Genomic DNA, 72,089 nt, shown 5'->3' on the forward strand with positions numbered 1-72,089 from the left:
TTCTCTGAACCAAGAGCAACTAATCCTCCATTGTTAAGGTTAGGAGTTCTGTCTATTTGTATGGATTGATTTTATTGCTTTTTCTATTTTAATTCATGTATGGATTTATAATTTAAGAATTATTTTCTCTCTTTATCTTATGAATTTGGGTGGAACGGAAGTATGACCCTCTTTCTATTTGGGTTCTTGTAAAACTTGAAAAAGTTCTTTACTTGAACAACAGCTTAAAAATATATTCTCCCAAATTTTAATTATTTGGATTTAACAGAATATGTGACATACAATCCTCTTATTTTTGGGTAATTAGAATTTTTGTGGCATATAAACTAGAATTTGAACTGCACCCTCTAATTGGAATTAATTGACTAAGGCATTGGCAGTCGATGAATTTTAGAGGAGAATAGAAAGGTCTAAGGAATTAGAGTCTAGTCACATATAATTTGCCATAAATTAAATTCTATATGATTAAAATAGTTAGTAAGAAAAGTTAATCCGGAAAAATAGATAACTCTGAAGCCTTAACTGTCTCTCCAATATTTTATTTTCAACTTACTTACTTGCGTATCTGCCTTCTGATATTTTCAAATTTAAACCTTTTGAATATCTCAAAACCCTTTTCTGCTTGCCTAACTAAGCCAATCAATCAATCATTGTTGCTTGATCCATCAATCCTCGTGGGATCGACCCTTACTCACGTAAGGTATTACTTGGTACGACCCGGTGCACTTATCGGTTAGTTTGTGGTTATAAAATCACCGTACCATTATAACAACGTCGTCTGCTGTATGCCCGAATTTCTGATGAAAAGTACAGTATCTGGATCTGTCTACATGTCGTTAATCTTGGTATGTGCCTGCTTTGTTTGGGGGTTTGATGAGTTTGGAATGCAAGATATCCCTGATAATGTCTTCTCTTTTTGTGTTGAGGGGAGTGTAACTGTCGAACTTTGGCATAAGCTTGAATGGCCTTTGGTCTGTTCTATTGTTTGTATGTTTGTTCTGTTTTTCATCCTCTTTATTTGGAACGGGTTCCTCTATCTTTCGGACTTGCTGGAGTTCCTCTATTTCGATATGGCTTGTTGCTTTCTCTCTAAATTTGGCTAGGATTTTTGGTTTTGTTATGACTATGGTCTCCTGGAATTTTCCAGGGCGTAGCCCACTCTTTAAGGCATGCAAGTGGACTTCCGGGTTTAAATTAGGTATCTCTATAGTTGCTTCAGCGAATCTTGTCGTATAGTGTTTGAGGCTCTCATGCGGTCCTTGTTTTATAATACTTAGGTAAGCAGAGTTGTGTATATATATTTTGGATGCGTCAAAATTGTTTACGAAAAGGTTAGCCAACTCATCAAAGTTGGAAATGGATCCTTCAGGTAAGTTGGAGAACCAAATTAGAGCGGCTCCATCTAAGAAGGTGGAAAAAGTTCGACATAGAATCAGATCGGACCCTTTGTTCATGACTATCATTGTATAGAATTTGGTGACATATATATTGGGGGTATTCCCTCGTAAGGTTTTAGGGTCATTGGTTAGGTGAAATTTTTAAGCATTTGAAAGCTCATGATTCCTTTGAAAAGGGGTTGGTTCTTTTCACTATTGCCTTCGAGGGGGTCGGTATGACATGTTTGGCCTCCGACGTATGCTCGTCATGGTCATCCTTGTTTTCGGTATTTTTCTGTTCTCTTCCCTTGTTTTGGCTATGCTGTCTTTGGCATAATAGTTCGACCATCTTTTGGTTTTTCTCTCGGAGGGATTCATTAATGGCCATTAGCCCAGTTGGAGTGGAATTTAAAGGAGTGTGACTGTGGTCGTCCACCATAGACTGCAACCTGCAAAAAAGTGGAGACACTACAACAAGTAATAAGAGAATGTGGGGTTAGATGAATTTTGGTCCCACGGTGAGCGCCAAATATTCCTGTATGAGTACTGCTTCCAAAGTATAGCTCGTTCTGTTGGTGCTTGAACTTGCTTTCCTCAAACAAAGGGGATAATACTTTGATCTCTTTCAAGAACGGCAGTGGTGGACACCTGTAAAGAGACTCCAACGCTCAAATAAAAAAGAGTGTGATGATTTCTAAAAAGAATATAGAACAATAAATCATACCTGTGATTTAGTAAGTCATTCATATATATTGAGTTACTTTGAGACGATTATTCGTATCTTTTTAGTTGTTTCTCGAAGTCTTTTAACTGATTTTCTGATGACTGAGTTTTTAGTGGTTTAGTTGGAAATATTTTTGAAGAAGTTATTTCGTCTAATGATTTTTGATTCCAAATTTACTACTTTAGACCAACTTTAAGGTATCAGATCAGTTCTCAAACACAAATTGAATAAAAAACATTTAAAAATTAGTTGAATAAAACATTTTGTACTTCCATCTATTTATCTATCTATTTAATTTCTTTATTATTATTATTATTATTCTTATCAGAAATCAAATTTTGTCTTTTTTATTAAATAATTGAATAATTATTAAATAATTATAAAATATATAATAGAAATACGAGGAATTTGGTGCATTTTTTTAAAAAATATCATTCATCAATAATTCATCATAACAAGTGCGTTTCACTATTTCAAAATTCTCAAATAAAAAATTTATTGTTGGTTAAAAAATAATTAATCTGCTATCTTGGTTAATCTCATATTTATTATTATTTATATTTAATATTTAATATTAAATATTAAATATGGATAATATAGTAATAAAGATAATAAAAGATTACTAAATATTTAATATTTTCATATTATTTAATTCTATATACTTTAATATATTTATATAAAAAATTTTATTATTCTTATATGATGGCTCTTTTGTTTAAATAAATATTTAAAAATTATTAATTTTCAAAATGCGAATGATTAAAAAGCAAGACAGAAATACACATGACTATCTCAATAGTACCGACTGCAAAATGAAATTCACCTTCAACTCAGCCTATGCGCCTGCGAAATGAAAGTGAAAGTGTCAAGACCAACTCAGTTGTGTCATACGCAAAATAAAAATCCGTACAGGTCTGCATATGATTGCTGTTTCTGGCGCCTGCAAGATGAGTGTATTTTTCAACTTCTAGTTTGAATTTTTTTTCTTAAAATTCATATTAACTAGATATGAAAAAATAATTTTTTCTTCTATTCTTAGTTCAAGAAATATTTTTATTTTTCAATTTTTTTCTATTGAATTTGTGTTCAGCTCTATATTTTACAGCCAACAAAAAAAAAAGAGTCCATACTTTTAGTGAAGATCAAGAAACTTAAATCAGAATTTCATATGAATAGTGAATGCACTGTTAGAAGATTACATTTGAACTATACTATCTTTGTGCTGTGAATACGGAATGGATAATTAAATAAAAATGTCCTGATTTTGTTAATTTTCTAATCTTATTTTGCACATTTTGATAGTAAAAATAATTACTTTTGATTTTGCTCATGGAATTTGAACTTTTTTATTGTTGCAGATTTAAAGATTACAGAAAATGTAATGTCATGATTTTGCTCATGTTTGTATCATGATTTTGCTCATGTAGATTTTGCTCATATTTGTATTAGATATCTAGTTTTAGCTGTTCATTCTCCTGGGACATGTCTCTATATGCTCTGACTTAAAAATAGGATTGGCTTGTCTCACATGTCTAAAATTTATTCTATTCTAAATTAATGAATTATTGTTTAGAAAAAAAATGAAGAGAATCAAATGTTAAGTTTCACGAAAATATCAGTGAAGATACACTATCAAGAGACGATCCTGATAATAAAATACTCAGTCATGGTCCATTTCGCGGACGCCGCCTGGAGGTGCTCCATTTTGCTAGCGCAGCCCATGAATTACCCCAATTCGCAAGTGCCTCATCGATGATTGGACGTGCCGACTTCAACTCGCAGGCACCATCTTCCATTACGCCTGGAATGAGTTAAAAAAAACCTATTTCACAATCAGTACCAGTGAGATGGCCATACATATTTCTATTTCCCTTCTCAACCGTAGCCATTTTGAAAATTAATAAGTTTTAGATATTTATTTAAATAAAGAAGCCCTATATATTTACCTCCACAATTTTGAAATTATTTTTGAATCCATCACTAACCATCATCAATGCTGCTACAATAAGTCAACAATAATAGAGACGGACTTTCGAACAAAAAAGAAGGAAGAACTAACTGAGATAATAAAGGGACACTTGCATTGTTTGCAGAGAAAAATGTTAGTCCTATTGATTTATTTTTACATAAGACAATGAGTTAATTCATATATTATTCTTTATTAAATATTAATAGAATATAAACCCAACTAAAAGTTATTTAATTATAACGAATGAACCGATGTAGTAGTATTTTATATTTTAGAAAAAATAGTTTTTAAAGTAAAAAAAAATAACAAAATAATAAAATCAGGATTTAATCACCATTAAATTCATAATTTTTTATCATATATAAGCGTATTACTAGATTTAAGAATGAAAGAATATTACTTTTTCATTTTATCATTCTTCTCACAGATTAATGGTTAAATTAGTTTTTTAAAAAACTGTTAATCAATTGATGGAAAGACAAACATGATTGATTTTAAATTTTTGAAGAACTAATTTAATTAAAAAAATCATTTAAAAGCGAAATTAACGATTGATCCATCTTTCAAAGATTATTTTAACCATTAACCCTTTTTCTCACTCTACAAGAATTGAATTCTTATATTTTATAGAAGATGACTACATGAGTATATACACCTAACTCAAGAAGTCCTCCCATGGTTTTTCCAATGGATTAAACTTTTTTTTATTGGGGGAACCATTGAATGCCCTTTTTCCTTCATCAACGTTATATATATGCACTTGACCTAGTCTAGAGAGGCCGGGTTTAATTAAACTCTGATAACACGAATCTTCTTATCTATTAATTTAGTTGCTACTATTTAACAGTTTGATTATTTGAGTGAACATCTCCCTCATACCATTTTTTTAATCGAAAATGTTTAATAATAAAAAAAGTTAGTCAAAAATAATTAAAATTTATTTTTTAATATTTATTAATTTTAATAATAATTAATAAATATTAAGTGAGATAAATTTTAATTTTTTTTTATCTTCCTAACATTATAATTTATTACACTTTTTAAATTATGCTCCATTTATTCTCTTAATTACATGAGATAGCTAGGCCACGTGGTCATGGCATGAAACATGGACCAAACACTATCCAATTGCCTAACGAGACTAAATCTTGCAAATGATGCACAGTATGAAAGGGATACTATATATGGAAGCAAATCAAGTAAGAGTTAATTAAAACTAAATTTACCATAATTTCATGCACTTCAATAGCTTTCTGTACCTCGCTATGACATTGTAGCCTATTGTTAATTTATTATTATTAGGCCTTGTAGATGCGGAAAAGAAAAAGAAAGAAAGAAAAGCCAATTGCTCCATCATTATTCGAATTTCACCAATTTGTTGGTGTGAAAAAACGACTTAGAAAAGATCATTCTTGTAAAGATGTATAACCTTCGGATCATTCTTGTAAAGATGTAAAAAAAAAAATTATAATTATAAATGTTGACTGAAATACAAGATAAATATAAAAATGCTATTCATCTAATATTTTTGTTATATTAAAAGGTGATAGATATAACCAGCATTCTTCTGATCTTTACTATAATTTTATTTCTTCTTTAGAAAAAAAGTTGTACTTAAAATTTGGAAGACAAAAAAATTAGTTAAAATAATCCAAACTTGAGTTAATACTCAAAACTTGGCATCTAAATTTTAAAATTGGATTTAATTTAACCCTCAAAATTTTAATAGACTCAAATTGGACTCCGAAATTTACAATCATAACTCACGTTAATCGATCTTTGAGCTAATCTCTGTTAACGACGTGTTGATTTGGTATATTAACTTATTTCGATTTGAATTCCTCGCACAGGTTCTATGTGATCAAAATTTTAAATTGAACTTATTATTATGTTCGTAAGCAGTGACGGATCTAGAAATTTTAATCAATGGAGACAAAAATTTTACACATGAACGCACGTATAAATGCATGCACGCACATATAATCTAACATAATTATATATATATATATATATATATATATATATTATTCTAAGATTTGTCATTTAATATGTAAAAATATAATAACTAATCCAATTTAATTAAAAAATAAATTTATAATTATTTTTTTCACTATTTACATGATGAACAGATTAAATAATAATTTTAATAATATTTATACAAAACCAACAATAGTATAATTGAATTTACTTTTTTTAGTACAATATTTAAAATATTTACTTTCTTTACTATAATAATAATAATAATTTTTTGCACAATTAAATTTTTTTATCTCATTTGAATTTAAACATAGTATATTCAACTCCTATCTTTTTTTTTTTATTATCTTTAATTTAAAGATGCAAATTTTTTTAAAAAACATACGTAAGTAGAATAAGATTATTGTATTTTTTAAAATATCAAAAAATGTTAATCATTGTATTTTTTATTAAAACTAACTAATTAAAAAACAATTAAGTCACTAAAATTTATCTATAGAAATTATATTTTAAAATTTATAATAGAAGTAAATTCAAAATAATTTTAATAACGGAGCAATTATTAAACTAGTGGGGGCATCTATTATGTATACTCATATATTAAGTAAAAAATTGCAAACTCTTGTGGGGGCACTTGCCCCAGCCTCTTGAAGTAAGGATGTTGGAAAGTCAATCAAACTTTTAGAAAGTCTAGTAAATCTCAATTACATGAAATTTAGGCAAGAGTCCAAATCTTAACAAGTTAACATACAAAATCAACACGCCGTTTACATAAATAACATGAGTTACTATTATAAATTTTGGTGGTCGAATTAAGTCGATCGTAATTTTAGAAGTCAATTTAAGTTCGACCTCAAATTTTAAGAACCAAACTAAATATTAACTCTCCAAACTTAGTTTAATAAACTAAATAAAATAAATATTAACCTTATTTTTTTTCCTTCCTAACGTAACCAAGGTTTTAATATGCCGGCAGGCATGGTGCCGTATGAGTTAACTTCCCCAATATTGTTTGACACAATTATGGCGTGGCCTATTTTTCATGAAGCTGGCAAGTAAGTTATCTCGTAGGTTGCATAAACAAATCACATGCAATAAAATAGCTCCGAGAAAATTTGAGGTCCCTATTGTGCTGTGGTACGTCCATCAATGATTCAATTTCATCAATTGCATTGCATGTGCATGCACTTTACTTTGCCCAATTTACACTACCCAATATTATTTATCATCTACCAATTCACTAAAACAAAATGGCCTCTAAAAGGGTAATACATATAGTTAAAAATAAAACTTTTTGATTGATTTATCAAGTTTGGTCAGACTCATTTGTCCCTCTATTTATGTTTTTTTTTTTATATTTTTGTCTCAAAGATATTGTTAGAATATATCTAGAATAAAAAAATATAGGAGAACAACGTATATACAACATGAATATAGATTAAAAAAATATAAAATTAATTTTAAAATTTAAATTTTTAATTAATTAAATATTATCATATTTTAAAATTTGAAAATTTAGGATTAGTACCCATAAACACATTCACACTATACATGGTTCTTACCATTCCACCGAAATAGCATTTTCGACCCCTATCACGCAGCTTCCACAGGGCCCTGCCGGTCCACATCCACATTTCGCCATAGCTGTTGGAGGCAGCTTTGACGCGAGGTGTTTGAACGTCCAAGAATGCTGCTGTCCCATGATTCCCATGCTCTCGCCTACGCTGCTGTTCACTACCCCAGGGTTGCGTGCCGCCTCCACAGTACTCCGCTGGTCCACATCCACAGTTCGCCGTCGTCGTCACCGCCGGTGAGAGCTTTGCTGCGAGGTGTTTGTCCGTCCGAAAGTGCCGCTGTCTTGCGATACATGTGCAGTCACAACCACGGTTGTTTCGCGATCCCGTGCTCCCGCCATCACTGCTGTTCATGATTCTTATCAACTAAGTTGGATGTTCATTTTACTATGTATGCGGATTGTTCTTTTAATTCTAAAATGGATGTTTATTTGGGTATATCACTAGTATTTTATTTGATTTGCTTGATTCTGTTAGATATTTTATAAAATCAGTAATTTACGTACCTCCAGCCATTGCCAATAAATTCTTTGATTCAATTTGGAACTTCCAATTCTTGAATCATAGAGAGCCAGATGGAATAAAGGTGTATTTTTTTTGTTCTTGTGATCAGAATTGGGAACCCAAACTTTATAAAATTTATGATGAACAGTCGTGTTCTTTCTATCAAAAAACAGACCAACTGTCAATATAATAATGAATAATTACAACACCACTCAAACTAATTTCTACATTAATAAATTGGACCACAATTAGAATAAAAAATCTAACATTCTCCCACTTGGTCCAATATTTGCCCCGCGTGTTGACTCAGCACGCCCCTCACGTACTGTATACTTGGACCAATCAATCTTCGCCACGTCAGCATGTCTCCTGCGTGCTGACTCAGCACGCCCCCACGTCCTGCCCCTCCTAGCCAACCAGCCTTTGCCACGTCAGTACATTCCCTACATGCTGACTAAGTACGTTTCCTGCGTGTTGTCTAGTTGGCTCACCCACATCATGCTACCTAACTTTCACGTTTTCCACGTGATTCAGGCAATACGCCTCCTGTGTGTTGTGCTTTCATCTGACACGTCTATCTATGTGTAATACATACAATGTCTCTATTTTCAGCTAATACACTACGATATTTTTCATATCTAAATTATTTAGCCTCATATTAATATTTATAATTTTTAAATTAAATTCGAATAAATACCATAAATATACAGACTGAATTCGATTCATAAATACTCTTACCTATAGTAGACAAGCTAAAGTCCAAATATTTAATTGTCCATTAACTTAGATTGGAATTGGAATGTTTGGGGGAGATGCATGGGTTAGTAATATTGACTTTGTAAGTTCCACCGAACAAATTAAAACAACCGCACGGAACTCCAAAATATTTTTAAAATATTTAAACAAAACATAAAAATTAGTCAAAATTAGTTTAAAGAAGTTTTATTTTATATTTATTAATTATTGTTGTAATAAATGAATAACGTTAGATATAATAAGTATATAATTATAAATATTATATATATAAATATTACATTAAATAAAATAATTTTTAAGACAAAACACTATAATAAGTTAAGAAGAATAAAATTTTACACAAATCAACTAAATAAAAAATTAGTTCATGAATCCACCAATACACATTACTATATAGTTCGAATCAGTATATTTCGAACTAGAATTACATGTAATTCGAATCAATGTGATTCGAATTACTCACATACGCAAACACACTAATTCGAATCATGGTGATTCGAATTACACCCAAAGACGCTGCACATAGTAATTCGAATTAGCAAGATTCGAATTACTCATGATTTAATTCTACCCATTCTTTTATTAAAAATTAATAATTGATTAAAAAATTAATAATTTAAAAATTAAAAATATATTTTATTTCATGCATTAAAAAAAGCTAACAAAATATTTAATTACGAGACTTCTTTAAAATATTAATGAGCTATCAATTCGAATTTCATATAATGTTGATTAAAATTTTAAATCAACTTGCATGGGCTAGAATTTTTATGAAACATGGTTAAAGAATTGAAGAAGCAAAGTTTGAGTTGAATACAATAATCATCAATTGGCTAGATATTGCTAGAAGTTAACATATTGGAAGCTTGAAGATCTTTGAAGAACATTCAAGAGAATAACACAACTACAACATTCTACAACATTGAAGAAATTCAAAATCAAATTGAATTGAAATTAGAAGATTATGGAAACTACATGAATACAAGTTGAAAGAAGATTCATGAAGCCAACTCATAAAATAGTGATCATTACAAAATTGAGTTGTGATTCATAAATTATTATTTTAGTAGGAAGCATTGCCTATATAAAGGCACATATGCCTTGTGTATTATATGTGTGTGTTCCATAATGAAAATGAGTATGTTTTGAAATTCTCTCCTTTGTTTTATGAGTGTTAGTGAGTTTGAAAGATGAAAATATGATAGCGTCATTTATATGAGTGAGTGATCCTAGGGCCAATATTGTGTGGGTATTATACTTACAGTTGGTATCAGAGCTGGTTAATCCAGCGCCTGGTGTTTGAGAGTTTGTGAGGTGTGACAGAGTTCTCACATAGTTGTTTATTCATAGAGTCAGTATGGCAAACACTTTCAATATTGTGTGGTCCGGTCCCAAGTTAGATGGGAAACTTGATTATAGTTATTGGGAGACTTTGATGTCCACCCATTTGAAGGCCCAGAACCTGTGGAATTTCATTGAACCAGGTTTGCAAGAAGGAGCAGATGCTGCCCAACAAAGGAGAGATCAATTGGCGCTATCTCAAATTCATCAAGGAGTAGATTATACGGTGTTTGGCAAAATAGCAAATGCCAAAAGCGCAAAGGAAGCATGGAACACGTTGAAGCTGTCATACAAAGGCGTAGATAAAGCTCAAAAAGCAAAGCTACAGTCTTTGAGAAGAGAATATGAAAGGTACGAGATGTCTAGCTCAGAAACCGTTGAGCAATATTTTACTCGTGTTACAGATCTTGTCAATAAGATGAGAGTCTATGGAGAAGATATGCCCGATAGCAAAGTGGTGGAGAAAATTCTTCGCACCATGCCGATGAAGTATGACCATGTGGTCACTACGATACTAGAGTCCCACGATATGGATACTATGACGATTGCAGAGTTGCAAGGAACCATGGAAAGGCACATCAGTAGAATACTGGATAAGTCAGAAAAATCAACTGAGGAAGCCCTGAAAAGCCGAGTGAATTTCAACAACGTTGCAGAATCAAACCGTACACAAGAAGGACGAGGTCGTGGTTTTAATTTTCACAATAGAGGCAGAGGAAGTTTTAGAGGTAGAGGTCGTGGCAATTATAACCAAGGAAGTTACAACAATTTTACACCACCTAATCAAGGAAGAGGTGGAACGAATTTCAGGCCTGTCAACCGAGGAAGAGGTCGAGGAAATTTTCATCAAGAAAGAACCAATTTCAACTTTTTTCATTGTGGAAAGTATGGACACAAAGTAGCAGATTGCAGATTCAAAATGGTGAATAACAATCAAGCACACGTTGCAGAAAATCAGCATCAAAATACTGATGATAATTCGGGTACTCAGACTTTATTTTTTACAAGTAATTCATGTGCTAAAGATGAAAATATATGGTACTTGGATAATGCTTGCAGTAATCATATGTCTGGTAGAAAGGAGTTATTTTCTTCATTAGATGATTCAGTTAAACTATTATTGAAGTTTGGTAATAGTACAAAGATCCCTATTGAAGGAAAAGGGCACATACCATTCAGATTGAAAGATGGTTCTCTGAATTATATTTCTGATGTTTTCTATGCTCCTGAACTTGATTACAATTTACTGAGTATGGGGCAATTATCTGAGAAAGGATATAAGATGATAACTTATCGTGGATATTGCACTGTATTTGACAACAATGGAAGGTTCATTGATAAAGCAAAGATGACTTCAAACAGAATGTTTTCGTTAAAAATTCAACATGTTAATCCCTCTTGCATGAGTTCTGTGATACTTGATGATAACTGGTTGTGGCATATGCGGTTTGGGCACTTTCATTTTTCTGGCCTAAACTACCTGTCAAGAAAAGGACTTGTTTCTGGTCTATCACGGATTCATATTCCCAATTGTATTTATGAGATTTGTCAACTGGAAAAGAAGCACAGAGATCCATTCCCTACAGGAAAGTCTTGGAGAGCTAGAAGATTACTTGAAATTGTGCATTCAGATCTCTGTTCTGTAGAAGTTCCAAGTAATGGTGGTAGCAGGTACTTTATCACTTTTATTGATGATTTTAGTAGATATACATGGGTATACTTTCTGAAGCAGAAATCAGAAGCATGTGATGTCTCTGAAAACAAAGTGGCTGTAAAATCAAAATTCTCAGAACAGACAGAGGAACAGAATACCTTACATGTTCAGAATACTTTAAGCAACACGGAATTCAACACCAACTAACAACTAGATACACTCCTCAACAAATGGAGTGGCTGAAAGAAAGAATAGAACCATCATGGATATGGTCAGATGCATGCTCAAGTCAAAACAAATGCCTAAAGAGTTTTGGCAGAAGCAGTCGCAACAGCAGTTCATATTTTAAACAGGTGTCCAACAAAAAATGTTCGTGATAAAACTCCAGAGGAAGCTTGGAGTGGAAAGCGCCTTCCATTCATCATTTCAGAGTCTTTGGGTGTATAGCTTATGCCACGTACCAGATCAATTAAGGAAGAAGTTAGATGACAAAGGCGAGAAGTGTATCTTTATTGGCTATAGCACAGACTCAAAACAACGCACGAACAAAAATTTAAAATATTACAAAACATAAAAATAGCAAATAGTTAAAAAGACATGTAACTGGACACAAAGAGAGAAAAACATCCGATTGTAATTTCAAATACATTGATATGATGAAGAAAGACAACAGATGCAACGAACAACTTGAATCATCTAGAAGACCTCAAAGAGAGCGGAGACTACTGCTAGATTAGCAGATTATGAAGTTGCAATGACAACGATCCGTCTGATGAAGAAATCATAAATTTGCTCTATTTTCATATTGTGAGCCGTTGAACTTTGAAAAGCCTCTAAAAACAACAATTGGAAGAAGCAATGGATGAAGAGATTCATGCCATTGAGAAGAATGACACATGGGAGCTGACCGATTTACCAGCAATTAAGAAGCCAATTGGAGTAAAGTGGTTTACAAGACTAAGTACAAACCAACGCAAAGTTGATCGTTTCAAAGCAAGATTAGTTGCAAAAGGATACAAACAAAAACCAGTGATCGAGTATTTCAATGCATAAAAGCTAAAAAAATTGAAGATCGAGTTATTTTACAAATTGAAGAGATGCTTAATTCTGCAAGTTTGATTTAAGGAGGCAATGCTGATTAAAATTTTAAATCAACTTGCATGGGCTAGAATTTTCATGAAACATGGTTAAAGAATTGAAGAAGCAAAGTTTGAGTTGAATACAATAATCATCAATTGGCTAGATATTGCTAGAAGTTAACATATTGGAAGCTTGAAGATCTTTGAAGAACATTCAAGAGAATAACACAACTACAACATTCTACAACATTGAAGAAATTCAAAATCAAATTGAATTGAAATTAGAAGATTATGGAAACTACATGAATACAAGTTGAAAGAAGATTCATGAAGCCAACTCATAAAATAGTGATCATTACAAAATTGAGTTGTGATTCATAAATTATTATTTTAGTAGGAAGCATTGCCTATATAAAGGCACATATGCCTTGTGTATTATATGTGTGTGTTCCATAATGAAAATGAGTATGTTTTGAAATTCTCTCCTTTGTTTTATGAGTGTTAGTGAGTTTGAAAGATGAAAATATGATAGCGTCATTTATATGAGTGAGTGATCCTAGGGCCAATATTGTGTGGGTATTATACTTACATATAATACTCTTTTGCCCATTTTTAATAGCTCATGAAATTTTTTTTTAATAAATTTATTTAAATTATACCACAAAAAATATTTTATTCTATACAAAATAATTTAAAAAAATGACTTAAAAGATGTTAGGAGTACTATAAAAATTTGTAATGTGCTAATAACTTATGGCATTAAAGAAATACTCTACATAGTCAATAATAATTTAGAAATTAAAAAATATAGTTATAACCAATATTTATCTAAATTATTAGAATATTACAAATTTTTATAGTACTCTTAACATTTTTTAAGCCATTTTTTTAAATTATTTTGCATAGAATAAAGGAAATTTTAAGCTATTTTAAGCCATTTAAGCCATTTTCTATACAAAATAATTTTTAAAAAATGGCTTAAAAAATGTTTGGAGTATTATAAAAGTTTATAATATTCTAGTAATTTAGGTAAATATTGGTTATAACTATACTTTTTTAATTTCTAAATTATTATTGACTATGTAGAGTATTTTTTTAATGTCCTAAGTCATTAGGACATTATAAATTTTTATAGTACTCCTAACATCTTTTTAGCCATTTTTTAAAATTATTTTGTATAGAATAAAATATTTTTTGTGGTATAATTTAAATAAATTTATTAAAAAAAAATTCATGAGCTATTAAAAATGGACAAAAGAGTATTGTATGAAATTCGAATTGATAGCTCATCAATATTTTAAAGAAGTCTCGTAATTAAATATTTTGTTATTTTTTTTAATGCATGAAATAAAATATATATTTTTTAATTTTTAAATTATTAATTTTTTTAATCAATTATTAATTTTTTAATAAAAGAATGGACATAATTAAATCATGAGTAATTCGAATCTGGCCAATTCGAATTACTATGTGCAGCGTGTGTGAGTGTAATTCGAATCACCCTGATTCGAATTATTGTGGCTATAATTCGAATCAGGTTTATTCGAATTATAGTGTCTGTGTGTGAGTAATTCGAATCATATTGATTCAAACTACATATAATTCTAGTTCAAAACATACTAATTCGAACTATATAATAATGTACATTGTACATTGGTGAATTCATAAACCAATTTTTTATTTAACTTATTTGTATAAAATTTCATTCTTTTTGCCTTATTATAGTGTTTTGCCCTCATTTTTAATTCTTACCTCACTAGCATTGATAATGGTCCTCATTTTTAATTCTTACCTCACTAGCATTGATAAACATTTTATGGTCCGACTCTTGTACAAATTTGTTGGATTTAAAATAGTTCGATGTAAATTGTAAAAGGGTAGTGCTAGGGAGCCAATGACTTAAGTGTACTAACCATCCGGATACCAAGGATAATAAACATCTCAACAAAAAATTAAACTGATTTTAGGGTTCACCAAGGATCGAACTCTTGACCTTTCAAATCTAAATCTCTAATACCATATCTGAAACTACTCATCCCAAAAGCGTAACCTGACAGGATAATGTAACACTAATGGTCATATCTCTAATACTTCTTAAATGATGTAATGAATATACTTTCTCAAATTGTAAATATATGTCTGAACTTTTGAATAAATATGACGTAATGAATTTTTTTAAATATTTTTTATTATTTGTTTTATTAAGTATATTTTTTATATTTTTAAATGAAATAAAAGAATATGCGAAAAAATATTAAATAATAAAAAAATTATATTTAACAAAATAGCTGAGAGAAAAAAAAAGATTGAGAGAATGCATTGTTATCACAGAAAGAAGAAGGACAAAACTTTTCGTCTCTGTCTCATTGACCATGACAAGTTTTCAGTGACATTCATTTCAATAATTGTTTCGAATGCCGTAAAAAAAAGTTCTAGAATATTTCGCCAGATACCTTTAATTTAGTATATAAATTCGTTTGTTCACAAATTATTAATTCATTCATCTCCAATGCTTTAAAAAATAAAAATAATTAAATGTCATCGTTATTCTATAATAAATTTACACAAAGTTTCGATATTTATTTAAACAAACTAATAACCTGGTCAATTTGGCAAATCCAAATTAGGTTGCAAAAGTTTTAATGAAACGACATTGCCACTAGGCCAGAGTTGCTCCCAACGTTATGTGTGTTAGTATTGTAAGTGTGAGGAGTGCTAAAATTAGTTCCACATCTAAAAAAGTATGAAAGAGTGAGGAGTTTATAAAATGAGAGATCCATTAATTTAACACCTTAAGGTTTTGAGTTGGATATAGCATCATCTCATCTTATGTTCTCTTATTTGATTCCTCCCCGATAAGTTTTAAAGTTATTTTTAATGTTTAAATTGTTCTATTTAAGTTTTTAATATTTTAAAATTGACTCAATGTTATCTTAATATTAGAAATCTGTTAACAAAATTGACGACGAGACAAAATTGAAATAATTTTAAAACGTTATGAACTTAAATATTAGGATGAACATGTTGAGGACAAAATGATACATAGAAATAAATTTTAATTTTATCCTTCAATAATATCAATTTTTTACAATATATAATTATTTAATTATTTTTTAATCACATCTAAGTAAATTACACTTAATCACATTAATTTTATTATAAATAAATTTATTTTTTTATAATTTTACTCTTAAAAATTTATATTTATCATAAAATATCTGTAAAATAACTAATACATAAATTTATGAGAAAAAATGATACATATGCAATAAAATAATATTATTTTAGTCATTTTACAAACATTTCATGATGAGTAAAAATTTTTAAAAATAAAATTATAAAAAAATATTTAGAATCAAAGTAATGTGATTAATTGTAATTTACTTAAATGTGATTAAAAAATAATTGAACAACTATGTATCGTAAAATATTGATATTAGTGAAAGATAAAATTAAAATTTATCTTTATTGTCCCCAACGTTTTCATCCTATTTAAGTTTCTAACATTTTAAAATCGTCTCAATTGTGTCCCGCCGTCAATTCTATTAATAGATTTTTAATGACATGACAACATTGAGTCAATTTTAAAACGTTAGGAACTTAAATAGAACGATTCAAATGTTAGAGATAATTTTGAGACTTACTCCAAACTTTAGAGACAAAAATGATGAAGATATTATATACATTATTTTTTAATTTATCATGCTTAAATTTATATATTCTTTAAAAAGATAGCTATATTTTCCAGAGAAAGAAATACCCATATGATATCATATCACCATCTATACTATAATTGCAAGAGAAATATAATGTCGGCCTAGAATATCATATTATTACTTTTGTCATTACTTACTTTAGCTAGTCATTTTAACCCATACCCATTTACATTCACAACGGAGGTTTGAATCTTTTTTATACCAATACTTCAATGAATTTGATGTCCATATATGTGATAATTATGTATTCTTAGTTTAGATGCATGTATAAAAGAATTGGGTGCAAAATTATTCATCCAATGTTGACTTTTCTTATTTCTTAAGCTGAGTAACTAGGGAAGGTTCTTCTGGTGCACAGGGGGAACTAAGGTGAACATGATCCTCCCAACATTTCTAAATTTTTTAATAATGGCACTTTATAATATATATTAATAGTATGTATGTTAGCTAGCGGTGTGTTATAAAAATTTTGGGGTTAATGTGTTATATTATATAATTTAACAGACTGATATAGCCATTTAGACCCATTTTAGAATTTGGTGGCATATGTGATCCCCTCGGATAAATTTCATGTGATTAAAATATTTAACATTACAATATGATGTACTTTTTAATTGATTCTTCTGTTTTACCAAAATTAAATTAAACTTATATAATTTTGTATGTCAACATAAACTTAATTATTTGATCTGTTTGGGTCAACTTCACTAAAAAGTAGCTAGGTATACTGTATTTGTAGTAGTTGTTATCACAAAATAAAATTAAAAAAAATGGGATGTTAATATTTGCATTTCTATCTATATCGAGTATTAAGATTTAAGTATTAAAGAATAAAGAATATGCAACAAAGATTCTGAGAATATAGATGACACCTGGGCAGATAATTGAAATCTTGAGTCTCCAATACTCATCCGAGGGAAACTCTCACATCAAAGCAATTCTAATAGAGATAGAGTAGCAGATTTTTTTTCCGACGATATTTTTTAAATTTTACATAGAAAAGATTAATTTAAATTGAAATTTTATTTAAAAATTTTTTATTAATTAATAAATTATTATATATAAAAAATAGAATTCAAATTTCGATAAGAATGCTAGAGAATTATCAGATAATTATTAATATTTAAAAATATAAAATAAAATATATTATTAAATTATTAAATTAAAAAAAATAAATTAAAAAATTAAATTAATAATTAAATAATAACAAAAAATAATAAATTTTAATAAATTTTATATTTTTATCGCTTAAATAAGTAAGTGAAACCAATCCAAATTAATTAGTTAATCTTATAAATTGTAATTAAATAAACGGTGTATCTTCTCTCATTTTAAAGAAACAATTGATTCTAATAGGTTGCAATTAGTTCTGATAACAAGACACAAAAATAGAAACACAAAATTAATATTTTAATATTTTATTTAATTATAAATTTAAATAAATTATAAAGATTTAATTTAATTTATTTATTATTTAAAAAATATAATAATAAAAAATATAATTATAAAAAATTAATAAAAATAATAAAAAAAAATTTATTTTTTATTAATATTTTTATATCTTTTTAATTAAAATCTAGATAAAATATATTAATTTAATATCTTTAAATATAATATTTTTATTTATGTGATATCTACCAAATATAATATTATATTTCTAATTTTTCTATCTAAATGTTCCGTACATATAAATAAATGCGGCCATAAGAATATGAATAAGTGTTACTTATTAGGAACACTCTTAATTAAATATTTTAAATTAATCATAATGGAAATTAAACTACTTAATTTAATTGAATTAAATTAATGTACGTGCAAACGAGGTTAAATTAATTGACGGAATTGACCGCGTCCAAGGGGTTTTTATCAAAGTGCGTGACCCAGCAAACGGTGGGTGGAGTGTAATAGAAACGGAGGAGAGTAACGTCAATGGGACCTTCACTTGACCTTACAAATCAAAATCGAAATTACAAAACCATTCCCAGAGAGGGGAAAGTTGAAACGTTTCGATTTTTTGCTAAAAAGAAACGCCAGAGAGAGAGAGAGAGAGAGAGAGAGAGAGGACGCAAATCGCATGAGTGTGGGAAGAGGTGCCTCATTCACCGTTACCACCACCATCTCTCTTCTTCTTCTTCTTCCATTCGTATTGTATTATTCTTCACACTCGTAGCGGTAGCTCCTTCTCTCTTCTGTTTTGATACTTTTGGATCGGAAGAAGAAGGATACGAACGATGGAAGAGAGTATCATTTGCCAGTGGAACGTTATCAGATCTCTCTTGTCCATTCTTCAATGGTGGGCTTTCAATGTCACCGTTATCATCGTTAACAAGTGGATCTTCCAGGTTTCCCTCTGAAATTCTCTTCTCTTGTCTATGTATATATAAACCTCATCCTGTTTTTGTATTTCGAATTCATAACAGTAATGACGAATCCTGCAATTTTCTTCTTGTTTAATGTGATTTCATTTTGTTTTTTAAGTTTGTATGTTCGTAGTACCGAGAAAATTTGTGATCTGTTAAGTTCTGTTAGATTCCACCGGTGGCATGCAGCTCAGGATTCATGTTTGCTATATTAGAAATCCGTCCGAGTGAGGCTCAGAAATGCTATGCGTTACTGTTTTCTTGTATTGTTTTTATAATTTTAGGCGTTACCTTTTGATTCATACAGTTCATTGAGCTAGACCTGTTGCAATATCTGAATTCTTGCTGATCCACATACTCGACCACTAATTTTGTGTTCGTGTTGTTGATTTAATCGCAATGAATACCTAAGTTTTATATTAGACGGGGTTTGGAACATGTTGGATTTGATTTATGAACACTGTTGGTTTTCCTCTTCATGATTGCATTTCAGATGTATTTGATGCTTGCTAATCGTTGCAAATTTATTTGTTGGATCTTTGATTCGTCATAAGGACTTAAACAGCTCAAATTAATAATAATAATCAAGTAATATGACTATCACACGCCAGGATGCAATTTATTATGGCTTCGAAATGCATGAAAAGTTGATCCTGACTGGCATTATGTGTAATAAATTTGCAAATAAATAATTGTAGCTTTGAAGCTTTTGGAAATGTCTTTTTCATCCACGCTCATAAGGCTTTCGCCTGGTATTTACCATCTACAATACGCAATTTAGTTTAGATCTTTTATTTACTTGTTCCATCTATAAGAAGAAAAGGTTAATTAATCATTATCACTGCTTAAAAACAATCCAAATATATGTGTGTAGGACTTCTTTCTGGCACTGGCTATTTCAATCATCATATTAAAAAGTCACATGAAGTTACATGGATTATAAGTTTATAACAAGTACTTCCTTTTTATTTTATTTCTTGATGTATTTCAGAAATTGGATTTCAAGTTTCCACTATCAGTATCATGTGTCCACTTTATCTGCTCAGCCATTGGAGCATATGTGGTAATTCACGTGCTGAAGGTTAAGCCACTCATAACTGTTGACCCTGAAGATCGTTGGAGAAGAATCTTTCCCATGTCCTTTGTGTTCTGTATTAACATAGTGCTAGGGAATGTGAGCCTACGATACATTCCAGTTTCTTTTATGCAGACAATAAAATCGTTTACCCCTGCAACCACAGGTAAGGCTCAATATTCAGTAACATTTCATATTTGCTATCTGCTATATGTTGAAACTGCGAGGGTACATTAATCAGATTTTGATGAACTTGTACAGTTGTTTTGCAATGGCTGGTGTGGAGGAAGTATTTTGAATGGCGTATCTGGTGTTCTCTTATACCCATTGTTGGAGGGATTCTTCTTACATCTGTAACAGAGCTTAGTTTTAATGCCTTTGGATTTTGTGCTGCCTTGTTTGGCTGCTTGGCTACATCTACAAAGACTATCCTAGCAGAATCTCTGCTGCACGGATACAAGTTTGACAGGTGCAGTTTCTATGCTTGCATTTATGGTTTCCCAGCATCTATAGGGCATACAATGATATAAGTTATTTGCATGTCTGCAAAAGATACTCATTTTTTTATGGATAGCGAATCCCCTCACAACCCAAAAAAAAAAACCCTCTTTTGGGTGTTTCCATGTTTGATGGTGGCTACTTCTATTGCACATACAGCAATACAAGTACAACTACAACTGCATACATATACTAGAATAGAAATTGCTGAATGTTACTTGCACTCATAAAAGAAAAAAGGTTTGTTATACAGTAATTGGTCTGTTTGTTTGTGCTTCTCAAAAAACTGATTTACAACTTGATATTTTAAAATAGCTGAAAACTGATTTTAATTAAAAAGCTGCTATGTTATCTTTTCCAAAAAACCTTATTTTTGTTGGTTTGAAATTATGGTTTTTTTTATAAAAATTATATAATATGTCAACTTTTCTTTTCCAAGCTGGTTTAATCATTTAATTTTCCATGGGTTGGTGAAAAGGAGGAGGCGCATGCCGTGGGCGCCCTGCCGGGGGAGGGGGGGGGGTTTAAACTTGTTCACTTTGGTTGCACCAACTTATTTAGCCATCTCAATATATTTTACTAATTTTAGGCATCTACAATTTAAAATATTCCATTCTACCGTGTAATCGTTTTGGTGAATGCACTAGTGATATATGTTCTATCAGGCAGTTTTCTCTCCAACTTTCTCTTCACTTTATTTTGTTATTTTTTGGCTTTCAATTCAGCTCCCAAAGGATGCAATTGTAGCAAGAGTATGGAAATCTTTGTTGTTATAGATCAGTAGTCTGTGTTTTAGCATCTATGGAGGCATTTCTGATCAATATACACTGCTGAATTGTCGACAATATCTTTTGAGTTTCCTTTTGTATATTTGCATGAAAAAAGAAGTGTTGCCACGGTTTAATGGGTGATATTTGTCTCACCTTTGTATTTGTGTTAGCTATGCTGTAATTTTTTATTGTTCTACTTGGCAATTGTGAATTTCTTTGAATTAATTTGGTATTCATTGTCTGCAGTACACAAGCTAATTTTTCTTTCCATGTCTCTTCAGCATAAACACAGTTTATTACATGGCACCTTTCGCAACTATGATCTTGGCTCTTCCTGCTTTGTTACTTGAAGGCAATGGCATTATTGACTGGCTAAGTACTCATCCAAGTCCTTGGTCGGCCCTCATTATCATTTTTAGTTCTGGGGTTTTGGCTTTCTGTCTTAACTTTTCAATTTTCTACGTGATTCACTCCACCACTGCTGTGACATTCAATGTTGCTGGAAACCTTAAGGTGAGATCTATCAGGCAGATTCAAATGCTTGAAGCTTAATATATTTCACCAGTCTCTTGAATTCAAAGTCCTTGTTGTTTACTGCCTTAACCGCAGTTCTTGGCTTCAATGAAGTTACTCATATTCAATTTCCAACTTTGCTTGTTTATGCTTTTCGTTAATGTTGAAGCCTAACTCAAATCTTATTACATCATGATCCCTCATTTTTTCTTTTGGTATCTAAATCGAGTGATTTACTATTGTACTTATTCTGCTTCTTTCAGATTAACTATATCATGTTTTGCATGCAGGTTGCGGTTGCTGTTCTTGTTTCATGGCTGATATTCAGGAACCCGATTTCATATTTGAATGCTGTTGGATGTGGTATTACTCTTGTGGGATGTACATTCTATGGCTATGTGAGGCAGATGCTATCGCAACAGTCATCATCTGTTCCGGGAACTCCTCGGACGCCAAAGACCCCTCGGAGTAAGATGGAGCTGCTTCCTCTTGTAAATGATAAATTAGATGATAAGGTCTAATTGGTAATTGGCTTAGCCAACGAGTACCAGGTTTCTGCCATTTGGTAGGCAGTAATAGTAACAGTGATAGATACAAAATTATATCAGTGACTTATGGTTATTTATTCTGTTAGATAATTACCCACAATTTCTAATACAAGTCTTTTTTTTTGGTTCTCCCTTTGCTCCCCCCCCCCCCCTTCCTTTCCTTTTTATCTTTAACCCACCATCTTTGTGTCACTTCTCTATTTTCTACCATAGTTATTTCGCCGTTATTTATTTTATTACCTTGTATTGTATGCCACAGGCAATTATTCATTATTGTTATTTGTTGGTTTTCCAAACTGCAAACTAGCTGCTTCTCTTCGGAAGCAAATGAATATGGTGTATTTTGTCGCGGGTATTTGCCAATGCACATGATCTTACTCTTACATGCAATGTATATGGTTTTCTGTTATTATAGGTTATCATTTTTATTTTTATATTTCATAATATTACAGATGCCCCGTGAATTAAAATGTGATGGGACAATACTAGAAATAACTTTTTCTGGCTCTACCCAAAGAAAGAAAGAAAAATTATTGGCAAGCATGGGCAGGTTGCTTCTTAATCATATTCTCAGGTAACATAGACTTACAAAGATGACATCATATGATTACATTGGTACAAGGACGACGATATAGTTAGAACTAGTTACATGCTAAAATAGTTTTATAGGTAACACCCCTCCAAGGCTCCAAACATATATATTAGGTTAATATTCCCATATTACCCCTCTTATGAAATCTACATCTAAGCAAGAAGCCAAAAGTTCTTCCGCCACCTAGTGCTGATAAGATAGCCATTCGTGCCCTGGCTTCTCTTCCTCACTCCAATCGTCAAGCAATCTGCATTATTGATGCAATGCTCCACAAACTCCTCTGTGCCGCTGTTATCGCTGCTTCCACAAAGGCTGTAATAATATAATAATAATTAAAAACAAATTTATATTCTTATAAAAAATTGAAAACAGTAATGATGTACCCTATAGACATCTTTTTTAGACGATTAGAGAATGAGTTTTAAGATAATTAAATTATTTCTCATATGAAAAATATTGACATCAAAGGTTGGAAATTGTCGGTGTGTAGATCTCACCAGCTAAAGAAAGAAGATGGCTTCTTTTGGCCCAGTACAAGGACAGAGACCTCTAACTTCTTTACTTGGCTCATCACTGTAGCCAGTTTTGGCCCTTGAATTACAAGGGCTTCCACTTCCACCTATGTCCATGTTACACACCATAACACTCAAGATCAGTGATTTTATTTTATTTTTTTATTTGAGAAGTGAACAGAACAACAACAAAGATGGGAATAATATGGTAAAAAGAAAAGCTGAAAAATCTGAACACTTCCCATGATTACTCTGTGGAAAGTGTATAAAATAATGCACTCATGCAAGAGAACTCAGAGAAGAGAGAAAAAAGTTGTTTTGGGAGGATTCACGGCAAAAGAAATATTTAAAATTAAAAAATGAAAAAAAGAAGAAGGAACTTGCTAGTTGTTACTTCAATCTTCTTGAACAGCATTGAAAAAATCCACTTAACTATACATAAGAATCAAGATCTACCAGACTAAAAACAGAACATGCTAAAAGGGTAACAACACATTAAGTATTAACCTTAGTTTCCCCAAAAACATACATATATACCTCTGGCTTGCAATCTTTGCAAAGGGATCCAAGATAGTTGACAAGGTAAGTTGAACAAGAATAAGATTCAGAAGCCTTGTCAAGAGGAACAACATGAAGAAGAGTGAACAAATCACCCTTATTAGCAACATGTGTTAGAGCCCACATCATTGCATGCTTTGAATGTGAAGTTCCATCAACAACCACCATCACCCTCTTCCTCACCATAACCCCATTATTAGTAATCTCCTCTTTATTATTCCCACCACCATAATACATGTTCAAATCTTCCATGCTTTGATTCACACTCTCACCAATGCTGCTGTTGTTGTTGTTGTTGTATCTGGTTCTTCTACCACTCCACCTGTTTGATGTTGATTTCCAAGGCTCCTTTGAACTTAACTGCCTCAAAAAACTTGGCATAATCTTCCCCTTTTATGTGCTGATTTTTATGTATCTCTCAAGAAGAGAGCCTAATAGTACTAATAATGTACTAGTTTAAATCACTAGATGACAAGATAGAACACGAGAAAAGGAAGGGGTAGGGGTTAGAGTAGTGTAGCAGAGGTTTTGTTTGGTAGGCTATTATGCTGAGAAAACAAGCTTGCTACTATTAACATTTGAGAGAGAGAGAGAGATTTAAAGTGTAGTACAGTAGTGTATAGGTTAACGTAGAGCAATGGAGAAGCAAATTGTGAAGTTGGGGTTTTGAGTAGGAAAACCATTTTTATACTTTCAAGATTAATTACTCAAATGAGCTTTTTTTTTGTGTCTACTCAAATGAGCCTTTGAAATTGTTAAGATCGGATATTTAATTTTTTAATTTTTGAAATATACAAAATATTCTATTAAATTTAACTGATAAAACAATTTTTTATTTTGTTTTTTTTTTGTCAATAACAAACGAAAAATATTAACATGAAAATTTAGATTAATACACGTGAAAATTGATTGTCCACATATACAAACAAGACAAATTAAAAAAAATAATACAACCTATGCTAATTTAGGTTTTTATTTCAACATTTTTCGTTTGTCATTCACAAAAATAAAACTTTTCTGATTATTTGTCAGAATTAATCTTTTTTTTGTATATTTCAAAAATTAAAAATTAAAGTGTTCAATTTTAAAAATTTCAAAAATTAAATTAAATAATTACTCTACTCTTTGATATACAAATTTTTTAGAAGACCAACCATTTTTTATTTTACTAACTTCACTTTGTTTTTGATATTTGATTATCAAAAATGCTATAAAAAAAATAAGTAATTAAATTAATCGTTATTTAGTTATATAAACTTTTAATTTAATGATAAATTTTGTGTGTATATATATAATTACGACAATTTATACTCAAATTACAAAGTGTTTGTACATTAAAATTAAAATATATAATATAATATAAATTAATATATTTTTCAATCATTTTAGTGTCGGTCATATATGTTAGAAATCTAAAGAAGCTCTTTAAAATGTATTTAACATGTGTTTTAAAATATACTTGTAATTAGTAATTACTTTTTTCTTTAATTTAATTTTTAAGAATGAACATAACTTTTAATTTATTATCGTATCTCATTGTAACGTATTATATTTATTATTATATTTTGATATGACATAAATTCAAAGAAATCCATTCCTTAATTAATAGTAAAAGTAAATGGTATTAAAAAGGAATCGCACGCAAACTTGACTAAAAATGAGTAATTGATTCCACAAGGTTATACTACTTAATTAAAGATAATTTAATTGTTATATCAATCCAAGAATAATTGATAATTATATTAAAAATAGAATGTCTGGCTAAAGTATCACGAGAAGCTGTGGTGGTCTGTTTAGTTGATGATGATGAAAACCAAGAAAAGATCTTTTGAGAAATCATTTTCAGCTACATATACACTGTTTCAGAATCTTTAGTACAATAGTGGTAACGTTTTCTTGTCATGGTTAACAGATTCTAAGTGGTTTCTATATAATAATCATAAAAAATGGACAAAAATTACCCATATCTTATGATGGGTTACCTCATCATGCCATTCGGTATGATATGATGCACATCATTTAAAGTGGTCCAATCAAAATGACAAATCCCCATTTCTCAAGGCTTAATAGGAAAATTCATGCTCGTGGTCTAAATTATAGTAACCAGGTATGAACATATTTAGGAAAATATATATGTTTAAGAATGTGTATTCTATTTATTCATTCATTTTGTTAAAAATAAAACAAATAAAAAATCAAGATTGTGAAAGTTGAACTAACTATGGAATTGATAGAAATAAAAATTTAATGAATCAAAGGTTCAATTGAAAATCAATTAAAATTAAATTAGATATAATAAAATATATATTTAAAAAAATTAATTTATTATTTTAAATTTGTTAACTGTTAAATATTAAAAAATTATTTAATTTTTAATCTGTTTGTAAGCAATATATATATATATATATATTAATTATAATTATAAATTATGTTATTTTAAATTAAATTACTTATATAATGGTGATATTATTTATTGTTATAAATGCTAAATTAAATAAGTTATAATTATTTTTAATTTAAAATTAAATAAAAATAAAATCAGATATTATTTTTATGAGTTTTAGATACTATTTTTATTTAAATTTTAAAATTTAATAGGTGTCATACTTAAATCTAAATATAGTGATTTCAAAGTTTTGAACTTTTGGTTCTTAAGATACTAAAGCTGCTTTAATAATTTTTTTTCCAACCTACTAGAAATATATAAGGTTTTAACTGAGGAAGACGACAACTCTTCTATTTTTCTAATTTCTACGAGTAAATGTATATTTTTGCACTATAATATATAATTTTTGATAATTTAATATAAATTATTTAAATTATAAAATAATTTATTCTAACAAATGATATCAAAATCATCCATAATTTAGTTATAAAAGATATTCGACTTAATTTTTTGGATAAATATGTGTATGTATGCGTTGTTTACATTAATATTATTGCACACAAAATTATATCTATTATTACACATATATACAAATACAATATATATTCTCCTTTAAATATCGTTGATGTCGTTTAGGTTGTGGTTCTTTTACATATATATATGTGTACTGTCACTCATCGCCATTTATATATATTATTACGGTGAATTATATGATAAAGATGTAGGTTTATAAATCTTTTTTTTATGAGATGAAAAAGAAATTGAAAAAGATAAGACTCACACTTTGAATAATAATAAAATAATAAAAAATAACTATAAAAATAATTTAATTTTTCTCTTTATACTAATTCAATATGTATAATAGAGTGCTACTATTATTATTTGTTACTTGTATTGCGTGCTTACAATGTAATACAAGCATATTTTGTTACTATTTTTCTTATATATGATATGATATTCATAATATTTACGTTTATTGTGACTGTATACGAACTTGGCATTTGGTTTTAATATATATATATATATATATATATATATATATATATATATATATATATATAATATTTTATCGTTTCCAATTTTTAATTTGATATAATAATAATTGATTTATTTTAAAACATTAGTATAGAGTATTATTATAATTGTTTCGGATTTAATCATGTGTGTCATTAATTTGTTGTAATTTTTTTGAAAATAAAGATTATTCTGTATATCACTTATACGGATATTAATTGATCCAAAGAAAAATTTATATTTGGCTAAATTATATATACACATTAATAATATGTGAGTAATAAAAATAATATTTATTATTTATGCGAACAATAATCAGTTTAAAAATTGTTTGGCCAAATAATAAATATTATACATTTTTGTTTATTTTTTGTTAATTATGCAGTTAATAATCGGCTCAAATGAAGGTTATTGTTTGGCCAATTAATAAAAAATATATGCAGTAATAAATAGGTTGCGAAGTTTAAGTTTTCATGTGCACATTCAGTCAGTCTAAAAAAAGGCTTAATATGTCACAGAAATTTTTGACAATATTTGATTACTGTAATGAGAGTATCACTTATAGTTAATTTTTCTATCCAAAGATTGAAAATTAATGTTGTTCTAGATATCTCAATATAAATTTTTTTTCTATTATTTAACTAATGTTTACTGCATATTTTTTTTGTTCTAATCCAGAAATTATGGCTTCAACTACCAATGTTTCTGTACAAATTAACACTATTCCTATGCTTAATGGTTCAAACTTTAAGGTTTGGAAGGATACCGTAGAGATTGTCCTCGATTATACGGAGTTGGATATAACTTTTTGAGAAGAGAAACCTACTTCCTCTCTAGAAAATTTCAATAAGGTTAAAATAGAGAGGTAGGAGAGATCCAATCAAATGAGCATTATGATCATGAAACGCTCAATTTCTGAAGTATTTCAGGACTCAATTACTAAGGACAAAGATATCAAACAGTTTCTGAAAGATGTTGAAATTTTTTTTACTAAGAATGAAAAGGCGGAGGCAAGTAACCTTTTTGGCAAACTTGACTCCATGAGGTATGAAGATAAAGAGAACATAAGGGAGTACATTATGGAAATGTCTCATCTTGCTTCTAAATTGAAATCACTAAAGTTAGAGCTGTTTGAAGATTTACTCGTGCATTTCATTTTGATCTCTCTTCCTGCATATTTTGGACAATTCAAAGTGAGTTATAACACTCTAAAGGACAATTGGTCCCTAAATGAGCTTATATCTCACTCTGTAAGAAGAGGAGAGGCTACATCACGATAAGACTGAAAGTGCTCATATGGTTTCATCTTCTCAATATAAAAGAAAGCGTGATATTACTGCGAATGCGCCTTCTCAGCAAAAAAAGCTACGAAACAGGATCAAGCTTTAACCTATTTCTTCTTTAAGAAGGCGGGACACATGCAACAAATTGTATCAAATATGCCATTTGGCGTGTAAAGAAGAGTATGATTCTTACTTTTGTTTGTTCTGAAACTAGTTTTAAGTTATGTACCTGATGATACTTGGTGGGTAGATTCTGCTGGTACTACTCATGTAAGTGTTACTATACAGGGTTGCCTGTGGAGCTGACCACCAAGTGATGCTGAAAGATACATCTATGTGGCAGACGGCAATATAGTTGTAATCGAAGTTACAGAAATCTTTAGATTATGTTCCACGAGTAGATTTTACTTGATTTGTTTGAGACATTTTATGTACTGTCGTTTAGGCGGAATTTAGTTTTTGTTTTTTGTTTGGACAAATTAAGTTATTTTTGTTCGTTCGAAAATAATAAAGTCAGTCTCTTTTATAATTCGAATAATATTTGTTCTGGTCATTTGATGCATAATCTATATAAGCTTGATTTGAATTCCTATAATAATAAAATATTACAAACAGGGACAAAACGAAAACTAAATAAGAATTCGAAATCTTTATGGCACAAACGCCTAGGTCATATCTCTAAATAGAGAATTCAAAAGCTCGTGTCTGATGGGATTCTTGGACCTCTAAATTTGACAGACTTTGAAGTCTGCATTGAGTTCATAAAAGGAAAAAGAACAAAGAAAAGAAAATTAGGTGCCGAGAGAACTAAAGATGTCTTATAACTGATACATACCGATATATGTGGCTCATTCTCTACTATCTCTTGGAATGAACAACGGTATAGTATTTTATTATGTTCATAGATGATTACTCTTGTTATAGGTATCTATATTTAATTCATAGAAAGTCCCAAGTCTTAGATATTTTTAAATCTTTCAAAGCTGAAGTTGAACTTCAACTTGGAAAAAAAAATTAAAGCTATCAAATCTGATCGTAGTAATAAATACTACGGAAGTTATGACGGTTCAAGTGAACAACGTCTCGAGTCTTTTGCTTTTTTTCTAGAGGAGTGCGGTATTATTCTACAATACACCATGCCAGGCAAACATAGCATGAATCGTGTTGCAGAGCGAAGGAACCGAACTCTTAAAGACATGGTTAGAAGTATGATTAGTCATTCTTCCTTGTCTGAATCACTCTAAAGAAAAGCCTTAAAAACCGCATTGTACATCCTTAATAGGGTGCCAAGCAAAGCAGTTAACAAAACCCCTTATAAAATTTGGATTGAAAAAAGGCCAACTATAAAGCATTTGCACATTTGGAAATGTCTAGCTGAGGCGCGATGTTATAGGCCGCATGAAAAAAAAACTGGACTCAAGAACAATTAGTTACTACTCTGTTGGTTATGTTGAGTGTTCACGGGGTATAAGTTTACAATCTTGCATCAAGGCCTATTTTTGAAACAGAAAATGCGAGATTTCTTGAGAATGTTGAGTTTGGGGAAGGGGAAGGAAATATTAGGAATATTGCTTTTGATAAGGATTCTATAACTGACAATAATCAAGTCTTTATACCTATTATTTTTCAAGATGCAGTTACAGTACAATAACACAATGAGAATCCTACTGTAGATCTAGTTATAGTACAAGAGAACAATAAGAATATTGTTGTTGCTCAAGATACTGCTATAATATAGAAAAATAATGAGAATCCTCCTCAATTCCAACCTATACAGTAAGTTCAACAACCTTAAGAAATGTCATTAAGGAGATCCAACAGAGAAAAGAGAAGTGTAATTTCAAATGGATATATAGTCTATCTCCAAAAACATGAGGATGACATTGGTTTGACAGAAAATAACCCAATCAATTTTCTTCAAGCTATGCAAAGTTCTAACTCTGAAAAGTATATCGTTACCATAAAAGAAGAGATGAAGTCTATAAAATACTATGACGTTTGGGATCTTATAGAATTACCTGAAGGTGTATAACCAATTAGTTGTAAATGGATATTTAAAACCAAACGAGATTTTAAAGGTAATGCCGAGATATAAAACTCGTCTAGTCGCTCAAAGCTTTACTCAAAAGAAAGGCATAGACTATAAAAAAATTTTATCTTCGGTATCATCGAAAGACTCCTTTAGAACCATAATGGCACTAGTAGCTCATTTTGACTTAGAGCTATATCAGATAGATGTGAAGACAGTATTTCTCAATTGTGAAATTGATAAAACGATGTATATGGTCCAACCAAAAAATTTTGTATCAGGTGATTCAAAATCTATGGTTTGCAAGTTAAAAAAATCATCTATGGTTTCAAACAATTTTTTCGTCAATGGTATCACAAGTTTCATCAAGTTATTACCTCGTATGATTTTGAGGTAAATATTATAGATGAATATGTAGACGGCAAATTTATTAGGAATAAATACATATTTTTGGTCTTATATTCATTGGGTACTCTGATTCCGATTTTGTAGGATGCCAAGATAGTAGACGCTCTACTTCAAGTTGTGTTTTTATATTGGCTGGAGGAGCTATTGCATGAAGGTCTAACAAACAGACTCTTGTAGCTTCTTTAACAATAGAGGCAAAGTACGTTGCTTGTTTTGAGGCATTCGAATATGGCATATGGTTGTAAAATTTTATCATTGAGCTTTGTATAGTAGATGACATTGAAAGACCATTGAAGATATTTTGTGACAATAAGTCAGCAGTATTGTACTCCAACAACAATAAGAGCTTAACAAAATCGAAGCATATGGACATCAATTTCTTAGTTGTCAAGAAAAAAGTTCAAGAAAAACATATTTTTATAGAACATGTAGGAACAAAGTATATGCTAGCAGACCCATTAACTAAGGGATTGATTCCTAAGGTCTTTTATGAGCACACTGTTCGGATGGGTATTAATATTTGTGATGCCTTGATTTAGTGGGAGTTTATTTTATGCTATATATCCTATGACAGATATTGAATTATTTTTCTGCAGAATTAAGTTGATGTTTACTTCATGTTATGTGAAATGTTCATTTTGTAATATTTATTTTATATTTGATCTCAATAAAATTTTAAAGTTAGACCAAATGAAAATAGATATACATGAGATCACTTGACATATAATTTCCATATTACTCATCCAAATTTGATATATGTCGTTAAGTATATTATGATGGTGATTATCGTGGTTCAGTTACGATATTAATGTGATAAAAAGCTACGGTGATTCCATATCTAATATATGAACGGACCAAATTGTTAAAGTAATAAGAGAAATAGTATTCAAATGTGGGCATAAAATTTACAAGATGTGATTATCTCAAGAAAGAATATATGTATAGTTCAAATGAGATATTGTTAGAAATTATTTAATTTTTTAATTTGTTTGTGGGCAATACATATATTAATTATAATAATAAATTATGTCATTTCAAATTAAATGACTTTTATAACAATGATCTTATTTATTGTTATAAATGCTAAATTGAATAAGTCATAATTATTTTTTTATTTGAAACTAAACGAGAATAAAATCAGATATTATATTTATGAGCTCTAGATACTATTTTTATTTGGGTTTTAGGGTTTAATGGGTATCATACTTAATTATAAATATAGTGACTTCAGGTTTCGGTCTCCAAGATACCAAAACTGCCTCAGCAACCCTTTTTTTATCAGAGGAGTTACAATTTAGCCGTCCTATTAAGAATACAGAAGGTTTTGGTTGAGAAAAAACTGAGACAACTCTTCCATTAATTTTTAATTTTTAATTTCTATGAATAAATGTATATTTCTGCACCATAATATATATTTTTTAATAATTTAATATGAATGATCTAAATTATAAAATAATTTATTTTAATTTATTATTTTAAAAAATATATATTTAAAAAAATTACATCAATTTGATTGATTAACCAATTTGTATAATTGATGGTGAATTTGTTACTAAATAATTTTCACTTAAATCAAATTAATCTAGTAAATAGTTCCGCATGATTAGATGGAACCGATGGATTGGGTCTAATTCTCATAGCCATGTAAGAAATAGATAAATGTACAAACATTATTCATCATGGCACATGCTCCTGTTGCATTGTATGTATCATCGTTATGATGAAAACTTTAATAATGCACTATTAACATACATCATCAGCATTTCATGGTTGAAGAAGAGTTTGATTTTGTACCCTTTATGGCGGAAGCTTCGATGCCATAGCCTCACCTTCCAAAGTAAAATCAATTGATTTATCATTTTATCAGAGAAACGAGCAAGTATAAAGGCATAGGAAGAGTGTCATTAATGAAAACTCTATCAAAGTTTTAATTGGCATGAAGAAAAATTTTAGTAGTACTAGTAATAAACACATGTATTACAGTAATCAAGTTCCTAAGGAAATGGTTATGATGATAATAAATTAATAATAATTCATTCATGGTAGTAATTGGAGGAAGATTAACAATTTTGCATAAACAAATACAATGTAATTAAATATTGTTTTTTTGTATAAAAAGTGAAATGGTTTCTTTACTTCTCATTCACTCGTCAGTGGTCAGATGCAGTAAAGAATCCTGACCTGACAGTCTATAATAATAACAAATCTGAAAATATTTTAAAATACCAATTTTTTTATTTAAGTTAAATTATTTTTTTTTCAAAAATACTCATAAAATTACACACTAATTTAAATTTATCATGCCTAATAAGTGATAAACTTTTAAATTAAATTTTAATTTATAACAAATTAATTTTTGACCTATCAAATTAAGATATCTATACGGTAGAAAAAAAATGGATTATTAAAAATGAGTTTAGATATGAAAAATTGAAAATGAAAGGTGTCAGAAAACAATAAAAGAAGGACCCTCGTGAAATGGATTTTGTTTGGTTTGGTTTTTGGAGTGCTGTAATGCAAAGTGCTGTGGCGAACCTCACAGTCGTACCTTCAAATTATTGCTCCCCGAATTGCTCGCTGAACCAACTCAAGTGCTCAACTTAACACTCCACCCTTCCACTAAATTACAATTCTAACCTACTCAACTTCTCTTATTTACCACACATGCCATGCCACATCATTAATCTTTTTTCTGTATTTAAGTTAATATTAATCATCTGTATATTAAAAGCGTTAGGTTCTAATATTCTCATTATCTAATACAATATAAATATGATAACAAATTGATATAAATAATAGAATTAGTTTAGTTGTGATAGGTTTTGATGATATGAAAGAGGTTTAAGTTAAACTTCATACATTTCAAAAATATAAAAATAGAAAAATAACTTTATTATAAGTATATAAAATATATATTAAAAATAATTTAAACAATACATATATTTATATATAAATATATAATGATTAATTTAGAGACTAATTTTATGTGTATATATAATATTTTTTATAAACAATTCACGCTCATTAGTCAATTTTTTTAGTAAAAATAATTGAATTTTTAATAATAAATCATTAATATGAATAGAGAAAAGAAAAACAAAATATTGAGATTCGTCTAGTTTGTGTTTTTATTTTTGGCTTTAATTTTTTAATATTTTTTATTTTCTAAATTTTATGAAAAAAAATAATAAAATTTTATTTTTTGTTTTTATTTTTTATTTTCACTTTTTCCTTCATAAAATTCAAAAAACAAAACTACCTCTCCAAACTTCACTTATTTACCATAAATGCCTTAGCCATGAAATGATATCTGATCTCTCCCTCCCTCAACGAAATGTTCCAAAAGCTTAATTGAATAAGAGATGTGAAATATAGTAATTTGGTTGTGAACTCTCATTAAAATGATATTCCATAAATGGTGGATCAAATTAAATAATGGTAGAGACAATACACCTTCCTTCCACAATTCACCACTCTATAGTCTCTATTCTGTATTTAAGTGCAATAATACACCAATATTTATGCACCCCAATGACCCCCCTATGAGAGTTAATGCATCAACGTAACATATGATGTATAATTAGACATATATGGTTATATATGCAACTGCAAAAGACGTACACATTGCTTTTAATTTCCATTTCGTCATTTCAGTGGTCCCCTTTTATTTAATACTAACTATCAAAGTTAAACATAGTTAAATATATTTATACCTCTGATTACATTTATAACTAATTCGTAACTAAATTATTATTTTATCATTAGAATATAGCTAACATATATTATTTTAACTAATTTGACTTAGTCCAATAGTCAGTTTATTCGTCTTTTTAAATAAGTATCGAATTAGTCTTTAATTTTGTTGAACTAAAAAATACTTTAAAAAAAACTAACATATATTCTAAAAATATATATTAAAGTTATTAACTAATTTTTGTTTAAAAAAATATAAAGTTAAATTTGTAATGTATTTTTTTAAAATAAGAATTTTTAAAACTTTTACTAATAATAACTTTAATATATGTTTTTAACTAAATCTTTGTTATTATTATTAAATCAATGGCATAAATTTTGTATGATGAGGTATGGCTCACATGCATAGGCTCTTAGGATTCAGTAATATAACATGACATCTCTCACCTGACCGATTAAAAAATGACTGTATAAAGTGCATATTATATTAATGAATAGTTTAATTTAAGAATATTATATTATTATAAAGTTAAATTTGAAGTTGAGAACGTGAAATGGCAGTTAAGGAGGGAAGGTGATGAGGGGGAACAGCGTCATTCATTCATTCATTCATTCAATTGAACATTGAAATGAGTAAAAAAGAGAGTAAAGACGAATTAGTGTTCAGCGTCCAGCAACTATCTTGAGACTTTAATTTGCAACTCGTGAAAATCTTCTGCTAACAAATAAATGGGATAATGTATCATGAATTATTTCAATAATACCAAAGAGACAAAAAAAAATTTAAATTTTTTGTTATTTAATATTTATTAATTATTATATTAATAAATATTAAATAAAATAAATTTTAATTATTTTTAAATAATTTTTTATATCAAATATTTCCGTTTTAGTAATGCTAGAAAAATAATTATTTAAAATTATTTAATTTAATTTAATATTTATAATTATATATATAATATTTAAAATTATATATTTATTAACAAATATAAAATAAAATAATTTTAGGTTGATTTTTATTGTTTCTCGAATATTTCTGATATTATTTATACCATAAATCCAAAATAAGACCACACAGCTTCATGGATCAAAATATCAAATTCTCCTTATTGGGTCCAAATATTCCTACTTGACCAATCTTTGCAATTTCATTTTTAACTTTTATATTACTACGTGTACCAGAATTTTAATATTATAATGCATAATGTATACACTATTAAGTTTTGAAAAGAAAAATACTCTATAAAGAATCTATTATATCTAGTATTTTGTAAACAAATAACTGTGGTGTAGTGTTGTTTTCTGTCGCGGATACAAGATTTCAGGTCCTTTTTTTGTGTCTTTAGTATTGGGATCAGTGTCTGGTTCCGTTGAGGATTAATGTGGATCAATGATTTTGAATTTTTAGCTAGTTTTGATTTTGGTTGGTTGTTGATGGTGTTCATCATGCATGATGTGTTGTGGTTGTGGACTTTATAGGATGAGTTTCTCCCTGAAATATCCATTCTATTTTTGAATGCTTCTAAAGATCTTGTATTTCTTATTAAATCCATTGTTTACATAGTATTTTACCTAAAAAAATAAGTAAAATGATGGCTTGAATAAAAATTTTTGGAAACATTTTACACGTATCTAACCTCAATCATAAAATATATACATGACTAAGATTAATGACTAAAAATATTAAAATACTTAATACCATAAAACTTGTGAAATGCTTCCAAAACTTTTAGCATAGCAAGGTGTATTTGATATTTCTATTTGTGATGGTGATCCCCAAAGAAAAAAAAAAAAAGAAAAAGAGTGATGGCAATCATGATTCATGGCACTCTCTATGGTAAAGATACATTTAAGAGTCCCAGGCCTGAAGGAGTCTGGCAGGTATGGTTTGGCAAAAGCGATAAAAGAGAAAAAAGAAAAAAGAAAAAGAAAGACTAGATTTTTTTTTCTGAAGAATAATAATTTAGTGAAACAAAAATAAGAAATTGATTATTATTAGTTCAAATAGAAAAAAAATATTGATCATTTAATATTTTCTTTTATCATCAAAATTATTTAGTATAACTTTTAATCACAAACAATTGTGTGTGTGTGTGTTTGTGTGTTTTTTTTCTCTAGAAAATACTTTAGAGACTACATTTGAACATTACTGACATATTATAAGTTGTTTTGGTATTATTCATTTAAGTTTTTTGCAGAGTTATATATAATACTTGTCTCTGAGAAAAGGTATGCTTTCAGTAGCTGTAGTATAGTTATTTTGTCTTATCGCATCTTGTTTTACTCATTTTGTTCAAAGAAAAATATAATAAAGTGAGCAAAATTTATTATTTTTTATTAGTTAATCGACAATTTTAAAAGATATAAACTAAAAATATATTATTAAATTATTATACTAAAAGAATTAAGTTGGTAGTTAAAAATATTGACAAAAAATAATAAATTTTATCGTTTTTTGCTTGTTCAAATTTCAATGTTACAAATTACAGCAATTATATTATCTTCTTTTCTTTCCTTTGTTTTTTCTTTTTCTTTCTTGCATGCATGTCTTCCGTCTTTATGCAATAATTGCATCTAGTATATTTCTGTTATTAAGAAATTGACATTTCTTTGAGACTTATACCAACAATAATGTGAAAGACAACATATAATTAACAATATCAACATGTTTAATTGTATGAAAGTGTAAAAATTGTTTATGATTAAAAATATAAAATTCAATTTTATTACCCGATTTTTCTAAAGAAAAATTGAATGTGCAACATATATATATGAATTAATAATTTCATTGTATAGTATCACATTATATTACCTGATGGCATTAAAACATAACGTGGATTTTATGGTGTTTCATTGTAGTATCTAAATTACCTAACTTGCTTTTATAAGTAAAAAATAAAATATATAAAATAAAAGTAAAATATTTAAAGTTTATTAAATATTATTTTTTTATCTTTTTTAATAAGTTAGATACCATATCTTAAACACTATAACATTTACCAAAATATTATGACTGTATTTGTTTTCTGAAATTGAAATTGAAACTAGGATTAAAATTGAGTATTGCACTTGATGACTAAAGATTAAAGTTAAAATTTCAATCACACAACACAATTTCAATCCCTTCAATACCTCTAAAAAATAAAAACATAAAAAACTGAAATTTATAAGAACAACTGACACTTTAATAATATTTCCTTTTAAAAATACTCATTTAACTTTTCAAATTTCAAATCTACCCTTTAATCTCTATATTTATCTTAAACCAAATATAATACTAAGATACAATTCAATCCTGTATATTTATACTAAACATAATATAAAGACTTAATTTAATATCTATCTCTCAATCTCAACTTCTCTTCAAAATGCAGCCTACTATTTCCATTCATTATATATACCTATTGGCAATAAAATATTATGCTATCTTGAATTTCTTAATTCATCATATGGTTCGGTAATATCAGACGGATTATGGTTCCCTGCTTACAAAAACAATGACTGACTAATCAAAGCTTTCACATAAAAATAAAAGAGAACAGAAAGAATCACCTAAGCTTTACAAAAAAGGAGCAAGTATAGGTTATTTTCAGAATTTCCACCTCTGCTACTGCAACTATGTGCTACCACTAGTTCAATTTACAATCTCTGCCCCATAAATTGACCATAATAATCATCAGGGGCAAAAACAAGTTTCGCGGACCTCGTCCTGTGTCAATCATTCAGCAACTTCTAGTTGCTTCTCTGTAGCAAATATATCATAGAATGAACAAAAGCTATCAATAAAGTTTAATCATGTATGCTTGTTTTCCTCGTTAGCTGTACATTGTGAAGAAATCTTTTTGCAGAAATCACGTTCACTCACTAATGATATATCTTCAGGAGATAACATTGTACATTTACTCAAGTAATGTTGACTGCCCCGCACCCTGCATTCAAGCATCAGGTAATTGATCAAATACTCAACGATACCTGGTTAACATTTTCTAATGAATCACAATGCTGGAAAAAAAGAAGATTGAATTTGCTTCGCAAACATGTACCTTCCTCGTCTCTTAACACCTTGTGAAACTCGGAAATCTTCTGATCTTGAAATTTGGCGCATTGAAGATAGATATTCATTGAAAGCAACACCTTTCAGTACCAAGGATATTCTTGCAGGAACAATAGACTGGATGATGTTGAACAGAGATGTATTGTTTTCACTGCATAGAAGGCTACCATAGTAAGAATTGACATCACAACATGCCCAAATATAATTAACAGAACAGAAAAAGGTAAAACTTGCTGAATTTGCACCAACTATAGATGAAAGGCAAGACCATATACCTCTTATGCACATCATAAACTGGGTTGTCCAACTCTGATTCCTTTCCAGTATAGATATCAGTGCTTTTTGTGAGATCTGCTCTGGATAATTTCCCCAATGTCATAATATTAGTTGTGGAAGCCAACATCTCAGAAGTTAAATCAACCTTGTTCTCAAAACCTAACTTTGATCCTTCATCTGCTATACGATTAACATAAAAGCAAAACCCAGAAACAGCAACAGTGGACATCATTATTTCCTCATCATACCAACTAGCTGTGGCTTCCCCAGACAAGGACATTGCAGGTTCCATAACATCCTGCACATTCGTATATCTAACTGAGTGCCTATACACTACAATTAAAAAATAAGGGAAGCGGGAGGGGGGAATTCAGGGGAAATAACAACTTTTATTTAAGCGCAAGGCACTTACACATTGTCCACGGTGATCAAAAAACAAATCAGCTTCTGAAATTAGATTGCTTAGCTCGCTAACCAGTTTAACCACTTCAAATGTGCCTAGCTGCTCCGACGTGGCATGCCGTCCTAAATCTGTTTGACACTCACGGAGATTTCTCCACCATTTTTGTACTGTATCTGTCTCTATCATCGGAGTGGACTCAACAAACTTTGACTTAAGCTGGAAATCCACACGACTACACTCGTCCATCACATGGACAATTGCAGTTTTGGGATTTTCATTGTACAAATCTTGCACAGCCTCTTTTGAAGGGGATTCTGGAAATCCATTATTAACCAACAAACATGGATTTTCTGGAAATTTTACTAACCGCCTACGAACACCCAATGGTTTCAACTCATTATTCACTGAAATTTCTGGAGGAACAGCAGGATGCCCAGAAGACACTGCCCCAGACATTGTCTCTATTTCATTCTCTATTGCAGTTTCAGGAACATAGGTTGACTCTGGCACACAGGATATATCCAATGATTCACATGTGTTAGCTGTTTCTGAAAATCTAAAAAATTCCTCCTCTTGATCCTCCAATTCGGAACAAACCAATTTGCGAAATGACGTGCCAGAGTGATGTTCATTCAATTGAAACTTAGAGGGAGATTCATTATTATCATTGAGGGATTGGCTCTTGTCAGCTTCATCATGAGTGCATTGCAGATGTACATTATTTGGATCCTCATCCTCAGAATCAGAGGACATCACTATAAGTTTCCGTCGACCATCATTTTGTGTTGGCAAAGCTTGTGGGGATCCAAAAGAATCAGAAAACTCAGAAATATTATATTGAATTTCAAGCTCAGTATAGTCAGCTGTAGTCTCATTCCGCTTTATCATCTCCAACTTCTTGGCCTCTCTATAATCAGTATCCATATCATGCGCATCTAAATCATTTTGCATACCTTGCAACCTAGAGTTTTCTTCTGTTATAGATATTGAGTTTGCAAGTTCTTTTTCAACTAATTCAGATAATTCTGAGGGGAAATCCCAGGGAATTAGTTTTGGTAAGATTTGATGGCCAAGCTCAAGATCAAATGGAAGTGAGCCATAACCTATTTGTGCTTTTCCATCTGTACAGGAAAGAGGAAGATCATAAGTTCTAGCATAGCAATACAGTGATAATAAGATAAATGGAATTATGAATAACTAACATTGATCCCCCTAAGCATGTACATTAAAACATGGCAAATATATGTAAAAAGGTTGCCAGAGTAAATTCCTGAAGACTTATTAGGAAAGAACAATTCAAACCAGAATCACTAGTCTACTTTGTTCCTTAACCCTATAGTTAAATCATGCAGGAATAAAAGAGAGAGAGGGAGTAGATGTTGACACCGATCCAAAAAGGTCACTCTTACAGCAATCACAAGAAGGGAAACTCTTGCAAACAAAAAGAATCTATCTTGAGGTAAAAATAAATGTTTCAATTATCTTGAGGTCACGCACAATAACTTAACCAATCTTAGCCTTGGATGTGGCCACTCTTAACTTCTAAAAGCTTATGAAATAGTCATTAAGTGTATATAGCAGCATATTCCCTCAGCTATGTAGTATGTACAAGCTAAAACTTCCAACCAGCAGGTCTTCACTGTAGAACAACCATATAAAAATTGACCAAAATTTTAATGATTATGGTCTTATAAAATGAAAATAGCCATTACATATCACCAACAAAGTCAATAAACATGAGAAACCCACCTTTTCCAAATTGCATACTCTGAAACCAGAACTGGAGGTTCATAATGGTTTTCCTGATATCTCCATTACAAGACTGTATAAACTTCTCCAGTAAAAGAGGATGGATGTTGACTCCTTCAGAGACACAAACCTGCATGTCATTCAATGTATATCATTATAATTTAGGGTTTCAATTTTTCCCCTCCTTCTGTGGGAGAGGAGAGAAACTATTAAGCTTAAGCACATACCTTGTACAAATGGCAAAACAACTCCTTAGGAGATGGCAAAGAGAAAGAAAGATTGAGCCTATCAAAATTATCTGGCAGGCGGGGATCATCACCTATTTTACAAAAATGTCTTTATAAACATCAAAAGATTGATAAAAGATATGTGAAGAATAAGAGAGGTATATCTAGTCAGCTTACTATTGCTGATCAATATTATTGGCCCCCTTGCTGTCTCAGCAATCTGTTGTATGGCAGCAATGCATCCGCGATCTTCAGGAAAAAGGATGTCTACCTCCTCAACTAGAATTAAAGTTTGGACTTTATGACATGTAAGTACACTATTTTTGCAAGGTAACTTCTGTGATGTTCCAGCAGGGCCACAAGCTTCATCATCAGATATGGTTATTGGTTCAACCATCCCATCATCCATCTCATCAGCTGTTTTATCCTTGGGCAAAGCCATAGCAGGGGATAATTTCATTGTTTTCTTTTGTGAACTTTCAATGTCTTCTGGTAACCTGAATACTTACATCAAATAAGAAATATTACCAAAAAACAGCTTGCATGCATAGCTTCTTACACAATAAGTAGCCTGATTTGACTAATCCAAGATTCACACAATGAACATCATGTAACAAAGCAGTTTAATCAGAAGTTAGATGGTCTTATTTTCATTATACCCACTCTTTTGGTTTACATATCTCATTGAAGATTGAAAGGAAGGAACCAGTTCAGCCCCCAATCAAAAGCTTATAACGAACTTCTTCATGCTTAATTTCATCTTCATTCAACAATTCGTACAAGCTTCCTTAGTATGTAACTGTTTTCTTTTTCTTCCATTAGATAAAAGCATTCTAAAGCTTGTAAATATCCACCCACCGACATAATGACAACAGAAAAAACTTTTTAAGTTTGCGACAATAATCCACTACTGCTTGCAATCCGGTAGAGAATTTTTTATCCTATAACATTTGATCTGTACAAGAGCATCAACATCCCCAAGTTCAGTGAAGTACTGATTTCCTATGAAATATGTCATGCAGTGCTACTCAAAAAAAGGAGGGGAAAAGGCTCATCTAAGCAAACAAAATATTGGAGGAAAAAGTGAAAACTTGCACATAATATGAGGAAACTGAAGTCAAGCAGAACGACTCAGCTGAAGATCATAACTTCTCAGCAAACAAGGCAGGACAAATTAACAAACCTTTTGAAACCAAGCGAACCAAGAGTATCTCCAAAATACTGTTTGACAGCAGGCCCATTTCGACAATGCGATGCATTGAGCTGTTACGGCAGTAAAAGCTTTAAATTTTAATATATTTGGCCATATATGGAAAACAAAGGAAACAAATGTTTTATTTATAAGTGCACACACTGAAAAAGAAAAATGCTGATAGGATAGTGATAAATAGTGATACCTCAAAAATCTCAAACCCTTTCTCTTGAGCACAAGCATGGACAGCAGCAGACTTGCCACTCTGCAATATCATAGATTCATGCATTAGCTGCCAATATAAATAAGAGGTGCTAACAGTGAAGAAAATATGTAACTAAGTTTTGCTAAAGTAGATTCCCACCCACCCCTATTGGCCCTGTAATTAAAAGAACATTGTGCAGGGAATCCTCCTCAGTTAGATCTTCTGAATCATAATCACTGAGAGAACAGTTATAATCACCATCATCATCATCACCATCTTGCATGTCCCATTTATCCCTGTTAGAGGAATTCTTCCTCCCCTGGTAACGTCTTTCATGCCATTGTTGTAACCAGTCACGCAAAATATTGACCGACTCATCATTACCACAAACCTATAACCAGATATTGAAAAAGAAAAGAAGTTATGATTATAGAAACTTTAATGCAAACTATACACCTTTTAAAAATGTCTGACCTCAGTGGCCTTTGTTGGCTTGTACTTGTATGTCCATAAGCTGTTGTCAGCCTTATCTTTACAGTTGTGGTAGTAAGACTTCATACTAAAATGAATAATAAAAAATGAAAGCCTCAGTTCCTGGAAATGAGCTTACAACCCAACTACCCAGAGCATATTTAACCAAAAAAAGATACCATAACTATCATACAAAGTACACGAATTTTATCCTTAATTGTTAACAAATTCAATTGTTAAACAACCAAGGGAACCTATTTACATCAGATTATACTTATGTAGGCGATATTTACACCAAAATTCCTCCTATTTTCTTCTCCTAGATAGGAAATGAATTCACTCCATTAAACATAGGTTTCTTAAATGTTTATTTACTCTGGCGTCGATTTTGTTCCTATTAAGGAGTTTCTGATAAAAAATATCCTAACCAGTTTATTTTATCCAAAAATAAGAAGACAGGAAAAAACCCAGCTTATTATGTATTTGATAAGTTCCAAAAAAATAAATAAGATAGGAAAAAGGTATTACTAAGCAGCATTTGCAACACAAGGAACACCGTGAAATAAATGTAAAATGGATATAAGAAAGAATTAATTGCCCATATGCTATTTCAATGAAGATATTGGGCGAATGGATGTGGCATTTGGTTACCTTTCTTGCAGAAATCTACTGAGTGGATCAGCATATGACTTTCTGAAAATGCGAGCTTGCCCAGAAAAAGTAACAGATTCATCCACTTTCAAGTCCTAAGAGCATTTTTTGGTCAATAACCCAGGAAAAGAGCGTACACATTTAGTGGCTATACACTAGATTCCACAGATTACCCATATGCAGCTAATGTGCAAAGGGGACAGATTACTATGTATAGAAGGAATTCATTATCGAAATAACAAAATATAAAACAAATTATGTACCACTTCAGCATCTTTTAGCATTTGAGGAAAAATTGTTTGTTCATTTGCTGGCACGGCTAAGTTTTCTGACAGTGATGTTGCCTGAACGTTTTCTGGCTGGATAGAGAGTCTATCTGACAAAGTCAATGCATTATGAGAAATTGAAACACCTGAAGTATCCAAAGCACTAAGAGTCTTATCATCATAACTTTCAGGAGCATAATTCACATAGGTATCCTTTCCCAAAAAGGTCCAGTTTCTCCAGTCAAGGCATAAGGTATCCTCCTGCATGATAATGTTATGCCCAACTTAAAAAATTAACATTGTGAAAATATAAAATACAGGGATCAAGGTAATATAGATAAAGCTCTTTGGTATAACAAAGCAATATCAAATCATATGCAAAAGTACCTTACCTGGACATTTTCAAATACATGGATAGGACCACATGTAATTGCTTCATTATCCTTCTTATGTGCACAAAATTTATTTCCTATTTCAGCCTGCTCCTGAGATTTTTTCAGGGCCTTCCATGAGGAAAAAAACGGATGTATTTGCCGTCCTGCAAACAGTCTCGCATTTTCCTGGTCACAATAGATATAGAACCCAAAAAATAAAGTCAGATTGCTACAGTCATATCTAAAATTTTTTCAGGTCATTGTCTTCAATGAGTTACAATCATGGCACAAGTTTTTACCTAGTTGCTATTTCACACAATTCAAAACATACAATCCCACAAAAATGCTAGCTCTAATCATAGCAGAGAATTTATAGAACCAACAATGCAAGAACTACCACACCAACCTCAGCTGAGATTTTTGCCTCTAACCGTAAATCAGGAACATGTGTAGCAACCTCGTCAGAATCAGTAAACACTTGCTTCGAAGTTGACCTCTTGTTCCCATTAGCTGATGCATTCTTCTTCGGCGTGCTATTCTGCTCAGAACAAAAAAAATTCACACAATTAGAATCTGAATTTCAATGCGAGAGTTTTAAGAGAAAAGTAATTGAATTTAAAACTGATTGAAATTGAAGAAGAAGATCGACCTTGGAGGGTTTTTCAGGAGGAGTGAGCTTCGGCTTCGGCTTCGGATTCGGCTTCCTCTTCTTTTTCTTGCTAGAGGGAAAGTACTCGTCGTCATTTTCGTTGCCTTTATCGTCGTTGTCCTTCGCATTGTGCTCAGGTGGCTTGTGAGGAAACAGAGTAGACTGGACCAGCCTCCGCCGGACGCTGCGGCGCGGTGGAGGCGGCGTGGCGGCCTTGCCAGGACTGGCCTCCGTGACGAGGTCCTCCATCACTGTATGACTGAGATTCTTCGATTTAGGGTTTTGTGAATTTGGGGAAATTGGAGAGAGAATGGGACTAGAAGTTTGTTAGAAATACTTGGAGGGAACACCGCTTAGTTCCCGCCATTGTGCATGCTATTAGTTTTGATTTAGGCGCTTAACTAAACCACATTATTTACATTTAAAAATAGTAGTTATCCCTTAGCCGGATCATGTGGCATTTGTTTCTCATAGATGATTAGAATTAGATGTAAAACAATAGTAACAATAACAACAATCATAATGGTAATTAGTAGTGTACTATAATTTTTTTAACCAAAATGGAGATATTCGAATCTACAATCTCTAAGTGAATATAGAAGAGTATGTTATTTGAGTTATAATTCGTTAACTAATAGTGTATTATAGTTATTTTTTCTCAATAGTATAAATAAACAATTATGATATAAATAAAAAAATAATAATTTAAATATACGTTGAAATATATAATGTATATTAGAATAAATTAAATAATATATATAAATAAATATTTTTTTTGTTACTAATTTTTATATATAGAATATTATTTTAGTATAAAATAATAAAATATAATATTTATATATTAAAATTAGTTATTAAAATTAATTATTAATATATTTTGTACACAAATATATATAATTTAATTATTTTTAATATTTATTTTTATATTTTAATATATATTTTATATTAGTGATTAATTTTGGTGTGTATATAATATGATTGTAAGAAAATATATATTTTACAATAATATATATTTTAAAACTGTTATGAAATGTATAAAACATAATGTAATCACAATCATGAAATATCATTCTTAAGCCAACAATATTCTCTACAAGGTAAATCGTACTTCAGTAAAAAAAAAAAAAAAAAAATTACGAGAGAATATTTGTCTAGTAAAGATTTCCTTCTTTTTTAAATTGTTGTTCTAAAGTCTAAACCTAAAATTCTGTTGTTAATATGCTTTTCCCGACTTGGGTAACCATAGGCAAGGTATCAAATTGGTGCTATGGTGTATACCAAGGCAACAAGAAACCCATAAATTCCTAACTCAAATCCCTGAAAAGGAACACTATACGAACCCACACAATATGAACGTGGGCCATACTTGATTGACCACAAAATGGAAAAAGGAAAAGTGCCAAATTACTAAAACATCCCCGTCTTATTAAACCATGCCAAAGGACAAGTGAAAATGAATTTTGAAAAAAAAATCAAAATAATAAAGCAGGATTTTTTTTTCAAAATTTCAAAAATTGAATCGGTTATCAAACATGATTTATTAGTTGAATGGTTCAATCAATTCAACTGAAAAAATTATTTTATATTAATTATTGAATATAGTTTACGTTTCTACCCTTTTCTCTTTCTCTCCGTAATATAGAATAAAAAATAAGATGAAAATTCAAATGCAGTCGATTTTACATGAAATTAATACTTGAGAGTTAAATAATTTAACTGATTTAACTAAATTTTTATTTAACGATTCTCAAATACCAACTTCACATGAAATCGACTTTATCTGAGTTTTTATCAAAAAAATAATAATAATTGCAATCTTAGATATAATGATTTGGAGAGAGGGACAAAATAGTCCAGCACATCTAGTAAGTAGTAAGTAATGGAGAAATCTCTTCTCTATGACAGAGAATGTGACTAGTGTGTGACCCTCTTGTCCCTGTCCTTGTCCTTCTAACTGTGCAACCCACCTGTCTCCTACTCACTCACTCAAACCTCTCTCTCTTCTCTCTTTTCTCTTTCACTCTGAAATCAAAACCTTTTCCACTCTCCAACACTCTTCCTTCTCACTGGAACAAACAAAACCAACAACCCAATCACACAAAACACAGAAAACCCTAAACCCTTTTTCTTCTCTCCATAAACACGTTGCAGAGCAACTAATACGACACACATTGTACCCTGTTTGGTTTAACTCCTTTTGAAAAACACACCAAGCTCCTTTTTTTTACCCCATTCAAGCACTCTTCTCCTCCTTCTTCTTCTTCCAAACAAACCCTAGAAAATCTCCATCCGAAAAAAGAAGCTCACTTTTTTTTATGCAAAGAATGCCAAAGCAAGACACCATTCTTCACTGCACTTTGTTCTTGCTACTCTTGCAGATTCTCACAGCTCCCAAACCAGCAACATGCAAATCCACCATAGAACCCTGCACCAACAACGACTCATGCAACGCGCTCTTAGGCTACACACTCTACACTGACCTTAAAGTCTCCGAGGTAGCTTCACTCTTTCAAATCGACCCTATTTCTCTCCTCACCGCAAACGCCATCGACATATCTTACCCTGACGTGGAGCACCATATTCTCCCTTCCAAGCTCTTCATCAAGGTTCCAATTTCATGCTCCTGCGTCGACGGGATCCGAAAATCGGTTTCAACGCATTACAAGACTCGCCCTTCGGACACGCTTTCTTCCATTGCAGACTCTGTCTATGGAGGTTTGGTATCTGCGGACCAGCTTTCGGAGGCTAACTCCATAAGTGACCCTTCGGTTCTTGATGTGGGTCAGAGCCTTTTGGTGCCTCTTCCTTGTACTTGTTTTAATGGCACTGATAATTCACTTCCAGCGATTTACATGTCCTATGTGGTTCAGCCTGTTGATTCTTTGGCTGCTATTGCGGCTAGGTATTTCACTACTTTAACTGATTTGATGGATGTTAATGCCATGGGAAGTACTGCTATTACTGATGGTGATATTCTTGCCATTCCAATTCCGGGTAAATTTTCCTGTTTTGGATTATGATTGGTTTGTTTTGGTTACCTCTCTTTTGTTGCTGTGATCCTTGATTTGTATACATAGGTGGTTAGGAATTTTTGTTTTCTTAGGGTCTGTTTGTAATTGCTTTTATTAAAAAGAAAAGAAAAACCATTTTAAGGAATTGTCTATGCAATTTCGGGTTAATGTTGTGGTTTGGTTAAGCCCTTTCTCTAAAATGGGGACTTGGAAGGAATTTTAATCCAATGCACACCCAATATTACTCATCAATTTTGAGTTTTAGGCTTGTCAACATTTTTAGATTGATGTTTTTTTTTTTTGTGAATTCTTTATGTATATGTTTTGGTCCTTGCTTGTGGCTTATTCTTCAATTCAATTGGTAACAGTATTTGTTTCTTGTTATAGCTTGTGCTTCAAATTTCCCAAGATCTTCTTCTGATTTTGGCTTGCTTGTTCCCAATGGAAGTTATGCCATTACAGCAGGGCATTGTGTGCAGTGTAGCTGTGGACCGCGGGATCTTAAGTACTTACTTGGCAACTTTGTCATTTTTTTGTGTGTTTTGCAATATAGTTATTTCCTCCTTGTAAATAATTTTAGATTCTCTTCTAGGTTCATAAGTTTGGTATGAGGGTAAACATGGAGGTTCGAAATTTTCTGTTTCTAACTATAGTGCATTTGGGTTTTTTCACTCTTTCTGCAGTTTGTATTGTATGCCGGCTTCGCTGGCTGTTTCTTGCTCCAGCATGCAATGTAAAAACAGCAATCTTATGCTTGGGAATGTTACGATCCAACAAGGTAGTGGCGGCTGCAATGTTACTTCTTGTAACTATGATGGCATTGTTAATGGAACCATAATGACAATGTATGTTTATACTCGTTGCACCTGCTTTCCTCGTTGGTAGATATCAGTAGTATCTATTTTGTTGATTGTACTTTTAAGTTTATTCGTTCATTCCTGCCAACCTGCAGGTTGACACCATCCCTTCAACCTCGATGTCCAGGTCAGATTGTAACAACAATTTATATATTTAGATTCCAAATGTGTCATAAGATTGCATTCTTCATTTCTAATCATGTTTCCATTACACCGATTATAAATGAATTGTTCTGTTGTCAAATTAAGAAAAGAAAAATGGAATTCTTCATTTTGGGTTTACAATAGGTGGAACGCCAGCAAATTTTAGTGCTACTGCTAGGTTTTCTATTCCACTGCTTGAAGCTGCCTCAATATTGAGGGGACAAAAGTACAAAATGTTGGATGTCTGAATTTCTGTCATTTTTATGTTCATTATATTTTCCTTAGCCTGAACATTTGGAAGCTGGTTAATTTTGAAATATAACTTCTTTCTTTTTAACTTGAAAGCTGCTCAAGTGATCTGAAGATTCTAAGTTGTTTGAAACCTGAAAATACCTAGTCTAAACACACGACACCTATACTCTGTGATGAACACTGTATGCAAACTTGAAGTAGAAACTGTTTGTGGAAACTAGAGGAGCTTAAATTTATTATTGTCTAGCATTATTATTGAGATTAAGGTGAATGCGGGAAGTATAGCAATCTTTAATTTGTTCTAGAGGCTGCTGGGGTGGTCAAGAAGGGTCTATTTTGTAGATTGTAATTCCTGATTTAATCTGTTTCCCACTTTCCAGAACTCACCCTGAAAAAAAAATGACAAGTTTTTAGATGTCTTCTAAATATATTTTCAATGATGCTGCAGGGCCTAGGGAATTCCCCCCTCTCATTGCCCCACCTACATCTATAAGGAGAGATTCAGAACTAGCGCCAGCACCAGCACCTCAATCAGATGGAATCGGTCTAGGAACGCCCAAATCCTCAGTGGTTCCTTCAACAACAGGTCTTCCAGGATTCCCGCCGGCAAATGGTCCTATTAGCGCGCTTTCTTCTGGTGCTTCTGCCGCTTGCTCCTTGGTTATTCCATCACCCACCATGACATCTGCACTTGTGTTATTACTCGTCAAGTTGATGATCCCTGTGGCATTGTAATATTTTTGTCAATTTTGTGGTGGCTTTGGCCCTGTTGCTTTGTCTGTCATAGGTGCTCTTATCTATTGCATACTCATTTGTAACTCTTTGAACCGATTTGTGGATGTTGATAAAACAACCATGGGAATTTGAGTTTCTAACCACATGCTTACTATCTTCATCATTTGGTGCTTTACTATATTTTTCTCCCCCATGATCTATATCAGTAATACTAGTAACTAGGTTCTCTGTCATCAATTCTTAAAGCTCTAAGAAATTGATGGTAGCACCTTTGGGGACACTTGTAATTTATATAGGTTCTTTACCCTAGTATTTTCATTTTATTTTCTTGTTTTTGCCTTTAATTAATTAATTATTTTAAAACCTCTCTTAGTATCGGTATGCAACCTTGATACAAATGTTATAGTGAACTTTTTTATATGTCGAATTGTTGAATTTCTCTCATCTCAGTACACAACAATGCAGAATTTCCTCTATTTAATATTGTACCTTGTGTGAGGGCAGATGATTAAAAGCACGAAAAGATTTAATTTCTATGAGCTTTCAATTTTGATGATTTTGCAACCGCAGATGATCTTGTATAAGAACATCTTATTAATCTAATTTTTGGTATGCAAATTTTGTTAATCTTTTGTTGCAAAACTTAAAATAGAATTTTTTATGAAAAAGGGAAAACAATGTAAAGAAATGTAGGATGAAGGAAAAAAATATCAATTAGATCATCTATGATAACAAATATTGGACACATGTTTTTTTGTCAATGAATTGTGCAAAACGAAACAAAATTGTTCATGTATTTCATTATCAATGATGGTGTGTGTTGCCACATAAGCATGGAAATGATGTAGTTTACATATAACCTTTTATTAACTGCTCTATATTTATCATGAATTCTACTAGAACAGTTTAAGTTTTACTTCAAAAGTTATTATCTGTATAACAATCTTTTATAAAGAAACATATCACAGCAGAAGGAGCAATATATATAAATACCATGGTTAAATTTACGTGATGAATTAATAGAATGACATTATGTATCTACTGTTTGCTATCATAAATAGGAATTAATTAAACCTAGATCTAAATCTTCAATGACTTAATTATCACCTTACTCATATTATTTATACACTATTGTTGACTACTAAATTATAATTAGGACAAAATACTTCAATAAACCAAAAGCTTGCCAATATTATATGGACCCCGCAAATCATAAAAGGCTACGTTAAAGTCCCAACTTCTATTTCTATATAAATCGAATCCATTGGATTCGAATTAGGTGCAAATTGTGATTGAATAGAAATCGAAGCTAATGGGTTCGAATTATGTTGTCCTTGCGAAATCGAAGCAAATGGATTCGATTTATACCTTGTATGTAAATCAAATTCATTGAAATCGATGTATACATGTACATAGCTTATGATAAATCGAAACCATTACTGTTCGCCACAAGGCACATGCACCTGTATAGCCATGACAGTGCAGCAGACCCCCGCACTGACCCATGTCCTCTAGCCTGGCGACGCAGGGTAGGCAACGGATGTGGAGGCAGGTACCTGACTTATCCCCGAACAGCTGCGTCGATAGGAGTATCATTATATACACACGGGCATACCTCCTAACTGTCTCATCGTCTACCCCTTGCGGAAGTTCACTAAACGTCTCCTGAAACCATGTGCACTTCACTGTGAATTTGTCGATGCAGTTCGCAGAAGGCAATACACCCAACAGCTCTTCAAACCACACCCACGTTGGGTGTCCACCCTCGATATGTCGCGCAAAGTCTGTCAGGCATCCGCTGACATACTGACCGTTGATCGGGAGCCCTAGCTGGTACGCTACATCCTGGAGGGTGATCGTGCACAGAGGCGGAGCCAGGTATAAGGAAAGGGGGCAACGGTCCCCCCTAATTTTAATTTTTTACATATAAATTATATTTAAATTTCAGTTTAGCCTCCCCTTAAAATTTTATTTTAGTCTTATTTTATTGTGTAAATATTTTTTGCCCCCTCTAATATTTTATCTAGCTCCGTCCCTGATCATGCACTCCCCAAACAACATGTGGAAAGTATGCATCTCAGGCCGCCATTTCTCTACGAATACGCTCACCAATGACTTGTCCAATCGAAACCAAGTCTCATTCAATCTTGCAAGATGGTACAAACCGGCCATCTGCAAATACGGAACGATCCTATCATGCATCGATGAGACTGGATAGCGATTTTAGAAAATTCTTGTTGGGCCAACCGTCCGTGGAAAGCTCTCGACCATCGGGGAGATTTTGGGGAGGAATCAAGTGAGAGAATATAAGATGAAAAGACACCACATCCAACTCAAAACCTTAAGGCGTCAAGTTAACTCCTCCACCACCATGAGTATTCGTCCATCACACTGCCGCAAAACACCGCGGGATACACCGCCCGGATCACCTTTGCCGGGAAGACTTTCGATGCTTCACCTTGAATACTCTTTAAACCAGACCGATTAAACCATCGGCTCTGATACCACTTGTTGGGCCAACCGTGGAGAGCTCTCGACCATCGGGGAGATTTTAGGGAGGAATCAAGTGAGAGAACATAAGATGAGAAGACACCACATCCAACTCAAAACCTTAAGGCGTCAAGTTAATGGGTCTCTCATCTTATAAACTCATCAATCTTCCTTGCTTTCTTTGATGTGGGACTAACTTCAACACTCCTCACACTTGCAACACTAACAATATTTTGTTAGAATTTGGTTGAATTAGTCCCACATTTCTTAGGATAGCAAATGGAGTGGGTGACCTAGGCTATAAATATGAGACTAAGTTCTCCATATTTTTCGCACCAGTCTGAAATACTTAAAGCTTGTATCTAACTTTTCTTCTCCTCTATACCTTTTGATTAGAGAGTGTTGTGAGGTGTAGTTAAATATTTGCTTTGAGGGTGTGGGTGTACTGGGGTGCCGGTGTTAGAGAGAAAGAAGTCTATGTGTTGTAACAATTTTTACATAGTGATATTCTCTGGTTGTCATTTGGCAACGGCCGTGGTTTTTTCTCCAGTAATTGGAGTTTTCACGTTAAATTCTTGTGTTGTAATTGTGTCTATTTTATTTCTCTGTGAAAGGTATTTTCTCAAGGGGAAATGGTGTATTATTCCCAACAAGTGGTATCAGAGCTTCGGTTCGGTGGGATTTATTCTTAGTATGCTCTGTGGTTGCAGCCTAGTCTGACCTTCCACATCAGAAAAGAATTTTGTCCTGTAGCTTGAGGTTGATCTTTGGTTGCTGTTGTTGTTGCTGGAAGGCAGTGTGACACTGTGAGAGTGCAGTTTGGAAAGGTTCTGGCTAAGGAAAGACCTGGTATTTAAGTGTGTCCATTGTGACCCACCTCTCTTTCCTGAGGACCCTTCTTAGTGCACGGTCTACAGTTGAGTTATACTATTCCAGTATACGGTTGCAACAATGTTAGGATATACAAGTGCTGTGAAGCTTGAAATAGAGAAATTTGATGGAAGAATCAATTTTGGCTTGTGGCAAATACAAGTCAAGGATGTGTTGATACAATCAGGTTTGCACAAGGCGTTGAAGGAGAAGATCTCTGGTATGAAGGATGAAGAATGGGAGGAACTAGATTTGAGAGCTGCAAGTGCTATTCGCCTGTGTTTGGCTAAGAATGTTCTTGCAAATGTGCAACGAATAAAAACAGTCAAGGAACTTTGGGATAAACTCGAAGGGTTGTATCAGGTAAAGGGCATCTCAAATCGGTTGCTATTGAAGGAGCAGTTCCATAATCTACGCATGGATCACAATGTGAAAATCTCCGACCATCTTAGTGCTATCAATGGTATTGTCTCTGAATTAGAGGCAATTGGAGTGAAAATTGATGATGAAGATAAGGCACTGAGGCTCATATTGTCTCTCCTTTCTTCTTATGAGTATATCAAACCTGTTTTAATGTATGGGAAGAAAACTCTGAATTTTGAAGAAGTTGCCAGTAAGCTCATTGCTGAAGAAAGAAGAATGAAAAAATGAGGGTAGCACTTCATCAGATTTGGCGCTTGTAGCTAGAGGTGACAATTATGGAAAAGAAAATCGTGGAAGGAGTGTACCATGCTGGAAATGTGGAAAGCCTGGGCATGTAAAGAGAAATTGTCCAGGTAATGCGGTTTCAGAAAAAGGCTCTCAATCTGATACTTGCAATATTGCTCTCTCTATGAGAGAAGATGATGTTCTCTAGAAGACAAGAAGTATCCTCATGGTATTACCGCACTGCCATGGATAAGGATAAGTTGTGGCAATCGGGTCCACAATTGCACACGGGCACTGGTTGGCGTTGAGATGCAAGGTTTGTGACGGAGTTATGTCGATGGCTGAAGAACTTCCAGGAAAAGCCAATTTGGAAGTTGCACCATGAATTTTCAGCAAGGTTTCAATCTGCACCAAGGGCAAATGCTTGGAGTGGTCTAATTCCAAGTGAGTATACTTCCATGGTGGAGTATGATAGTTCTCTGAACTATGATTGTCGGTATAGACAATGGCAGCAAAGAATTGTCGGTGTGACTATGGAAGCTGAAGATGTGTGACTATTTCAATCAAGGTGGAGATTGTTAGAATTTGGTTGAATTAGTCCCACATTGCTTAGGATAGCAAATGGAGTGGGTGGCCTAGGCTATAAATATGAGGCTAAGTTCTCCATATTTTTCGCACCAGTCGAAAACACTTAAAGCTTGTATCTGACTTTTCTTCTCCTCTATACCTTTTGATTAGAGAGTGTTGTGAGGTATAGTTAAATATTTGCTTTGAGAGTGTGGGTGTACTGGGGTGCCGATGTTAGAGAGAAAGAAGTCTATGTGTTGTTAAAATTTTCACATAGTGATATTCTCTGGTTGTCATTTGGCAACGGCCGTGGTTTTTTCTCCAGAAATTGGAGTTTCCACGTTAAATTCTTGTGTTGTGATTGTGTCTATTTTATTTTTCTGTAAAAGGTATTTTCTCAAAGGAGAATGGTGTATTATTCCTAACAATTCTTTATCACAATCGTTACAAAAAAATGTTCAATGCATAAAATTCTAAAAACAATAAACATTGCATACGCTAATTTTAAAAACATGTTTACAATAACGCCCTACCAATTCTTCATGGGTAACAACACAAATTACTACATAATTCATGACCCAATTCTTCAAAATTCTAAAAAAAAAAAGAAATTTACCAATGCATATAGTCCTCCACGGATACACAAAAATACAAAATATTAACACAACAATTGCCTAAGTGCATCACAAGTCCAAAAAAAATTTACATTTATTGTTTCAAAAAACTCAAAAAATTTATAGTTGTTAATCCTAATCATAAACCAAATCTAGTTGAATATAAGACTAACAACTTAAAAAATCTAACATACCCTACAATCATAATAGATCTTCTTAGGTACCATTTCAAGTTATCAAAATCTAATCATCTAATAACTCACTACTTCTAACATGCACTTAATTTAAAGATCCGTTCTTTTTTTTTTCTTTGAATAATCCTAATTAACGACTCCAAGCAACTACCACACGAACTATGTTAATGTTACTAGAACGACTAATTTATTTTCAAATTTTTTTTCACTAACTTTGAGGTGGACGGCGAGCCGATATAGACGATTCGAATCGTCCTCCATGTGTACAGATTCGGATCTGGGTAGTGGAATTTTTGTGTTTTCTAGTTCAAATGAAATGAATTTGATTTGTATATATAGCCAAATTCAAAGTCAATAAATTCGAATTAGTAGAGATGGTAACAGCAAGTAAATCAAATCTATAAGTTTCAATTTACAAAATCATCAAATCAAAATCGTTAGCTTCGATTTACTATGGGCTACTTCACGTGACTAAATCGAATTGCATGAATTCAATTTACTATCATGTATAAATCGAAACAATTTAGTTCGATTTACTAGCACATTTATCATGCACCTAGTTCGAATTCAATGAATTCGATTTACTAGTTTTTTATTAAATCGAATTGAAAAATAAAAGTTGGGACTTTGACATAGACTTTTATGATTTGGAAGATCCACATAATATTGACAAACTTTTGGGTTATTGAATATATCTAAAATTAAAATACATACGGACAGACGCTTCCGTTAATTGGGTCATACATTTAGTTTTAGATAGTAACCATTAACCAAGGACAATCTGAGAGTTGAGACATTTTAAGTGGGAGGAGGGCGGCTGAGTAAGTGGAAGCACCGGGACTGAAGCATGCCTTCTGCTCCTTCAAAGCTCTATTCAGGTGCGTACTGTGCTTTCACCTCCCCTTCAAATTCCATTCACTTTCTGATCCCTTTCTCTATTCAATCCGTTGCAGATGACGTCAGCCTCCTCGTGGTGACGCTCGACACCAACCCTTTCTTCTGGTCCACTTTCTCCTTCCCTTTCTCCGAATTCCTCTCTCATGTAACCAACTTCATCCCCTTCCTCTCATAAACCCTAGACCCCCTTCCCTTCCGTTTTCTCCCCTAATTCTTTCTTTATTTTTTTCAGGTGCTTGCGTTTCTCAACTCGATCCTGCTTCTTAGTCAGCTCAATCAGGTTGTGGTTATCGCCACTGGCTGCAATTCCTGCACCTACCTCTACGATTCTTCTTCCGATAAGAACCATGGCTCCACCACCGGTTCCATGCCCTCCCTCTACTCCGATTTGCTGCACAATCTCGAGGTTTTCCTAGCTGGGGACCAGCAATTGGCAAAGCCCAGGGTTAATGCTGCAGGTGGAGGAGCTCCTCCTCCTTCGCTCCTTTCGGGATCCTTGTCCATGGCGCTTTGTTGTATCCTCTTCCACTCATTGCATTCAATGCTTCTTTTAGTTATGAAAATGTCTTATTTTAAATGATTAGGGTAGAAGTTTAGTTATGTATTACTTCTGATATCTAAGAATTTTCACTATAGACTTATAAGTGTACTGTGAGATATTTGCTTGACCTGATTTGCTATTCAGATATACAGAGAGCTTTTCGTTCGGGGCCCATTCATCCTCAGCCTCGGGTGTGTATATATACATTCTTATATGCTTGCCTAATGCCTAATGCCTAATCATTAGTGTGTTCTTAGATAGAGTTTTATACTGCACTTGAATGTAATGAGTTGCTGTTAGTCAAGTGTGGTCGGTTTAGCAATATCTTTTTTGTTTTAATGGGCATGTGTTTTAGTTGATATTGTGCTACCAGAGTTGAGTAATGAAATGAGAGGGAAATACCTAAATAAAGATCATTCCAAGTTATAAATGAGTTGTGAAATCTAGTTTATTCTGAACTGGTATAAATCGTGGAATGAGTATTGAAATATGATTCACCTGTTCTTTTATTTTATTTGCGCGTTTTGGCTTTATTTTACCATTTGGTTAAAGATTTGCAGATTTTGACTAATAAATTTTGTGTATTTGCTAATTTATGAACAGATTTTGTGTTTGCAAGGATCTGCTGATGGACCAGAACAGTATGCTTCTCCTGATCTTTATATTTTATTATTTCACATTATTCGTTTTGTGCAATGAACATTCACTCTATTTTACTTCCTTACAGGTATGTGGCAATCATGAATTCAATATTCTCTGCGCAGCACTCAACAGTATGTAGTGATTCTTCACTTTACTTTTCTTTTTCTCTGTATTTCACTTTGACCTCGGCATATTTCTGGGCTAGCTGTTATGTTCTTGGGCTTTTTCAGGGAGTAGTCATTTAATGGGACATAAAATTGCTAGTGTTTTTATGTATGACTAATACTTTTGTAACACAGGTCCCTATAGATTCTTGTTATATTGGTTCTAACAATTCTGCATTCCTCCAACAGGTGATTAAATAATACACATGCACATTGAATGATTTGGTGTTGCAGTTACTGATATGTTATATTGGCACTAACAATTTCATTTTATAATATGAATATCAGGCTTCGTACATAACTGGTGGCATATATTACAGGCCTCCCCATTTGGATGGGCTTTTCCAATATTTTTCAGTAAGTTCTCTTAATTGGCGGAATTGTGATTTTTTTTTGCCACTTCTCTGTTCATGATTAAGTAATAGTCTGTGTCATTCTTAAGATTTAGAAACCTGCAACCCCAAAAAAAGTCTTTTTTGCCATGCTTTGTTGTATATGGTTGGAAACAAATTCTAGGATTTATAATGATTCCTTTACAACTTTTGATTTCACTTGGGGTAGGATCTTTTCTTTTTTTTTTTCATCAGGTTATTTATATTATGATTTTATTTTCTCAACTTTTGATGCTAGTCTAACTTGTTTATACAGACGGTGTTTGCAACTGATTTGCATTCTCGTGCCTTTTTGCGGCTTCCTAAATCTGTGGGTGTGGATTTTCGTGCATCGTAAGTTATTTCATGTGCTGTTATCTTTTTCTGTTGCAGATTTCTTATCATCATTTCTTCTTTATATGTTTCTCCCTCCCATCTATAATGCTCAGAACATTCGGACTGCACCCTAGCTTCAAGCAAACTTATGATTCTTATGTTTTTCTTTTTTTTTTCCCCAATGCTTTTCTTTCTTTCTTATTTCATGTGGATTTGAAGGTAGTACATAGCTATTCAAACTTTGTTCTCGATGTTGCATCTGTGGTACATTATGGTGGGGTTTCCGTTTGGGACTCTTTTGTTAACTGATTGTTGACTGGAGAGAAGATAGTGAGAATTCAAAGGGAGAGGGGATTTTCGTTAACATTCAACATTCGATAATACAATTTCTACTACTCCTGTTTATACTATTTCTAGTAATATCTAATATCTAATTTTTCCATTAATTGGGCTGTGCCTAAATTATACTCATTACCTTACTATGTATCCCCCATATAAATGAGAATATTATAATGTGAAAATCAGACTATACATTTGATATCTTTTCTTTAGCAACCCACACCTGGCTAATTGTGTAACATTCATTTTGCAGGTGCTTCTGTCATAAGCAAACAATTGACATGGGCTATGTATGCTCTGTATGCTTATCCATATTCTGTGAGCATCATGATAAATGTTCAACTTGTGGGTGAGTGTTCATATCATGGCCATTTGATAATCTGTTTCTCTAAGCTGCATATAAGATTCTTTGACCTTGAATGAATATATCGTAGATAGTCTCATGTTATTTACATAACCCGAGGGTTCCAGTTTCATCTCATGTTGTTTACCTTTTTTTTGGTTTTCGCACGTTCTGCAGGTCTGTATTTGGCCAAGCTCAATCAAATGTTCCCTCATCTACTGACCGGAAAAGAAAAGCTTGATACATTATGGTGTGTTTGATGCTTAACATTTTTTGTTACTGCCACTAGAAAGCAGATCAATCAAGGTTCTCTTCCATGTAAGCAGCGTGACGATATTTTGGCGTGAAATTACCTTGACTGTCTTGTTAGGCAACTGAAGTTTCTTAAGAGGTCATTGTAGGTCCCAGAAAAATGAGGGTCATTGTGTATACTGGATAGTTGCATAGCAGGATAGATACAGAAGAGCTTCATAATGGCCTGTCATTTCCTTAGAAAGCTATGATTAGCACCATATCCAATGGTGGGCTGCGAACTTTATTAAATAGCATCTATTCCTCTCTGATGAACCATCGTGAACTTTTCTTGTATTGGAGAAAGTTGGGTTCTATTAAAAGGCGTCCATTTTGTAATGATGTCTAACAGCAACCGGCAATGCAATCAAAGCATTGCATTGGTAACCTTATGAACAGAGTACAAGATGTCTTGATTTTGTTTATTTTAATTTCTATCAAAATGGTTGTTAAATGACATTATAAACCAAGAAGATGGTTTGTATACTGTTTTTACATGGTTATTTATTGCTATTTGAGAGTTAGTTATTATACCGTCGAAAAAATATTTATAAGAAAGAAATCAATTTTAATTTGAAGTGATATTTTAACAGGTTGATAATATATAATTTCTCTAAATTGGCTTAATCTTGACTTTATCCCATGTAGATACATGATGCGTGAATCATTTTGATCCAGACAAGTTTCAAAATTAATTCCATGAAAACCAAAGTTACACTAGTTGCTTGAAATGGTTTAGTTAGTTCCTTGTATTTTCAAAGGACTGATTTGACTTACATTTACTACTTAGAATTTGACTAATTAAAATTTTCAGTACCGAAATAACTCAAATCATGTACCTACACGGATCAAAGTGAGCATAAAAACCATCAACCGCCTATTAAGTAATCAGAAAAATAAACCTGCTCTTAAGTGCTAATTCACAAAGCAATATTTTAGAAGCCAAATGATACAGTTTTAACAAGCACCAGATGTAAATGTTATTTACCATTATTTACATGAGGCCTAGAACTTATAGGAAATAATGAACGAATTCATTTTACATTTTGGATAAGGCCCTATAAGCTCCATGGTGGATATGTGAAATTCGACATGGCCATGGAAGACGCATCATCATTAGAGTGCCTTTAGAGCGAGTTTACTGCCACTGTGAATACCCTTTGCGGCAACTCTTAACACAGCACGACTTTTGTACAGCCTATTATGGTCATAAAAGACATTAAGAAATCAGAATGGCGGGTCAAGGAAATAGCCATCGACATCTTTTACAAAGGAATTCTCAGTAAACTATAAACTGTCTTGAAAGAACTCTCATTTGCTAAAAATGCTAGGTAAAAGAAAGGGTTTACATAATAATAATTTGAACAATATATTACTTGAACTAAACAACATCCAGCTGGAAGTTCAGTCTGTCATATAGGATTATAGGTCATGGAAGATCATAGATAACCATTATATATGCTTGTCCTTGCAGTCTCTCAAATTCAATGTTATCAAACCTTTAACTCATCTTAGCAAGGGGTAAAGAGTTTACAAATTTATGTCTCTAATCAAGTTTGCAAGTTGAGCTTTACTATTCAAGTTCATCTCAACTCATGTAAGCTTCATGTGTTAAGGTGAACTCGAGTTTGATTACCCTGCTCAAATTATTAACTTATTTTTTCAAAATCAATATCGAAGCAAAAGGTGGTTCCAAAGAATAGTTTCCATTATGCAGTGTGTCTATCTTTGTTATGGCTAGGAAAGGAGAGGCCAGACAAGTATGCATATATATATATATATATATATATATATATATATATATATATATATATATATATATATAGAGAGAGAGAGAGAGAGAGAGAGAGAGAGAGAGAGAGAGAGAGACCCCGCCAAAGCAAGTCCCCAGGTAGACAAAGCATAAAACAACTTCCCAGCTTCCCAGATATTAAAAACCGTTTCCAGTTTGCTTGTACCAGCCAAAGCTTTTGATAGAACTGCCATGAAATGATTTAAAATATAAGATAAATCAATTTGTTGATTGCACCTGCAGCTAGTGCAGAATATTTCATACAAAATTGCATGAATGCAAGAGAATAGAAGTAACAAAAAGTGAATACAATTAGTACCATGGTATATAAAACAATATCCTGGTTAATCGGCAATCTTAATACTAATAATAAATCTCAAACAGAAAAAGAACAAACCAATATGACTAGAGAAACTAGTATTACACTCATCCAGCGTATTTATCAGGGAATCTCAATTTTATATATATTTACCATCAATAATAATGGTCTTAACAGCTCAAAAGATACAGTGAGATGACAAACCAGGTTTATAGTTATGGTTATTATATACACTATTTTCACCCTTTCACGCATAAAAATGTACAAGGGCACTATGGCACAATTCAGTAGAATCATTACCCATTTCATTCGAGCAACAGACTAGATCTTTACACATAATTTCTATAGATCTAATGGAAGAAGCAAATTATTCAAAATCTGAAGGTCTGACTGCAAACTTACCTTTCTGCAGTTGCTCTGGAGATAACTTCTGCAATTAACGAATCACAACCACACAAATTCATTAGATACATCTTATCAAATAAGCAATAACATGCATAAGTAGCAACCAAACACATACCAGAGCCTTAGGATTTGACAGAATGCATCTTGCCATGAAGTTTGCAACTCCATCAACCACATGTTCCTCACTGATGACTATGTAACTTTCATCATCAATCCCACTCCTTTCCTCCGAATTACTTGGCTCAAGATCATCAGTAACCCAAACCCACCAACTCGGTTGTTGGGAATCAACATTGATCAAAATATCAGCACAATCATGATCAAATTCTGTCAAACGTTCAATGTCCAAGTAAATTAATCCATTATCAATGTAAAAACATTTTATATAAACATCTAACTATCATATCATATATTAGTAATGAGCTAAAGTAACTACCTTCCTTACCCACTACTTAAATTTATTTATTTCTTTGGATGTGTACTTAAATGGTTATCTAAACGAATAAATTTGATTGAATGATGATCAATGCATAAAAATTAAACTTTAATATAAATGCATAATTGCATAATGCATATATACCAGTGGCTTCCTTAAAAGGAAATTGCATGGCACCATTAAACCCTTCCTGCTGCAACAACTTGAGCTTAGCCAAGTACTCATCAGACTCCACGGTGGAAACTAACTGATCATGAAGCTATAACCATCAACAGAAAGAAATTGTAAGGTTTATCGATCACTATCAATATGCCCAATTAAAAAAATAAAAAATAAATAAATTTTTTTTTTTTGTCAGAAAACGAGATCCCTCGAGGAAATAAAGCTGTATTGAACAAACATACATCAGAGGGACAATTGTTCAGAAAAGAGGGCGATTCAGATAGGTTCTGAAGAAGCTTCAAATTCTGCTCGAGCAGGTTCCTGAGGCGGCGATTCTCCGATCGAAGAGACTGTAATTCTTCTTCATCCGAGGGACAGTTAGCGGCCGGAGGTTCCTGGGCGGCGACGTTGTGGTGCTTGTGGTGGAGGTAATGATGGCCGTATTCGACGGCGGCAAAAGTGACATCAGCAACCTCAAGCACCGTCTTGGCCACCTCTACGGCTTCACGGTGGTGTCCCATCACGAAGACAACGATCAATTTGAGGAGGGAACGTGGAATCGGAACCTGAATTGGGCAAAGTGCTTCGCTTTCGAAACCCCAATTGATTTTCTTCAATTTTCTCCCAAAAATTGAGAGAGTCGTCGTTTTGACGTGCACGTGTCAGAGAGCCTCTCTACTTTTTGCACGTTTTCATATTTTAATTTAGAGCTTGTTTGAAACCATTTAAGATAATAAAATTTAAGTTTAAAGAGTATGAAAATTAATTTGAAAAGAATTTCACTAGTGAGTAATGAGATGTGTGAACATCGCGTTTACATTAAAAGCAAATATCTCGTTTGTATTAAAAATAAACATCCCATTTATATAAAAAATAAATATTTGTATGCACATAAAATTTTTACTGCATATCTTTGCCCATTAATAACTTCATTAAAAGTCGTAATATCACGCCTTCAACACCAAAAATGGGTAATAAACTTGGGCTAGTAACAATGGTGTAAAATCTGAGAGATTAACAAATAATTATCAATAAATTAATTATTAATCAAGAAGATTAGAAAAATAAAATTTTGTAGTTTAATGTGATAGAGTTAAATAAAACGAGAATTTTAACACTAATTTCAAAAATTTTGGCTCGAAATTAGGCCGAACATACCGAATCGAACAAACCGGACCCAAACCAACCCAATAAGCATTTGAAGAACTCAGCTTCCCTTCCTTCCTTCTTCGTTCACGCTGCAACATTGAAGAGAAGGGAAGAAGAGAGATAAAACCTTTGAATCCAATCAATCCACCATAATTTCTTACTCCGAACTCCGATCGCCGCACTGTTTGCAGCCACGCGACCACCGCGTCGAGTTCTACGATTCTACCGAAACAATTTTATAGGTAAGCCACTTTATCACCCCAGTTGCTTTATCCCTTCTCATTTTCAAAATTCATTGAGGTGTTATTGAGATTTTGTGAGTTTTAGTACCTTAGGTTCAATTTAGCTTCAGAACTCGTTGGGTTTGGTTCGTGGGTAAGGTAAGGATCCTCAACCCTAATTAAATTCTTGAATTGGTGTTTTGGGCATTGAATGTGGGTGTATATGTGTTGTATATATGTAATAGGTGTGCATATGTGTATGTTGGAGCTTAAATTGTAAGCTTTAGAGCTTGGTGGAGGTTGAGTGCTTTTGTTTGGGTGACTTTGGACCTTGGGTTACTGTGTTTGGCTTGGTGGGGTTGTCTCGGGAACCACGTGGAAATCGGTCAAGGTATGATTTCGGTTTCCTATATCTAAAGTGTAATGTAATGTGAAAACTTAGGCTAGAAACCCTAAGATAGGAATTGAATTGCTGATGTGGTTGATTGGTTGGTATGGATTGTATTATTAAATATGTGGTTAGTGATGTTGGAAGTTGTAGCTTGATTGTGAGATGTGATTAACTTGTTATCATGTTGGGGGCTAAATGGATGAGTAATTGATAATGCTTGTTGTGTATTATTGAACTTGCAAAGATTTGGGATTGTGGATGATGTTCTTGTTGGTGGAGTATGTAATTGGTATGTGATATTGAATTGTATGTATACTAGTTGATCAAGTTGAGTATTGATGGAAATTGAAGTATTGCATGATGTTGAATTTGGAATATTGAATATGAGTTGAGATTCAATTATTGAGTTGTGACTGATGAAGGATGAGAATTGGTAGGATGTAGATATTATGAGGAAGTTGGAAATATTGGTTGAGAATGTTTGATGTTGAATTCGTAAGTTTTGGGTGTTTTTTAAAAGGTTTGGAAACTTGTATGTTTTGAAATAGGAGATTTGTGAAGTTTTATTAAACTATAATTTTTAACCCAACTTTGGTGGAGCATAACTTGACCTCGAAACCCCAATTAGTATCAAACTTATTTAGAAATAAAATTGGGTCCGAGATGTTTATGCCGTTTGAAGAACGGAGGAAAAATGTTTTAAAATGAGGAAGTTATGCTCGATCAAAGTTTGGTGCGTAAACTGAAAAATTAGGGCTCAGCAGCTTTTTGTGCTGCTGCATTATATGCGTACGCATACAGCCCATACGCGGTCAAAATCGCATGCCCACGCGTATGCGTCACCCACGTGTACGTGTGACATGGAGATTTTGCGTACGCGAAATTCTCATGCGCGATCAGTCGATTCTACCTGGTCCGCATGCGTACTCGAAAAAGAGCCATGCGTACACGTAATGGGCCAACATGCACGCGTACGCGTGACTTGGTATTTCTTTGGCGTTCACGCGCACGCGTGACCTGATTTCCAACAAATATGTGTTTTGTGTTTTTAAAACCAAATTTTAAACTTCTAAGTCCCTATTTTCATCCTTTAAGTACTATATCACAATAGAATACCTAGTAATTAAGAAGAAGCTAGGAAAGGGGATAACTTGTGGATGAAGAAAAGAAAAAATTATGAGGAATCATGAGTAATAATGATTGTATGAGTTGCTGAGGATGATGGTGAAATTGCTTTGTGTGTTATAAGCCGGATGTCTGTGATAAACATTGAATTAATACTGGGCATGTATATGTATATGATTAATGATTAAATGATTATGATTGATTGAGGAAGCTTGAACATGTGGCGAGTATGCCGGGGTTGCCTATATGAGTTAATGAATGAATGTAGTAAATGAATCATGATGGAAAATGTTGGATAAGTATGCTTGTATTTCTCTTTCTGGTTGTAAGGGTGACAGGGCACAGATACCTTCTAATGGTGACAGGGTACGGATTCCCGCTAATGTTATTAAGGCGCAACAGAGAGACTGTGCCCGGGTTACCTACCGGATACGTCGGGTTGGCTTGATAACCGACAGATGAGACTCATCAGCCACTAGGACAGACATGCATCATATGCATTTATATGTTTGTTTGGTGTGATTTGTTTGGAATGTCTAATTGTCTGTATAAATACTTGCTACTTGTTTAACTGTTGTATCTGCTTCCTGTTTGTGATTTCCTTGCTTGATATAATTGTGTTTGCAATATAAAATTACTAGTGGCGGTTGGGAGGTTCGGAGGAGGTGGAAAGGGGAGTTTTAGTTAGACCGAAGATCCTTAGTTAGTTGCCTATTTTTATTTCTCATGGTTTAGTTATGTTTATAAGCTTTAATTATATGTTGGAAGTTTTAGGATTGCCTTCGACTTTTCCAGGACATTATATGTTAGATATGTAGGAACTGTTACCATGCTGAGAACCTCCGGTTCTCACCCATGCAGATTTTGTAGTTTTCATATGCAGGATGTGAGGCTCCTCGCTGAGCCATGTTGGAAGCTTCTGATGTCTTTATCTTTTGGGCTTTATTTTGGTTACCTATACTTAGTTTGACACTTATATTCTCCACTATTTAGATATATTTTGTATTAACTCCTCGTAGAGGTTAGTTTGGAGAAACAGGTTATATAATTTTGTCTTTTGGGTTTTATTTTGGGGTTCCCCTATGTATATATGTATGTATACTTATATGCTCAGACTAGTTATCTTCGCGAACCGAGTCTTGAGTTTTGTTATCTGTATTTTGGCACTCTTCTATTTATATGTATGTATGTCCGTATCAACTCATCCTTGTCTGCTTTGGTTACGTTATCGCTTTTTGGAGTGCTGCGCTTTTCGATTTGATGACTTTGCTTTACCTTTTTCTTCAAAGGCTCCTAGTTAAAAATCTTTTTCACTATTATTATATATATAAAATTTTACTTTAGAGGTCGTAATACCTCACCACCTCCATCTTATGACTTAAGTATAAGGATCTGTGTGGTAGGGTGTTACAAGCGGCGCCGCCCTGGTCATGAGCCAGCATCTTGCGGTAGTAGTTCTGGTGTCGTGAATCGCAGTGACGACAGGAGTACAAATTCGTGAAAAACGCACAGTTGCGACTGCAAGATTGCACAGAGACAGCGACAGCGAAATAACGGGGATGCAGAGCACTAACGTCCATGGCTTCTTACAATGTCGACGCAATGAAGAGAGAACGTGAGACAACTTTAACAATGGGCGAGGGTGTACTATGGGTGGGTGGGTGGGAGCGGCTGAGCGCTGGAGGGGGAGGCACATTGGGCTAACTGGCAAAAGTGGAGGCGTGTCGGGCTAAGCAACGAAGGAAATGAGCGTCGGGATGAACGACGGTGTGAGTGGAGGAGGGTTGAAAAGAAATAGGAACATTGTCTAACTCTAATAATTTAAATTCAAAAATTGATTATTCTAATGAATTGAGAATCTAATTTTAATAATTAATTTAACCTTTTTTTTAAACTGTTGTTCAACATTTACATGTTCACCTATACTTTCTCATTTGAAAATCAAACTCATTTTGGTCTGATTTATAAATGAAAGAAAAATGAGAATTAGAATTCTCAAAGAAATTTAAATAATTCATTTTTAGTTGTTCCAAAATAAGAAAAAGAATTTAACTCTTGAGTGAATTTTAATTTCTAGCATTTCAAACAAGTTCTTAGGTTTAATTATTCTGTTAGTTTTTATAATTTCACCAAATTTTCAATAAATTTTTTTACTTTTTTCTTTTAATTAAATACCTACATTATTTTTAATTTTATAATTAAATTCTTCTTAGTGTAAAAAATATTAGAATTAACTGAATATTTCTTCGCAAATTGAAAGTATTCATAATTGAAAATCTAACTAGATTTTTGATCGCATCTATTTTGGGAGAAATATTCTATTAATTTTAACATTTTAATATGAAAAGAATCTAATTATAAAACTTAAAATAGTGTAGAGATTTAATTAATATATATTTAAAAATTTAGTAGAACTATAAACACCAAAAGAGTAATTACACCTTAAATTGAATGCGACGCTTCATTTTTTCTTATCTTTGATGAATTAAATTTTTATAAACCTGTGGTTATCCAATTAGATTTAGGTGTTATGAATAATTTTTAAATAATAAATTTAAAAATGAATTATTTTTAATATGATATATAATTGATTATTTGTATAAATTAATATAAAAATTAAATTTATATTTAATATATTCAAAATTAGAAATATTTAAAGATCAATATTCTTTTATTTATTTAACATTTGAATAAAAACTAATCAAGTTTTTATTTTTTACTAAAATGTTTGCTCTAAGTATTTTGCATTAAAATATTCAATCCTTTCGCCCGACAAGAAATAATAAAAGAGGAAATGTCATGAGACAATATTTTAAATGAAAAATAAAAAAAATAATTAGTATTAATTAAAATTTTGAATTTTGATGTATATTAAAAAATTTTAAAATGTTAATTATTTAATTCTTAATATTTTCTAACAAAAAATACTAGTACATTTTGCTAAAATTAAATATATATATATATATATATACGAATTTTTTTTCAAATAAAAATTATTCTAATTTTAATTTTGGAGATCTAAATTTTTTTTGGTGCGTAGAGTATGTTTGTCATTCTCTATGTAATGTATGAGGTTTATTGTACTTTTATGCGAATTTTAAGTAAATTCGCCCGAATATAAAAATTTGTGGTCCCTCTCAGATTTCACCTTTTACTTCTTACTAATCATTTTTGTCCTCTTTTGTCTTACTTTTCAATTTGGTTGTTTTGATATTTTTATCTCTTTAATTCGTCCCTTCAAGTCATTCTGTTCTTTTATTTTTTTTAAATTTAATTTATTGTTCTATTATTTTATAATTTTATCATATTTATTTAGTTAGATTAACTTTTTCTTGTTAGTTTTAGTTAGTTTGATAATTATTTAGTTTGATAATTAGATGATATAGTTAGTTTAGATTATCATTTATTATTAGTTTAGATAATGTCAAACCATCATTTGATTATAGTAGGAGATAATAGATGTTAGTTAATAAAAAATTTATTTTGTTTATTGTTTTATTTGAACTAATTATAATTTAGAGTAAAATTATAGTTTATGCCTTTATGGTCTAGGTATTTAGATTTATTTTCAATGTGTTTGATAATAAGTTAGATAATTTTAAATTATTTTATTTAGATTATTGAAGTGTGTTAATAAGTATCTTTCTCATGTCCTTGTTCTTGAAGTGTGTCATGAAGTTGGCAGCAATATGTCTTGCATAAAATGCTTGAAAGGCATGTAGCAATTTTCATCTACTTCTATCAGCGTTCAATGCAGCAACAAGCAATTTGTGTCTGTTTGAAATCACCAACAGACCTGGTTGAGGTGTGACGTGCTGCCTCAGATAAGAAAGGAAAAATGACCAAGCCTCTTTCGTCTCATCCTCGATCACGGCAAAAGTAATATGCGATATATTTGAATTGTCATCTTGAGCAATAGCCATAAGTAAAGTGTATCCATATTTACTATACAAGTGGGTGCCATCAATGGAAATAAGTGGTTTGCAGTGCTTAAAAGTCTCAACACAAGAAAGAAACGTCTAGAACACTCAATAAAACATGACACTATCAACTAAAGCAGGCAAAAGCCATGCTACAAGTTGCACCCAAGTACCTAAATAACCAGTGTTGTTATAACATATAAATGATAAATTAATTAAGCATAGATAAGAACAGGCAATGTAATTAATCTTACCAGATAAGTATATCTGCATTGCGAATAACCAACGAAAAAGCTCGTTGTATGATTCCTCCTAATCTCCATATATCCTAGCAATGACTATTTACTTTGCAAGTCATATCTTTCTGTACGACACCTTGTAACTGAAGTGATTCTCCACACTTCCTTACAAAATCCTTATCCTGATGGTTGGATCTGCTTTGACAATTGTAAATATGTGCTAAGCAATTACCTTCGAGTCCAACCTTCTATAGTCTTGACCCATTGATGTTTGCATGCAAGTATGGAGACGACTGTATCTCCTTACCTTCCATTTTTTCTACTTTCGACAATAAGATATGCGTATGTTCTATCGACAACCAGTCCCAAAGAAGATGTACTGTACAACATACTTCAGTTGATCACTCTCTAGTATCTTATATTCCACAACCCTCTTAATGCTATACGTCTTAATTGATATAATAACTTTCTCATTGGTGGGATCATCTTCGAGACCTCCTTGAATAAATAAGAAGTCATTGTTTCGAGATTCAGTGTGAAAAAGTGATCCAGCCGATCATATGATAAAAAATGGTAGGCTGTGTCAACGCAATTTGTGTGTCACTGAAGTAGTTCATCTCTTTCTCCTTCTCATCTGAAATTTCCGTTAGTTCAACCTCAGTATCTTCACCGTCATCAGGATTAACTTGATAAAGATCTATCATTGGATCTCTAATAGCAGAACTCTCATGACTTTTAACATTAGCTTGCATCATACCATCATTAGAATTCTCGACATTTGATGCCTCTTGATTACCTTCAGGTAGCCTATTTAGGTCAACCATCGTCCTTCTAATATTTATTTTAAGTGCCCCACTTAAAAAGGGGTATCATTAACAATATCCGCAGAAGTTCCTCCACCCAATTCGACTAGAAAAAATAAATAATTCAATAGATGGACATTTGTCCAATGGTTGTGTCAAACCCTAATTAGACGTATGTCCTTGTCATCACGTAACCGATACCTAATTCACAAAAACATAAAACCTTATCAAAATCATCTTCAAATAAAAAAAATAACAAAATAATTATTATAATCTATGATACACCTTTTGAAAAACAAAGTGTTATCTACTTTGGACGGATATATATAGTAAATTTTTTTTACGATTTTCGTGTGTTGTTGACCAATGGCATGCAATATCAAATTCTTCAATGCGGTTAGATTTTCGACTTCAGATGGCATATATACAAATACTGGTTGAGAAGAACTAAACACGATAAATTTCTCTTGATTATATATTATTTCATTATCATAATGGATGAATAACAATGGAATTTCAAACAATATATAGATTAAACAGAAGATGTAAACAAAGAAAAAAAGATGAGTCACTAGTAGTGATTTTGGTAACCGAATAGCCTTGGTAAGAAAGCGGTTTAAAATTTGCCCAAGAGTACGGCGAACTTTATACATTACATGAAGTTTGCCCTGAAAAACAACCAACTTTGTAAAAATGACAAGATTTGTCGAAAGAGAGGCAAACTTGTTCTAAACGCAAACAAAAAAATGAATCTTTGAAATTAAAGTTAGAATAATTTTTATTTAAAAATAAAAGATTTTTTATTTTATAATAGAAAAAAAAATCCAAATATGATGTGGTGGGATGGTGGTTATTCTTAGTAATCTAACTTTGATATTTTATTCCGTTTAATCTCAAATAATTATCCAAGTGGTAAGTAGCATTGCATATATATATATATTTTAAAAAAAATGAAAACATCTTAAAGAACTTATCCAACAAATAAAAATACATTTGTTTTTATTTTGACATAGTAATAATGAGTGCTTCAAAGTTCAAATCCTTAGTTCACAAGTTACTCTAATGATGATGCGTCTTCCATGGCCATGTTGAATTTCAAATGAACATATCCAGCATGGAGCTTATAGGGCCTTATCCAACATGTAAAACGAATTCGTTCATTATTTCCTATAAGTTCCAGGCCTCATGTAAATAATGGTAAATAACATTTACATCTGGTGCTTGTTAAAACTGTATCATTTGGCTTCTAAAATATTGCTTTGTTTCATTGATTGATTGTACTGTATAGATGATCAAAGCATTCAATGATACGAGTGCTGCTGTTAATGTTTGAATGACCAATTCTACCATGTGATGAGTGCAATTTTTAAGAATAAACCCTAGTATGAATATTGT

General features: G+C 31.9%; 6 protein-coding genes across 7 annotated transcripts; 3 read left to right on the forward strand and 3 right to left on the reverse strand.

Annotated features, from left to right (window-relative positions):
- Positions 1-18,535: 18,535 nt before the first annotated feature.
- LOC112706068 (UDP-galactose transporter 1) lies at positions 18,536-22,817 on the forward strand. The gene is made up of 5 exons (XM_025757162.3): positions 18,536-19,012; positions 20,022-20,271; positions 20,367-20,574; positions 21,655-21,886; positions 22,177-22,817. The coding sequence occupies exons 1-5, from the start codon at positions 18,902-18,904 to the stop codon at positions 22,405-22,407; spliced, it is 1,032 nt and encodes a 343-aa protein (XP_025612947.1). The 5' UTR covers positions 18,536-18,901; the 3' UTR covers positions 22,408-22,817.
- A 147-nt stretch (positions 22,818-22,964) lies between these two features.
- On the reverse strand, positions 22,965-24,836 carry LOC112706070 (uncharacterized). The gene is made up of 3 exons (XM_025757163.3): positions 24,076-24,836; positions 23,524-23,645; positions 22,965-23,338 (listed from the first exon to the last, which is right to left on the reverse strand). Exons 1-3 carry the CDS (start codon positions 24,475-24,477, stop codon positions 23,179-23,181), a joined length of 684 nt encoding a protein of 227 aa, XP_025612948.1. The 5' UTR covers positions 24,478-24,836; the 3' UTR covers positions 22,965-23,178.
- Positions 24,837-38,266: 13,430 nt separating this feature from the next.
- LOC112706071 (uncharacterized) lies at positions 38,267-45,926 on the reverse strand. Of its 2 annotated transcripts, XM_072201649.1 has the most exons (17): positions 45,427-45,926; positions 45,184-45,315; positions 44,796-44,963; positions 44,401-44,664; positions 44,138-44,232; positions 43,490-43,574; positions 43,179-43,406; positions 43,016-43,075; positions 42,802-42,881; positions 41,796-42,115; positions 41,619-41,710; positions 41,392-41,521; positions 39,652-40,763; positions 39,239-39,537; positions 38,953-39,114; positions 38,775-38,838; positions 38,267-38,653 (listed from the first exon to the last, which is right to left on the reverse strand). In XM_072201649.1, the coding sequence occupies exons 1-17, from the start codon at positions 45,673-45,675 to the stop codon at positions 38,642-38,644; spliced, it is 3,552 nt and encodes a 1,183-aa protein (XP_072057750.1). In that variant the 5' UTR covers positions 45,676-45,926; the 3' UTR covers positions 38,267-38,641. The 2 variants fall into 2 exon arrangements, with proteins under 2 accessions (XP_072057750.1, XP_025612950.1); XM_025757165.2 differs by having other exon boundaries at positions 38,267-38,838.
- Positions 45,927-47,324: 1,398 nt separating this feature from the next.
- On the forward strand, positions 47,325-50,565 carry LOC112706072 (lysM domain-containing GPI-anchored protein 1). The gene is made up of 5 exons (XM_025757167.3): positions 47,325-48,420; positions 48,825-48,942; positions 49,121-49,282; positions 49,390-49,421; positions 50,139-50,565. The coding sequence occupies exons 1-5, from the start codon at positions 47,742-47,744 to the stop codon at positions 50,423-50,425; spliced, it is 1,278 nt and encodes a 425-aa protein (XP_025612952.1). The 5' UTR covers positions 47,325-47,741; the 3' UTR covers positions 50,426-50,565.
- Positions 50,566-56,437: 5,872 nt separating this feature from the next.
- LOC112706073 (general transcription and DNA repair factor IIH subunit TFB4) lies at positions 56,438-60,216 on the forward strand. The gene is made up of 11 exons (XM_025757168.3): positions 56,438-56,686; positions 56,762-56,850; positions 56,938-57,220; positions 57,391-57,437; positions 57,850-57,887; positions 57,974-58,019; positions 58,188-58,241; positions 58,341-58,409; positions 58,701-58,777; positions 59,352-59,447; positions 59,619-60,216. Exons 1-11 carry the CDS (start codon positions 56,656-56,658, stop codon positions 59,680-59,682), a joined length of 894 nt encoding a protein of 297 aa, XP_025612953.1. The 5' UTR covers positions 56,438-56,655; the 3' UTR covers positions 59,683-60,216.
- A 424-nt stretch (positions 60,217-60,640) lies between these two features.
- LOC112706074 (uncharacterized) lies at positions 60,641-63,602 on the reverse strand. The gene is made up of 6 exons (XM_025757169.3): positions 63,089-63,602; positions 62,829-62,943; positions 62,364-62,575; positions 62,246-62,273; positions 61,603-61,711; positions 60,641-60,930 (listed from the first exon to the last, which is right to left on the reverse strand). Exons 1-6 carry the CDS (start codon positions 63,365-63,367, stop codon positions 60,849-60,851), a joined length of 825 nt encoding a protein of 274 aa, XP_025612954.1. The 5' UTR covers positions 63,368-63,602; the 3' UTR covers positions 60,641-60,848.
- Between the last annotated feature and the right edge of the window lie 8,487 nt (positions 63,603-72,089).

The sequence above is a fragment of the Arachis hypogaea genome, chromosome 8 (assembly GCF_003086295.3).
Source record: "Arachis hypogaea cultivar Tifrunner chromosome 8, arahy.Tifrunner.gnm2.J5K5, whole genome shotgun sequence".
NCBI lineage: Eukaryota > Viridiplantae > Streptophyta > Magnoliopsida > Fabales > Fabaceae > Arachis > Arachis hypogaea.

Coding starts and splice junctions, on each gene's coding strand:
- LOC112706068 (XM_025757162.3), top strand. CDS start 18,902: ATGGAAGAGAGTATCATTTGCCAGTGGAACGTTATCAGATCTCTCTTG. Junction 19,013..20,021: donor TTAACAAGTGGATCTTCCAG/GTTTCCCTCTGA, acceptor GATGTATTTCAG/AAATTGGATTTCAAGTTTCC. Junction 20,575..21,654: donor CACGGATACAAGTTTGACAG/GTGCAGTTTCTA, acceptor ATGTCTCTTCAG/CATAAACACAGTTTATTACA.
- LOC112706070 (XM_025757163.3), bottom strand. CDS start 24,477: ATGCCAAGTTTTTTGAGGCAGTTAAGTTCAAAGGAGCCTTGGAAATCA. Junction 23,646..24,075: donor GCAAAGATTGCAAGCCAGAG/GTATATATGTAT, acceptor ACATGGACATAG/GTGGAAGTGGAAGCCCTTGT. Junction 23,339..23,523: donor CCATCTTCTTTCTTTAGCTG/GTGAGATCTACA, acceptor ATATTATTACAG/CCTTTGTGGAAGCAGCGATA.
- LOC112706071 (XM_025757165.2), bottom strand. CDS start 45,675: ATGGAGGACCTCGTCACGGAGGCCAGTCCTGGCAAGGCCGCCACGCCG. Junction 43,575..44,137: donor AGTAGATTTCTGCAAGAAAG/GTAACCAAATGC, acceptor TATTCATTTTAG/TATGAAGTCTTACTACCACA. Junction 40,764..41,391: donor GAGTATGCAATTTGGAAAAG/GTGGGTTTCTCA, acceptor TTTCCTGTACAG/ATGGAAAAGCACAAATAGGT.
- LOC112706072 (XM_025757167.3), top strand. CDS start 47,742: ATGCAAAGAATGCCAAAGCAAGACACCATTCTTCACTGCACTTTGTTC. Junction 49,283..49,389: donor AATGGAACCATAATGACAAT/GTATGTTTATAC, acceptor GCCAACCTGCAG/GTTGACACCATCCCTTCAAC. Junction 49,422..50,138: donor CCTTCAACCTCGATGTCCAG/GTCAGATTGTAA, acceptor ATGATGCTGCAG/GGCCTAGGGAATTCCCCCCT.
- LOC112706073 (XM_025757168.3), top strand. CDS start 56,656: ATGCCTTCTGCTCCTTCAAAGCTCTATTCAG. Junction 56,687..56,761: donor TCCTTCAAAGCTCTATTCAG/GTGCGTACTGTG, acceptor AATCCGTTGCAG/ATGACGTCAGCCTCCTCGTG. Junction 58,242..58,340: donor ATTCTGCATTCCTCCAACAG/GTGATTAAATAA, acceptor TATGAATATCAG/GCTTCGTACATAACTGGTGG.
- LOC112706074 (XM_025757169.3), bottom strand. CDS start 63,367: ATGGGACACCACCGTGAAGCCGTAGAGGTGGCCAAGACGGTGCTTGAG. Junction 62,274..62,363: donor TGTCAAATCCTAAGGCTCTG/GTATGTGTTTGG, acceptor CGTTAATTGCAG/AAGTTATCTCCAGAGCAACT. Junction 60,931..61,602: donor TGGGGACTTGCTTTGGCGGG/GTCTCTCTCTCT, acceptor TGACCATAATAG/GCTGTACAAAAGTCGTGCTG.